This window comes from Manihot esculenta, chromosome 3, assembly GCF_001659605.2.
Source record: "Manihot esculenta cultivar AM560-2 chromosome 3, M.esculenta_v8, whole genome shotgun sequence".
Classification (NCBI taxonomy): Eukaryota; Viridiplantae; Streptophyta; class Magnoliopsida; order Malpighiales; family Euphorbiaceae; genus Manihot; species Manihot esculenta.
Window position 1 is genome coordinate 13,598,808 of NC_035163.2, and position 72,089 is coordinate 13,670,896.

At 34.5% G+C, this 72,089-nt stretch overlaps 2 protein-coding genes across 2 annotated transcripts; both read left to right on the top strand.

Moving 5' to 3' along the window:
• The first annotated feature begins 9,230 nt into the window (after positions 1-9,230).
• LOC110610795 (non-functional NADPH-dependent codeinone reductase 2) lies at positions 9,231-16,244 on the top strand. Its single transcript, XM_021750870.2, has 4 exons — positions 9,231-9,619; positions 10,854-11,097; positions 11,356-11,535; positions 15,823-16,244. The coding sequence occupies exons 1-4, from the start codon at positions 9,303-9,305 to the stop codon at positions 16,045-16,047; spliced, it is 966 nt and encodes a 321-aa protein (XP_021606562.1). The 5' UTR covers positions 9,231-9,302; the 3' UTR covers positions 16,048-16,244.
• Positions 16,245-46,599: 30,355 nt separating this feature from the next.
• On the top strand, positions 46,600-56,088 carry LOC110612198 (ras-related protein RABF2b). The gene is made up of 7 exons (XM_021752906.2): positions 46,600-46,877; positions 50,277-50,354; positions 50,480-50,647; positions 53,763-53,811; positions 54,393-54,466; positions 55,416-55,509; positions 55,782-56,088. The coding sequence occupies exons 1-7, from the start codon at positions 46,839-46,841 to the stop codon at positions 55,880-55,882; spliced, it is 603 nt and encodes a 200-aa protein (XP_021608598.1). The 5' UTR covers positions 46,600-46,838; the 3' UTR covers positions 55,883-56,088.
• The last annotated feature ends 16,001 nt before the right edge of the window (positions 56,089-72,089 follow it).

Consider the following 72,089-nt stretch of genomic DNA (forward strand, 5'->3'; position numbering starts at 1 on the left):
ATTTTCTTGCCTTAGTTATTATTAGGAAGATATTTGGTGTCAAATCCCTGTGGTTCGACCCTATTGCCACTATCTGCAAATTTATTTGTTGATTGATAATAGGTTTATTTTTGACGGCTTCGACAACCGCTATCAAAAACTATACCCATGAGAGGATTGATTTTTGGCAAACCCACAGCCATCAACGGATTTGATTTGTCTTTACTGTCTACCGTTTGAGACAGACTAGTCATACCATGAACGGGTACGATCGCTTTAGGGTTTGAATTCATACCTGAGCTTGATGAAGATGCCACATTCTGTAATGCCACATTCTGTAATGCTTTAATTACCTCTGGCGATTTACTTAGTTCTTCTATCCATCTCTTTAAATCTTCTGGGTTTTTATCTTGGGTATTTATAGTTTTACTAGGTTCAGAAGGTTTTACAATGGTTTCCATGACTTTTTCCGAATGTTCGGAAAGAGCTTTAGTGGGAGAACTGGAGCTGGACTTTATTTCCTTCTGTTTATTCTTCTTCCTTCCCATTTTTCTGTAAGAATTCTTGAGTTAGAAAATCTGGAATATTATTTTGACTACCTTTAATGTACTCAATATCAAAATAAAAAATGCTCAAAATAGCTTGCCATCTGGCAAAAATCTGCTTAGAGGCAAGGTTTTTAACATCTTTCTTTAAAACTGCATGGAAAACAGTGTGATTACATGGATGCTTGGGAAAATGTTTTCTGTATCCAAAATCCAGCCCATACTCATTCCTGGTTAATATATTTTGACCAGTCAAAAATTAAAACTACCACCCAATTTCCAACATTATATACAAAAATAACATTTAAAACTTTAAAAAATCATTCTACTTCTTATAACTATTTTGATTACATGGATGCTTGGGAAAATGTTTTCTGTATCCAAAATCCAGCCCATACTCATTCCTGATTAATATATTTTGACTAGTAAAAAATTAAAACTACCACCCAAATTCCAAATTGGTTTTTAAAATGGTGGCAGTATAAAGGTATTTCAGAAGAAATAATTTCACCCGAAGTATTTCAAATATATCAGTATTTTAAAACTAATTATAAACCTCCTCAAAATGAAAAGTATATTCCTCCCTTGATGTATTTCTGCATGAACTTTTTTATTCCCTGGGTATACCAATGGTTCTTTGATTTTCAGTATTCATCATGAACTAGTATACCTATTATTGTCAGAAAACATAAAATAAAATGGTGGGGATGATTCAAAAATACCACCACAGAGATGGTTGTAAAGCAATGGATACTTCAAAGAGCACAGCTTCCTACTGTGTCTTATGCTGGAAAATTAACTCTGCAAGGAGAGCCATCATTTGGAGCCCAAAAAGCCCAATGCCAGGCCTTACTAGCAGCATCTAAAAACCTTGAAGAGTTTAAGCTGATTTGTCAGCAGATGTATAATCAGCTTACTTCATCGGAGAAAGAAAAATTAAATCAAGAGTCATCCAGTAGTAAAGAATCATCAAAACGGTCTACCAGTAAGAAGATGGTCAAGAAAAAATCCAGCAGGAGAAAGTCTAAAAAACAGTCCAGTTCGGATACGGAGTAAACAGCATCCGAGACGTCATCCTCTGAAAATTCGACATCTTCATGCGATAGTAATGAAGATGACTGTTACGATAAACTTCCAGCTATTTAGATAAAGAGCAAGACTGACAAAGTAAAAAAGGAAAAGAAAAAGAAAGAAAAAGTAAAAAAGAAAGGAAAAGAAAAGAAGAAGCGGGACATCTCATCTTCAGAATCAGATTTGTTGTCCCTTGAGGCAACCCAAGAGGGGGGGTGAATTGGGTTTATAAAAATTTAAAGGCAAAGACAAGAAATTAGAAGAGAATAGGGAAGAGGAAAATCAACACAATGATTTATAGAGGTTCAGCTATCCAAGCCTACGTCCTCTCCTCAAGTCCACCTTGAGAGTTCAACTCCACTATCAAATCTTCTTTGGGTGAAGATCAAAACCTTTACAATCTTAGAGCAAGCCTTTGCTCTTTACAAATCTCCTTTTTCACTCAAGAGCAATACTTTGCTCAATGCCACACTCACAACAATAGAATCTCTCAACAACCTTTGCTTACTCAGAAAAGCCAACCAATTACAACTCAAAACAAGCTTTCAAGAAATTAATGCTTTGGCTCAAGGTTTTGAGAGAGAGAGAATGAAAAATGCTGTAATCTCAATAAATATTTGCTTAGATGGTTGTTGTAACCTCACAACAACAAAAACAAGTTGTATTTATAGTTTTATCATAAATATGACCGTTGGGGTGCATTAAATGCAAATAAAGCCGTTTATGTTTAGAAATAACCGTTATACCGTGCCCAGAAAAACTCAGGTTCGGCGGCCTAAGCTTAGAGTTCGGCGGCCGAACCATTTGAGGTGAAGAAACTATTCCTTTAAAAAAGAACTTTCGGCGGCCTAAAGTCAGAGTTCGGCGGCCGAACTTGGGTGACTTTCGTCTCTGTTCCTCTCTTTCGGAAGCCGAACTTTTGGCTTCGAAGGCAGACTTAGAACATACTTTCGGCGGCCGAAGGTTAAAAGTTCGGCGGCCGAAAGTGTGGGACTTTCGTCTCTGTCCCTCACTTTCGGAAGCCGAAGGTTGCACTTTAGGGGGCTGGTTGAAAATCCACTTTCGGCGGCCGAAAGTCAATGTTCGGCGGCCGAACCTATGGGATTTTCGTTTCTGTCACTGACTTTCGGAAGCCGAAGGTTGTGTTTAGGGGGCACAAAAATTCTTCTTTAAATCTTTGAAAAATCATAACTTAGGCTATAAAATTCCATTTTTCAATCCGTTTGAATTTTTGTAACGTATATTTTTAGATCTTTCATTTTGATAAAGAATAATTTCAAAATCACTTCTTTTGGAAAATTTCATTTTAGTCCCTAAAAGTCAAGTACTTTAAAAAAATGGCCATATCTAAAAAACTTTTAGAAAAGAAGGAAACCTTGAGCCATCACAATTAATTACCTGAAATTCACAATAAGTAAATTGGCAACGTATAATAAGAAAGAAAATACTTTATAATCCCTTTCTTGTAGTATGCTTCCATAATTAGCACTTTTCACTTTTGTGACTGAAGCAATTCCATTTATTTTAATAAGGGACCTGCAAGCTCAATACAAAACACCTTTGAAGATAATTAGTAGCACACCAATTGTTTATTAATCATCAAAACAAGGATTAAGACATTTAGGTCTAACAAGATTAAAGCACAGTAAAGATTCGGTGGCAGGCAAGTCACTGTTTACTAACAGTAAAGTGGCAGACAGACTATTCACCAACAGTAAAAAGGAGCAGAATAATGGCAGACAAGTCACTATTCATGAACAGTAAAAGCCCGCGTGGTTCAACAGTAAAGACTCCCGTGACTCAATAGTAAAGCTTAAAATTTTCCTATAAAAGGGAGCCTCTCCCCTTGTGAAGGCACACTTGTAATCTCTCTCTTTCTCTCTCTCTCCCTCTCTAGTTCTCTCTACATTTCCTTTGTGTATTCTCTCTTTGTTTCCAGATTTCTGTAATAATTATTAAAAGTTTTAAATATAGTAAGTGTCTCATTATTTCTTATATATATATCTGCTACTTATATAAATCTGTGTTGACGGCACTCTTCTATTCTCCCCCCTCACTCTGACTTAACTCTGGGGATCCCAAGTTAAGGTTGCAGGAACCCTAGCCTTAAAATAAAATTGTGTTAATTTGTTGCTTAAGTATGCTCTATGGTTGCAGTCTAGGCTGATCTTCCACATCAGAAAACTGTCAAAATTGTTTATAAATCTGTCTGTTGTTGTTGAATCTATCCAATTGTTTTGTTTGTTGTGAAACGATCCTTATGTTTGTTGATATATATATATATATATATATATATATGGGTATTTTTCTTGTTTTGATTTATGATTTTATTTTTTAAATGCATATTGTAGATTGTACAATGTTTTGTTTTGTTTTTTTTTTTTTTTCATGAGTTTATTTTTTTTATGATATTGTTTATGGTATATATGGTGTTATCTTATATATGTTTGCTTATTGTATGGTATTGTATTGCTTGAAATGTGTGTTAGCTTTGTGTGCCATTGCTCTTTTTTGGTATATTCCATGTGGCTCTCTAGTTGCTTCTCTTCCTTTTGAAAATGGGAAGGAAACAAGTAGCCTGTAGACATCCTTATTCTAGAGGTCAATGAAGTAGGCAAGCAGAGGTTCCTAGATTTCCTTCCCCAAACCTTCTTGCACCTCCACCTTTTAAGTATCCTATAGTTAGAGAGGAGGATCCTTTTATTCGCCCTTTCTCCTTGAGATTTGTCCATCTTGAGAGAACCATTCATGTTGATAGTGTTGAGTTGTATCGTACTCATGTCTTCCTTCAGCCTTTTATAACTTAGGGTTAGGAAAATCTCCTAGTCACTCCATCTGATACTCACCCTAGAATTATTAGGGAGTTCTATGCTAACTTGGACACATTCACTCGCCTCTTTCCCCCTCATCTTATTAGCTTTATTAATAGTCAGCGAGTTTATCTCATTCCTGACACTATTGCTCAACACATGGGTATTCATAATTCTGGAGCTATAGTATCTACCACTCGTAAGCAGATCTTTAGTGAGATTTCTTCCCTTCACCAGACTTGAGTTATTTCAGGTGACCCTGAGTGTGAGCAGCCATCCAGGTTTATGACCTGTGATCTCACTGCTCTTCCTAAAGTCATCTATTATATTGTTACCTATGAGATTCTCCTCCGAGCATATCATAGGAGTGCTATTTCTTATTCTAATATGTTTGCGGTGACTTACCTCCTAAAGGGTCAAGCTCTAAACCTACCACACATTATGCTTCATACTATAGCAAATTATTTTAGATTGAGTAAGAGTTTTCTCCCTTTTGGTCGTCATCTCACCATCATTCTCCGAGCCCTAAGGGTTGACCCAAACAGCGAGTCTGCTTTACCCCTATTTAGTGAGTACTACCATTACACTGAGGCTACTTCCCTCCATATGGGATTAACCAAGAGAGGCAATGAGTTCTATAATTCTACGAGAGACTTTGCAGCTCAATGAGCAACGCAAGCAACAGGATAGAGGGACAATGATTTTGATGATGATGAGGAGTCAGATGATGATTACTTGTTGATCTAGTGATAGTAGGTTCCTAGACAAGATGCTAGAGCAGACCCTAGCAGATCTATAGAGTGGGATACATCTTCTCAGACTACATCTGATCTTTTTGATGCTATGGGTTGCCTGGAGTTGTAGGTTACTCACATGTTTGATTGTCAGACTCAGATAGAGTTACAATTAGGACGACTTACTAATCAGCAACAGATCCTCATTGAGCAGTAGAGGCAGATTCTATCTTTCTTTCAGCAGTTGTTTGGAGTGCCACCTCCTCAACCACCTCAGTGATATTATATTATATATATATATATATATTTTGTCACTCCTTGGTTCCCTCTTAGTGCTTTTGTTATCTTTTGATGATACCAAAAGGGGGAGATATGTATATGTTAGTTGATGTTTGAGGAGTGAGTAGATAGATACATAGTTGATGTCTCGATGATTGTTTGATTTTTTTGAATTATGAATATTTTGTAATTGTTTTTTTATGGTTATAGTTCTTCTTGAGATGCTTTATTCTATCGTTTTTCATAAGATTCATTACATCTCATTTCATTGAGTCAAAACCTCCCTTATGTGTCTCCTCAAATTTTAAATATGGCATAAATTATTTTAAAAGGGAGAGCACATTAAGGGGGAGAAATTTTCTAAACTCCACACACTACACTTGTTTTTATTATTTTATGATCCACAAATTATTTGTCATCATAAAAAAGGGGAGATTGTTCGACCTAAGTGTTTTAATCCTTATTTTGATGACTAATAAACAATTGGTGTGCAGCTAATTAATTTTTGAAGTGATTGTGTGAGCTTGTAGACCCCTAATTTAAATAAATAGAATTGCTTTATTTCAAGAGTGAAAAGTGCCAAGATTGGAAGCATACTACAAGAAAGGGATTAAAATATAATTTTTAATTTGTGCATTGTGATTTTCAATTCATTAATTGTATTGGTTCAAGTTCATTTTTTAAATTCTAAAACTTATAAATATGGCCAATTTTGTATAAATAGTTTTTGTGGACCAAAATAAAATTTAACATATGGAGCCTTTTTTGAAGATACTTTTCTATCAAATAAGATATTTTAAATTACAAGTTACAAAAATTCAAATAGAATAAAAATTGAAAGTTTGTAACTTAAGTTTTTGCTTCATTAACTCTCTGAGGGACGAAAATGAAATTTTTTAAATGGAGCACTTTTGAAATTTTTTTTATCAAACTAAAATATCTTAAAATATAGGTTACAATAATTTAAACAGATTGAAAATTAGAGTTTTAGAGCCTAAGTTATAATTTTTTAAAAATTTAATGAAATATTTTTGTACTCCTAAAATTAATGTTAGGCCGCCGAAAATAGAGAAGTAGAGGCAAAACTTCCAATGTTCGGCCACTAAACATTAAGACTTTAAACCGCTGAAAGTTTGTTTTCAAGAAATGATGTTTTTACCTCCAAATATTTGGCCACCGAACTTTAACCTTAAACCGTTGAACCTGAGTTTTTTTAGTATGAAATAACGATTATTTTAATATACAGATGACTCTATTTACGTTTAATACATCTCCAACGATCATATTTATGTTAGAATTATAAATATAATGTGTTTTTTATCTGAAAAAAGTTACCACAGCTATCTTACACACATTTATTAAAATTAAAGTTTTTTTTATACTTTTTGTCTCTATAAACCTTGAGCTATAGCATTAATTTCTTAAAAGTTAGATTTGAGTTGTAATTGATTTGTTTTTTGAGATTGAATGAAGATTGTTAAGTGAATTTATTGCTGTGATTTTGAGCTAAAAATTGCTCTTATGACAAAAATGATTCTAAAGAGTAAGGGTTTTGCTCTAAAATTGTAAGTTTTAATCTTCACTCAAATAATATTTGATATTAGAATTGAACTCTTAAAGAGGATTTTGAGGAGAAAATGTAGGCTTAGGATAGTTGAACCTCTATAAATTTTTATATTCATTATTACTCTACTATATTTTTAATCCCTTAAATTGTATTTTTAACAATTAATTTTTTATAAAATCAATTCACCCCTCTTCGATTGTTTTAAGGACAACAGTTTCTATATTTACAAAAATGGTAAAGGTTAAGTGGTGGGTGGCTTTCAGCATATCTTCAACTACTTCCAGAACACAATGTTTGGTTTTGGTTGGGTGGTTTGGGGTTAAGTTGGGTTATTTTCACCAATTTAAAATCATCATTTACCACTTTAGAATTTTTATGTTTTATGCTAATTAGTAATCTAATAAAATTAATAGAAATAATTTAAATTTTATGTGATAAAATTAATTTTTAAAAAATTATCATGAATTTAAAAATGAAAATGGATTGATTTATTAAATAATTAAAAAGAAAATTAAAAAAAATTGAGAACACTATAAAAAATAAAAAAAAATAGCTACAATATTTTATATATAAATAGTCGATAAATTAATAATCAGTATTTTAAATAATTGATAAATAATTAATAATTTATTTTATTAATCACTTTTTTTATAATTCAATCGATAAATTTAATTATTGTATTTTATTTTTTTAATAAAAATATAACATTTTGAAATTAGAAGTCTAAATACAAAAAAGCTAAATTTTTATTATTTTATATAAAAATATATAGATTTAAGGAAGAAAAGAAACTTTAATTATTCTGAAAATTTTATGTAAAAAATAAAAATAAAAATGAGATAATATTTCTATTAAGTTACACGACAAATAAAACTTCACATTTAATCTACTATTAAGTTATAAATAAATAAAATTATATTTTAAATTTATGGAGCCATTTTAATTTAGAATCCATATCACTATTAAAAATATATATATATAATTTAGTCTCTAAATAGTGTTATTAAACAAGTCAGCCTTTATATTTTTAGAAATCTATTAAAATGTATTTATTTTTTCTCTTTATCAACAAAATAGTTTTTCCGCCTATCGTTAAAAATATAGTAAAAAATCAAATTACCCCCTTTTCTCCTCTTTTTTTCTTTGATTCTTTCTTTTTTTTTTCGGTCCTTTTTTTCGTCAACTTCTTCAGATTTTCGATTCTTCTTCAGTTCTTCTTATTTGGGGAGGAGATTTTTTTTATTTTTTTCTTCTTTTTTTCTTTTTCTTTTTCATCATTATTTTCTTTTTATTTTTATTTTTCTTCTTCTTGTTTGAGAAAGAGAAAGAAAAAGAGAAAGAGAAATTATTTCGTTAATAAAAAGAAATAATAAGAATAAAAACGTTGCAATAAATCTGATAAAAATAAGAACATTTTAATAGATATTAAAAAAATAAGAACATTTAAATAGATTTTTAAAATATGGTGATCGATCTGTTAATAATAATAATATTTATATATTAAATAAGAAATTTTATTCGAGGATAAAATTAAATTTAAAATTATTTTTTATTTTTTATCTATTTTTAATGAAAAAAATAATAAAATGAGTATTTGGTTGATAAAAAAATTAACATTTTCATAAATTTATGAAAATTTAAAATTAATTTATTAATAATAATAATATTTAAAAATTAAATAATAATTAAAAAAAAAAATTCAAATCCACCTACCCTTCCCCACCTTCCTCTCCCAATTAATGCTCGTCTGGTAGTAGTTAATGATAATGGTCCATTTTATATCTTTCTTCAATAGTGAGGACAGGTTTACAAAACAAGACAGTGAGGACAAATCACATCACGTTCTCCATCAATATATTGTATTATTGGCAAAGACAGGATTGGAAAGAGTGTAACAGCTGAGAGAGCTAGAAAAGGAAAGAGCAAAATCATTTATGAAATGTTTAAATGAATGTTTTGTATTATCCGTCGTCTACGCATGACTCTTTAAATGGCCGGCCATTTTAATTTAAAATCTGTACTGTTAAAAAAATATTCTTCCTCTAGAGTAAGACTGACATGTTAAAGCTTTTCAAGAGGGTAGTTAATGATAATGGGTTCATAAAAAAAAATTTAAAATTAAAATGTTTAGATAAAATTCTGAGAATGACTAAATTTTAATTTTTTAAATCTTTAAAATTAATTGTGTTATAAGATTTTTTTAATAAAAGTCAAGTGTGCAAGACAATACACACCACATCTAGTATTCTTATAAGTCTATGCAAGATAAGGATGAAAAGAATATAAACGCATATCTTAAGCATTGAAGAGAGAGAGAATGGTGATAATTCCAGAGGTTTCAATCGGTTCAAGTGATAAGAAAATTCCCAAAGTAGGATTTGGAACAGCTGAATTCCCTTTTGCTGAATCTGCTGAAGTGATAACAGAATCAATTGTTTATGCTATAAAGTTGGGTTATCGGCACTTCGATACGGCGGCAGTTTACAATTCTGAGAAGTTCCTCGGAGATGCAATTAAGGAAGCTCTTCGCCTAGGGTTTATCAACTCCAGGGAGCAGCTCTTTATCACCTCCAAGCTTTGGTGCAGAGATGCGCATCCCGATTGTGTCATCTCTGCTCTTAAGAAAACTCTCGCGTAAGCCAAATTTGAAATTTTGGTTTCTCTAATTGTTTGTGAATTTCTTTTTATACAAATTACAATATCTCGTATACAATTTTGGCCAATTAATTTATTAAGTTGTGAAAAATTACAAACTGATCTCTATATATCTTTTCATGGGTTTTAATTTCTTTTTTTTTTTATTAAATGAGTTTTAATTTCTTTAATAAATTAATCACAACAATTAAATTTCCATTTTTTTTGAAAAATAATTTATATTTAAAAAATATTATTTATAAAAAAAATATTTTTTAAAAAGACTTATTTTTTATGGTTGAATTTTAATTTAAAAATAAAATATATTAATAAATTTTTATATTAAAATATTAATAAATTGTTAAAATATAGAAAATTATTTTTTTAAAAAAAATTATTTTTTAAAATAACTTAAAATTTTCATAAAATAAAAATATTTTTTATTGATTAATTTTTTTAAGTATTTCAAATGCTAAAAAATATAAATATATTTACTATTATTTTTTTTACCTGTTCTCAGTGTAAAATAATTTAATTCATAAAATTCTACATTGTTGAAAAATGGCTCTTCATCTTAATTCTATATTTGCATAACTAGATATTTTATGATTATTTAATACAAAATACTAAAAATGATTAATCAGACAATAATTTGATATTTCAAATAATAAAAAATAATTAATAACAAACGGTATATTTTAATAAAATCTTATATTTTTTATATTATGATTTATAATTTGAAAGGTTGTTTTTATGATAATATTTTTCGAAAAGTAAAAAAAATTATGGAAATCCTTTTAAGGTGATATTTTAGAAAAAGAAAATAATAAAAATAAAACTTTTTTGCGTAATTTGTTTGAATTAATTTAAATTTTTTGGTATATAATAATAAGAAAATAAACCAATAGTTTATATTTAAGTCACCATAACCTTATCTAAATAATTATAAGTTAAATTTTATATTTAAATCATTATAATTATAAAAACATTTACTATATAAAATATGAAATTAGTTGAATATAAAACAAATAATTTATAATAAATATAAAACAAATTTTTATTTTTTAAATTAAAACTAAATAATGAAAAATAAGTTATTTTATTAAAAAATATTTTTCATATAAAATATTTTCAATAAAAATACAGTGAAAAATTATTTTTCAATTACAAATTATTTTATACAAGCAAATGGATGCTAACTGATCTGCATATACTTGGTCTATGATACATGCAGGAACTTGAAATTGGAGTATCTTGACCTATATTTGATTCATTTGCCCATAAGCTTAATAGCAGATAGACAAAATTTTCCTTTTGAAAAAGAAGAAATCGTCGGCATGGACATTAGGGTTGTATGGGAAGCCATGGAAGAGTGTCAAAGGCTTGGCCTCACTAAATCAATTGGAGTTAGCAACTTTTCATGCAAGAAGCTTCAAACCTTGTTAAACACAGCAACAATCCCACCAGCTGTGAATCAAGTGAGTGTTGGTTTGATTGAGCTTTCTGAGTCCTATTGGAAAACAAAAGCTTTTAGTAAAACGCGACTTTTCAATTCATTAATCTGAAAATTTTGCGAGATTTTGATACTTTACCTTGTGTTATCTTACCTTAAGAAATCTTTTCATTCTAAACACTGTTAAAGTTTCTAGTCAAATAGTTGAATCGAGCAAATTGCTTATTGATTCAAATTATTGAGATCAATTGACAGCTTATAATATGCTGTGATTTTTTGAAAGGTTGAGATGAGTCCACTTTGGCAGCAAAAGAAGCTAGTGGATTTTTGCAAGGAGAAAGGTATTCATATCACTGCATACTCTCCTTTGGGAGCCAAAGGAACTCCATGGGGAACAAACCAAGTTCTAGAGAATCAAGTGCTAAAAGAGATTGCTGAGGCCAAGGGAAAAACTGTAGCTCAGGTAACGTATTAGTATATTTTCATATGCTAAGGAAGTTTCATTTAAAAAATAATAATTAAAGTTGTTTTCAAACATTATAAACTTTTTAATTTCAATTTTATTTTGTTATCATAATCGTTCATAAATAATAAAAAAACTTAAATATTATGCTCACTATTTATTATATCACAAATCTCAGTTTTCATACCAATTTATTATAATAATTACTCAAATAATAAAAGCACATAAAATTTAATATAATTCAAAATAAAAATATATAATCTATAATAAATTCAAAAAAAAAAAATTACAAACACTTATTATTTTTCTAACTCATTGTCACTGACAAAATAACACCACCTCTCTCTTCAACTCTCACGTAGCCGCAGCATGGTGCTACCTTGAAGTTCTCACAAATTTATGGTTCACTACAAGTCTACATCAACATGTGGCTTTAAATTCTCTGCCACCTACATTTGTCTTATATAGAAAAGTTCACAAGAGCCAAAGTCTAGAAAATTTGGTTGTAGACAAAAGTTTTTGGAAATAATTCCAAATCCACCCCTCTATTTTTTATGAGGGCTAAAGAATCCATTTTAATTTTTTAGACAAGATAGACCCAAAAATTTAGATTTAAAATTAAATATATCCTAATATATTAAAATATTATTTTTTAGTAATAAAATATATTTTTTAAATTTTTAGATATTAAAACTTGTGAACTATTTTTAATTAAAATAAAAATAAAATATGAAAAAAATAAAGATTGATTGTCTACAAAGATCATTTAAAAATTAATATTTTAATACGTTAGGATGTGTTTAACCTTAAATCTAAAGCTGTAGATCTATTTGGCCTAAACAAAATTAATATTAACTTATTTGTTCCTTAATGAAAATTACATGGATAGATTTGAACTTATTTTCAAACTTTGTTTCCCTTTCTTTTATTTTTCCTCCAGATAAGAATTTTACTTAACATTTTCTTTAGAGAATTTAATAATGATAACCTTCCAATTTTATTTTCAAACCTTGACTTAGAATTTCAAAATCTTTAAAATCAAAATAGTAAAAAATATATATATTAGTTGAATGTTGTTAACTCTATATTAGATTTTAAATGAAAGTTAAATTTGCATACGTTACCTTTTGTCTGGATCCTTCATCGGACAGAGAAAGAAAGAAAATGCAAATTAAATTAAATAGCATAAATATATAAAGAAAAAACAAAAAGAAAATCATGTACATTATATTATTCAGATATATTATTAAAATATGGAAAAAAAAGATTTTTTTCATTAAAGGAAAAGAGATAAAATAATTATATATATACCTTATATAATCAAGGCATGTTTTAATATAAATAATACTTTTTATTTTTCACATTTTCCTTCATTTCAAATCAATTTGGATCTCATCTTTTCTCTCCTATATTCAATGACCTAACAAGAGAAATTAGAGATTTTTTTTCTCTTCATTTTTCTCTATACCATCAAAAGGCTAATGTACACTAGAAGAATTGGTTTGGAGAATAACAAACCAAACCCTCATACTTCTCTATTCATGGATCACGACTATAGTTGAAGAAGTCATTTCACTTTCCTTCCTCCTATCTCCCTCTCACTTTTAAATTGTATAAGATGATATATACTCAGTGAGATCAAAAGCAAAAGGGAGGTTTTTATAGGGCTCACAATTGGAGCAATATTTTAGAGAAACAAAACTTTCTTTGCTTACTGAGAAAAAGAAAGCAGGAATAGAGAGAATCTGTCTAGAAAGCTCATACTTAACTTTATTCATTATATTTCCGTGATATTAGGGGGAAGCTAAAGAGTCACCCTATATCCTCTTAATCTGGTAAGCCTCCTCTTCGCCCATCCCTTACTCAACCTGACCAACACGGTGGCTCATTACCTAATCGAAAACTCACCCCTCCCGTGCAAAACCACCGGAAGAATGTTTTTGTCCATCAAAGCAGGCTACCTACAGTTTATTTGGAGAATTTTCCTAACGTAGCATTTTTGTAAAAGTTAATTTTCTAAGTTTGCCTAAATAGTAGATATTTTCATTACAAGGAAATTAAAAACATTTGATAGTGTTGGGTTTCACTTAGATTTTTGAACGCAGCGAAAAAAATAGAAAAATAAATTTTTTTTACGTATAAATCACGTTTAAACGAAGAAAGTAATAATATTTAAAGAGAAAATAAATACATTTTATTTTTCTCAAAACACGAGATCGTTCGCCTTGATTGGGTTATCGCAAACTACCAAGTGTTCGGTCTCTAACGATATTCACACAGAATGATAATAGAAAAATCTTAAAACAGTTCTAGAAGTTTTGAATGCCAGCTCTCTACCTTTTTTATAAATTCTAGAGCCTCTTAAAAAAGATTTCTGTCAAGAATTATTTCAGGTTAGATGCCATTTTATAATGAAACCTGGGTTTCTGTATAATAGTATTTATTTATTTAACTAATTAAATAAATAAATAAATTATAACTATGATCCAAAACTTTAATAAGTAAGCCATATAAATCTTAGACAGTTTTAATTAAGTCCCTACTTAATTAATATTAAATCATAATTTTTTTAAATTACAATTTTATTCCAATGTCAATTTATATGTAATCAAATCCTACTTGATTTAACTTTTCATTTTATTTTCTATTGTAATTCTTTATGCGTGTGATCCATTAGGTTTCAAATATATTGACAATAAATATAATTAACTAATTAATTAGTTTGAAGTTCAAGAACATTGTCTAGCAACATGTCAAGATTACCCAAATATTCGAAATGCCAAAAGTGGTTTGACTTAACCTTTCAGTGCATGGTTTATTAATATGATTAATATATCTTCATTACAAATGTCCCGATTTAACATTTGATGCATGGAATGCGTCTACAATATTAAATCATATTAGTTCTCATTTATTAGCCATTGACTTATTGAATGAAATTTCAAATCTCATTTGCTAATCTCATTCTACTCTGCGCAAGGATTTCTTGATCAATGCTAATAGAGAGCAAATGGGACATTCTCTAATTTAATTTAGGGTGATAAATCTTATCTCAATCACATAAATACCTTCATATAATTCCTAATATATCTAATTCATTCTCATTTATTACTCATAAACCAAGTAATGTGTAAGATGAATCAAAACACAAAAGTCCCTATATAAGATTATTTATTGATTTCAAGTTAAAGGATTACTTACACAACCATCACTTGAGTAATCCATAGACACATGTCATTTCCTATATGGATTTCTCAGCCGGGTCAGTTCAGTACACTTATTCATAAAATAAGCACCTACATATTAGTTCTGGATATCTCACATATTTTAACCTATGAGATCAGTTATTTTCTCTAAAAGGAAAGAACATAATATGTATTAGTTTTTACGGCTCTAATCATTGTCTAATTATGATAATAATATCGACAAAAAACGTTTAGAGATATTACTTAAATGAATTGGAATCTCACAATTATAACTACATTATAATTTCCTTTGCATAGTAATATAGTCTTATGGACTTTATCTTTACTCGAGATTCAATTAAATTAACACTAAAGAAAAATAACTGCCTTAATAAAATTATTTTTTAATACTTAAAATACACGAAGAATAATATTCAACTAGAACCAATAGATTAGCTGTAGGGCATATTATTAACAGATAGATCATTTGCTTTTATCAGAGTAGATAGGGTCCCGGTGATACACAACCTCATCAGAACTCTCAATCTATTATGGATTGATTCATATAAGTTGAGGGCTTCCCCTTCCCATTTCTCCAAAGAATCTATTTTGGGTGGAGGCTGTGGTTTTTCTTAAAAAGGAATATGCAATCTTCTTGACTCTGCAGGGATAGTCGCATATGAATAATGTTTATCATTCGCGAAAAATGGTAGTCTTATATGAATAATGACTAGAAGTTCATTAGGCCTTGGGTTTTTCATCCTCTTTTATTCTGCTGCATTTTAGTCATTTTTCCTCAAAGATTCCAGACATTTTTGGACATGGCATACTTGGATTATTTTGGAATCAAGGCAGCTAGTTTATTTGAATTTGGTGATTTATCTTGGCTTTGGTGCTCTTCTTGTCTATTGAGAAACATATTGCTTGATGATTTATCCTTTTCTTAATTCCTTGTATTGCTTTGCTGGCGTGTAGGTTTTGTTGTATGGAGTTTGAATTTAGCTCTATCATTTTTATGCTATGCCCTTTCTAGTTTTTAATAAAATTTTCTTATAAAAAACTATTCTCTTAATCCTAATAGTTTTCTTTCCTTATGGATCAGATTTGTTTGAGATGGGTGTATGAACAAGGAGGGAGTCTTCTTATAAAAAGCTTTAACAAGGAAAGGATAAAACAAAATCTTCACATTTTTGAATGGGAGCTAAGTCCAGAGGAGTTAGAGCAGATAAGTCAACTTCCACAGCACAAAGCATTTAATGCGTCAGATTTTATCCATGAGAATGGCCCTTTCAAGTCTCTAGAGGAGTTTTGGGATGGAGAAATTTAATAAACCTCTTGAGAGCTTTGCTTACACAATCACCTCATCACTCTTCCACATATCATAATAATTATTATTGTTGTTGGTATTAATGTTATTGGAATAATGATATATAAATACCTTTCATATCATAATTATATTTTTCTAAAAGTTATAAGAGATATTTACTATTTAGTTTTTCAGTAATATCATTATTAACAAGTTAATTCCTCGATTTTGAAAAACCTATTAAAACGTCCTTATCTTTTCTCTTTATCAATAGAATAGTCTTTCCATCCAATTCTGTCTATTTCTGCTGTTAAAAATATAATAAAAGACCAAATTACCTCCCTCCTTTAAGGAGGAGGAGGTTCTTCTTCTTCTTCTTTTTTTTTTCTTCTTTTTTTTCTTCTTTTTTTTTTCTTTTTCGCGGAGGTTCTTTTTTTTTATTTTTCTTCTTATTCTTCGAGGAGGAGGATGAAAAAGATAAGGATGGAGAGAAAAGATAAGGATGGGCAAAATTGAATTTTAAAAACTTTTTCTCTCCTTGTTCATTTATTTTTAACGAAAAAAATGACGGAATGACTATTTCGTTGACGGAAAAAAAAGATAAGAATATTTTAATAGATTTTTAAAAATGCAGAGACTGACTTATTAATGATGATAATACCTAGAGACTAAATAGTAAACCTTCCTAATTATAAAATTAATAATCCCATGATATTTTGACAAAGTGGGTAATAAAAACTATATGTGTAAAAGTAAAATCTTCAAACTCAAATTAGGCAAAATAATTACTTATGCTTTTATGAAATAGACACATATTTATTTACAATAAGATTAACTTTTACCATTAGAAAAAAAATGAAAAATAAAATCATTCTAAAAATAATAGAGTTTTATATAGAAATATAAAGATATAAAACCGGCTAAAGTACATTTGAATATATAAAACATGAGTTTTAAGGCAATATAGCATATTTAATTGTGCCAATATATTATACATGTTAGAATAATACAATTGGATAGATATAATTTATTTAAATAACACAATTGAGTTAAAATAAAAATTTGCATTATGAAATATTCCTGAATAAACTTATTAAACTATCATAAATTTGTGATAACCTCATATACTCTTGATATAATTCTTATAAATAACTTCGGCATCTAAAGTATCTAAAATGAAAGCACTCTAATAGCAGTATTGTTATTTTATCATTTATTATTACATTAATAGTTTCAAAGTTAAAAAAAAAAAATATTAGTCACACACTAGTATAGCATGTGCTGTCACAAAATTATAAACAAGTTACATGAAATTAAGGTGTTATTTATTTGATGAATATGTAAAGTATAGCCATTTATTCAACTCTAATTCAAAAGAAAAAAAAATATATGTAGTATGGGTTTCATAAAATACTAGTGTCGAGTATTATCTACTCACCTATATTATAAATAAAATAAGATTTAGATAATTAGAGCACCCTAAGATATACCACTAGAATTAGATTGCCACAACCCAATCATGAATTCAACAAGCACTAGAACTTAGGTCGAGTTAAGATCTTGAAACTTGCAGTAAGCCTAATATCTTCTAATATAATTATAAAGTCTAACACGAAAGACCAATCTCAAAAATCAAACAGATAGAATCATGTCATAAATTGAACATCCTAACTGGCAACTCACTTCGCATATAAATTAAAAAATAAACAAATAAATCCAACAAATGGGGAGTTCAGCTTACCCTTCTTCCAAACTTCATCCTTTTATAGGGGAGGCCTCCAAAAACATATAATTCTCTATTGTAGACTTTGTATTTTGCCTCTTAAGATTTGCATAACTCTTTTGTAGACCAAATACCATTTTTAAACACTTTCAATCAATGGCACCTTCTCTACCATATACTCAAATTAAATCAACATCATGCATTTTAGATTTACCAACATCTAAACTTTATTATTTTGAAAAGGGGAAAGTTACCAACACAATAGAGATCTACATTGTTGCCATAAAGTGATGCATAATATCCATCTAATTTTTTATGTTGAATTCTTGAATTTTGATCCTTTAAAATTTGGAATCTCATGCTAGAAGTTTTGACCAAGGGTAGAAAAGTCATTTTAGGAATATTCATGAATTTAAAATGTTTGGAAAAAAACATTCTTAGTTTTAAAGATTTTGAATGAAAGGTTAAATTTTTTTTTTCTTAACAAAGTGACTTCGGTCTCTTAAAGGGTGACTTTAGGTCATCGAAAGGCCATTTAGTATTAATAGTATAAATATGTTTCAAACCTTAAAATTAATTATCTCCATTTTGGACTAAAAGATAAGCTTTACCACTTCAAAGTGTTTTGGCTCCTTTTAGCCAAATTTATCAAGATTTAAAAGGATTTACACATATTGTAAATATTTCAAGTTTAAATTTGAAAGTCTCTTGAGTAGGGATTTTGTTTGGTGAAGTAATACAGAACCTAGGAACAACTTGTGTTTAAGAGTCTTGTCACACGCTAATGGCACAAAACACACGCTATAATAAATCAAAGGATAGATTTTCTCTATTACACCCTTAAATTACCTGTAACTAATTACGTAGATAGCGAAGAAATAAAACAAGAGTTGAACTCGCCATGAAAAACTAACCTTGGTAAGAAGATAGGTCTTTGATGCATCATAGTGGAAGAATAATATTTCTCACTTATATTAAGAAAGAACTCAATTGATGTTAAAGACAAAGTATGTCGTCTATTCCTTATGTATGGGTATTTATAGCCGAAATAATCCTAATCCTATATAGAAACCTTGTCAAAATATAAAAACATTAAGGTAATCCTATTTAAACAAGAAAAACTAGTTCTAATCCTAATTGATCTAGTACAAATAATTATGAGTTGATCCAAAATAACGCTAATGCGCCTAAATAAATCCTAAATAAGTCCAAAATATTAATTAAACAAATTACAAACTAGCCCAAATATAAAGGAACTATATAATTTACTTGCAATATCTTTCACGACACCTTTTGTGATGTTGCGAAAAACTTGTTCAGGGTATAGTCGAAAACATAGGAAATGGCTAAAACAAGGGGTAAGGTCGTGATTTAGGCTTTTAGGTCATATTTCTTTCTATTTATCTTGCTCCTTTTGTGCTTTGTTAGGTTTCTTGCCTTATGCTTCCTCCTTAACTTGTTTCTTGGTTTTCACATCATAATGCTTCCTTGAAATACCTTGTTTTTTTATGTGAATACCTTGATTTTCTATGTTTGGAGTGCTATGATTTTCACCTTTAAATCTTGCTGGAAATTTCTTGCGCAAACTAATATTTGGAGTTGGTTCCCAGCCTATGCTCACATTAGTTCCTCCCTTCTCAAAAAGGTTCTTTCTTGATTTTAAAACATAGATAATAGAAGAAGGATTAGAAAGAACAAGTAATATAGTGAGATTTTGAGGCGGGACAACAAGTGTTACTCTTTATTCTCGCCTTAAGCTTTTCTTAGTAAATTAACTAAGATGGTTCCTATTTAGAGTAGTTAAAGTCTACCCTTACAATACAGTTTGAGGTCTATAGTGAGGCTACAAGCATATTCAGGGTTAATAGACAATGTTTTAAAGCTTTATTATGAAGGCAATATAGTGCCAAAGGATCATACTCTTTCTAATCTACATAAAGTTGACTATTATAAAGAATCATTCTTAGGGAGACAACCCAATTTATTTCCTTATTAGAGTTGCATCATATTTTATTTCCTTTTATCATTCTCTTTTTTGTTTTTGTTTTAATAAATGAGTAAATTATTTTCGGCTTATATTTTTTAAAATTACAAACAAACTTTTTCATATGGATAATGATGTTTTTATATACCTATCGTGTGGGTTATTCTATTCTCTCTTTATATTTTTTCTTTCACATTGAGGATAATATATGAATTAAGTTTATGGGGCTGAATATATTTTGTATATATGAATGTTAAGAATATTGAACTTTTTTAGAAAAAATTAAAAATTTTACATGAATTTGGTTAAAATTCAAAATATGTTTTGTTACTTAAGGAGTTTGGTTGTAGATATTATTCTTACTCATATTTAATTTAGAACAACAATAAAGGTTTCATGAAATAAAAATTTAGAATGCTTGATTTTTATTGCTATTAAGGTGCACATACTTGTGTGGATTTTGAGATTATGTTCATTTAATATATTTATTGTTCTGATTGAGATTATCTTTTAAAGTTAATTCTATACAATATTTTTGGTAAATAAATTATTCAAATAAAAATATATTCCAGTATTCAAGTTATTTAATTAGCAACTAAAGATAGACATGAACTTCATATTTACTTTTACATTATATGATAATTTAGAAAATGAGTATTCAAAAGCACTTGAAGTTGATCGCTTATAAGTAATAGAGTACTTGCATTATAAATGTTAGTGTAATATTCTCTACCCAGTCTATAAATAAACGAAGTTAGGAATGTCACACGTTATGCTATATACTTTTGTATCTATGAATATTTATCATTAATTATTGTCAATCCTTAATAACATGGAGCAACTAGCCTTGGATTATACGGCAGACTAGGATCGGGCCTAACTTTTGCTGTCGACATCCGATAGAGACCCACGATAGCTTTTCGGAGAGGGAATTTCGAGATGCACAACTTTTAAAAGTGTGATGAGGACCACAAGCCTATCACAAAGTTCGATATGAAAATTCCATCGTTTAGGGGATCAATTTTGCATTTTAATTATTTTTTTGGATATTTTGGGTATTTTCATAATTTTACTTATTAGGGTTTTATTTCTATTATAAATAGCCTCCCTTAGCTATTAGAAAGACACTTTTTCAATCTTTGAGGAATTTCAATAAGACTTTTAGTCTTCTAGCCTATCTTTTCTCTTATTTCATCTTAGTTAAACGATATTGGTTAAAACTCTTGACAGAGTCTAAATAGTCATTTATCATATTGGTATCAAAGCAAAGTTCGACCATAGCAGATAACCAAGAGGTGCGACTTGTTGCAATTGAGGCATCTTTGGCCAAATTGAGGGAGATGATCGGACAGCTAACCCTACAGCAGGGACTTCACTAACCCGCCGCTGCCGCACACCCCCAGCCAGTCGCCAATCCTGTGGCCGCCAATCCTGTGCCTGCAAATCTCCATCAAAATTATCATGAAGGTTACAAGATCAAGATAGACCTTCAAAACTTTTCTGGTTCGCTGGATGTGGAATCTGTTCTTCATTGGCTGCCAGAGGTTGAATGTTTTTTTGAAGTTATGAACATGGAAGAGGATCGCAAGGTTTCGATTGTGGCCTATAAGTTAAAAGGGGGTGCAGCAGCCTAGTGGAATTTGATTCAAAACAAATGCTATCGGAGGAGGCTGGAACCCATACGAAATTGGGTGTTGATGAAGCAGATGTTTGAACAACGGTTCTTACCTAGCGATTATGCTCATGTTTTGTATAACCGGTATCATGACTGTGTACAGGGGAACCGAAGGGTGGATGTATATACCGAGGAGTTTTTGAGATTGTAGGCGAGGTGTGAAAACTATAAGAATGAAGCCCAACAGGTTGCTCATTATCAGAGGGGCTTGAATCACGAAATTCATTGTATGATGGGAGTAGCTACGATTTTCACCTTGGCAGACGCTATTGAGATGGCAAAAAGGGCAAAAGAGCGTGTTGATTGGCAACCGCGACAGCAGTACAACCGAAATTTCAATTGCAAAAATTATGGTTCGATAGGGACGCAGCAGTATAGAAGCAATTACAGTGGGCAGCCTTCTAAGGTTGTAAATTCTAGCAATCCTCATAATACCATGGAAGAAAGGAGAGACAATAAAGGAAAGGCAGTCACCACTACAGCAGACAAAGGAGGCAGAACCAATCCTTATCAGAAGCCAACAGGAGATATATGTTACCACTGCAGGCAACCTGGTCATCGATCAAATAATTGTCCAGAACGTATAGGAGTTAACACTGATCGCCGACAGGTTAATATAGTTGAGCAGATGGCTGAAACTAACGAGGAAATGGATGACGATGACGGATCTATTACTGGTTCTGAAGATGGAGAGGTCACTTATGTGGTAAAGAAAATCTTATGCTCAACAAAATAGGAGGATGAGACGTAAAGGAGGAAGATTTTCTAGGCAAAGTGTCGAATAGGAGAGGCAATTTGTAGGTTAATTATAGATAGTTGCAGTTGTGATAATGTAATACCCGGCTAGAGTCCGGCAGCGGAATTCTACTTTCCGGTGGAGTCCGGGATGTCGGAAGTCTCTAGAAGGGTATGATTTATATATTTCTCACATGTTTTGATATGTTCATTAAGTTTTATGCATAAGGAAATGAGTTTTTGAGTGAAATGAACCAAGGCAGAAAAGCCAGGTTCGGCCGCCGAAGTTGAGGTTCGGCCGCCGAACATGCATGGCTTTCGGTTTCACGTGTGGCCGCCGAAGGTGGTCTGGCCAGCCACCTATAAATGGCCCTCAGTCGGTTGAAGCGGTGAGAACACCGTTTCTTTTGTCTTCTGAGGTGAGATCCTGCCCTTGGTGAGTCTTTCTTCATGTTTTCATTAAATCATGCAAAGCTTTGATTAGTTTTCATGCTTATGTGAAGGTTTTAAGCTAAACACTCAAAGTTTTGAAGTTTGGAGAGTTTGAAGGCAAGTTGCTCCAAAACTCCACGTTAGGATCGTTCATCTTCTTGATTTCAAGAGGTAAGTGAAGATCCTGAGCTTGTTTTTATGTTTTCTGAAGGTTTTATGGGGTTTATGGAGAGAGTTGCATGAATAGGGTTATTTGTGAGATTTTGAGGATTTTGGGCATAAAGCTGGTTTCTGTGTTGTTTGTGTTGTGTGTTTGGGGTTTTTAGGTAGTTTTTGACCCCTTTGAGCATATACATGAGTGTATGCAAGTGGAGGAAGTGTGGTGTGAAGCTGGAGAGGAGTTTGGTGCATTTTGCGAGAGGCAGGGCAAGTTTCTGCCCTGCTGATGAACTCAGGTTCGGCCGCCGAAGGTACATTCGGCCGCCGAACCCCTGAAGAGGTGTGAGGAGGTGGCTTCGGCTGCCCAAGCTTGCCCCCGAGCTTTTGGAATTTCGGCTCTGGAGGGAAGTTCGGCCGCCGAAGGTGCTGCCGAAGGTTAGAGACTTTCGTCTCTGGAATGCCTTTTGGCCCCCGAAACTTGCCCCCGAAAGGGTTCGGCAGCCGAAAGTGGAAGTTCGGCCGCCCAAGGTGCTTGAGTTTCGTCTCTGGGGAGGACTTTCGGCCGCCGAACCTGCCGCCGAAAGTGTCCTGTCCAGCTTTCCTTTGCATGCTTTGCATGAGTTTTAGAGTGAGTTTAAGGGGATTCTTGGAAAGTTTAATAGAGGTATTCATGAGCTAGTTTGGTCCCTCATTTGAGTCCATCTGTATAGGTACAGACCAGAGGAACCAGAGAGAGCAGCAGTGAGTACTGCTCCAGAGTTTACAGAGCCTGCAGAGTCAGTCAGTCCAGATAGCCAGAGGTGAGTGGAACTAAACTTAATTCTTTAAATAGCACAATGGAATGTTTTAGCATATCTCATGCATCATAATTATACATTAGGTTGATTGCATTATTATCCACGAATATGTTGCATTGCATAGTTATTGTTGATGTGGGTGAATGCTAAATGATCCAATAGTCTCAGACAGGAAGTCCAGGAGCCTTTGACTACGCCCTGGCAGGTATAGTAAAGACCAGGAGCCTTTGACTACGCCCTGGCAGTTATAGTAAAGACCAGGAGCCTTTGACTACGCCCTGGCAATGGTAAGTACAGAGGTGTTATATACACATATACATATATGACAGGAAGACCAGGTGCTCGATGCTACGCCCTGGCACAGAGTTACTGGGACTATGGGGTGACAGGTTTACTCTTGATGTGGTTTGTCTGTGTTATGATGCATTCCATGAGATCATATTTTAATGAATTGTTTTACTGTTCTACTCACTGGGCTATAGAGCTCATCCCACTCCCTTAACCCCAGTTTTGCAGGTTCAATGTACAGTGTACAGGGAAGGTTCAACAAAGTGCAGAAAAAGAAAAGAGAATTGTAATAGTGTAGCGTGGACATGTAATATGAAAGCGATGTACTAGTTGTGTTTTCAGTTACAGATGTGCTTGACTTAGTAATTTGTGTTGTAAATCTATTGTTATGTACATGATCTGTATATGTATATGTTTTACTGAGTATGTGAAAAACCAGGCTTAATAGGTATGAGTTAACCCATCTAGAGCAAGCTCTAGTCAGGGGGACAGAGTACAGAGTACAGAGATAGTGCATGCACAGGTTAAGCCTTGGTTCAGAAAAGAGTTTTTATTTTCACAGAAAATGTATGATCATGTATGAGATTTACAGGTACACAGAGAGTATAGCAGGCTTGCTACGGGTTCTGGCGGCCTTAAGCCGGCCTGAATCCTAGCGCCGGTGACGGTCCATTTTGGGGTCTTTACAGATTGGAGCCTTTGACTACGCCCTGGCAGTTATAGTAAAGATATACATATATGACAGGAAGACCAGGTGCTCGATGCTACGCCCTGGCACAGAGTTACTAGGACTATGGGGTGACAAGTTTACTCTTGATGTGGTTTGTCTGTGTTATGACGCATTCCATGAGATCATATTTTAATGAATTGTTTTACTGTTCTACTCACTGGGCTATAGAGCTCATCCCACTCCTTTAACCCCAGTTTTGCAGGTTCAATGTACAGTGTACAGGGAAGGTTCAGCAAAGTGCAGAAAAAGAAAAGAGAATTGTAATAGTGTAGCGTGGACATGTAATATGAAAGCGATGTACTAGTTGTGTTTTCAGTTACAGATGTGCTTGACTTAGTAATTTGTGTTGTAAATCTATTGTTATGTACATGATCTGTATATGTATATGTTTTACTGAGTATGTGAAAAACCAGGCTTAACAAGAATGAGTTAACCCATCTAGAGCAAGCTTTAGTCAGGGGGACAGAGTACAGAGTACAGAGATAGTGCATGCACAGTTTAAGCCTTGGTTCAGAAAAGAGTTTTTATTTTCACAGAAAATGTATGATCATGTATGAGATTTACAGGTACACAGAGAGTATAGCAGGCTTGCTACGGGTTCTGGCGGCCTTAAGCCGACCTGAATCCTAGCGCCGGTGACGGTCCATTTTGGGGTCGTTACAGATAATCTAATAGCTAAGCAATTGATGGAGAAATTGCAGTTGCCTACACAGCCGTACCCTTCACCATACAAAGTCGGATGGATTAAGGAAGGTCCGACAATTGAGGTCAACAGAATCTGCAGCATGCCTATCTCAATCAGTAAATCTTATACTGAACCTATTAATAGTGATGTTGTGGATATAGATTGCTATAGAATTTTACTAGGTCGCCCTTGGCAATTCGATGTTGATGCTTTGCATAAGGGGAAGGAGAATTCATACATGTTCACGTGGAATCAAAAGAAGATTATTATCTTGCCTTCCGGTTCTGTGAAACATTCTAAAGTGGAAGGAAAGAATTGTAATACCCGGCTAGACTCCGGTATCGGAATTCCTACCGTCCGGTGGAATCTTGGATGTCAGAAGCCTCTAGTAGGGTAGAAACATGTTTTCTTAAAATGTTTTAATGTATTTCATGATTTTAAGTAAAAAGGAAATGAGTTTTTGCATGAGAACAACCTTGGAGGAAAACTCAGGTTCGGCCGCCGAACATGCATGCGCTTCGGGTGTGCCTTAGGCCCCCGAAAGCATAAGTGAGGGAAGTCCAGGTTCGGCCGCCGAACCTTATGTTCGGCCGCCGAACATGGCATGCATGCGGAGGCACTTTCGGCTCCCGAACGTGGCCTGGCCAGCCACCTATAAAGGGGTCCCTTAGCCGAAATGGGCGAGCTTTTCTCCCCATTTTCGGCCAAGGTGAGCTCTCCGCCGTCCCTCACCGATCTTGAGTTTCTTCCTTCCATTCTTCATGATTTTTATGAGTTTGCAACTTTGTTTTGAAGGTTTTGAGCTTTTGAGCAAGTTTTGGAGCTTGGAGGTTCAAGGAACTCTCTCTCTCCCATTTTCCGAGCTAGGGTCGTTCTTCTCTCGATCTTCAAGAGGTAAGGACCGATCTTGAGCTTATGGCATGTTTTAAGTAAGTTTTAAGTAGATCTATGGGGTAGAATGCATGTTTAGCTCATGGTTAGGTTTATGGGTTTTATATGTGTTTATGAGCAATGTGGATGTTTGATATGTTGTAGATGGAGTTTAAGATAGTTTGAAGCCCCTATGAACTTGTATGCTTGAGTATGTATGTTGTAGATTAGGAAAAATGCATGTTTGGATGGTTTTGAGAGGAAAATATGCATGAGGAACCAAGTTTCTGCCCTTTGGCAGAAATCAGGTTCGGCAGCCGAAGGACTTTCGGCCGCCGAACCTGCCTGGGAGGCAAGCCTTTCGGCTGCCGAAGCCTGCCCCTGAAAGAGGACTTTCGTCTCTGTCTAGGAGTTTCGGCCGCCGAAAGTGCCGCCGAACATGCATGAGTTTCGTCTCTTTCTGGGAGTTTCGGCCGCCGAAAGTGCCGCCGAACATGCATGAGTTTCGTCTCTGTCTGGGAGTTTCGGCCGCCGAAGGTGCCGCCGAACCTGCCTGACTTTCGGCTCTGGAGGGACTTTCGGCCGCCGAACCTGCCACCGAAAGTGCCCTGTCCAGCCTTCCTTTGCATGTTATTGCATGGATGTTTTGAGGAGTTTTAGAGGGTTTTTGGGGGATGTTTTTAGAGTTATGTTCTAGTTGTTTGGTCCCTCATTTGAGTCCACCTGTGTAGGTTCAGACCCGAGGAATCGAGGACCTCAGCAGTGAGTCAGCTGCTTCAGTCAGTGTCAGAGCTAGCCAGAGGTGAGTAGAATAAACTCTTATGTTTTAAATAAATGAAAGTTTTAACATGAATCATCCATCATAAATGCCATGTGATATTTTAGGTTGTTTGCATTAGAATTCACGAATATGTTGCATTGCATATCTTGATGTTGTTGTGGATGGATGTTGGATGACCCATTGGTCCTCAGTATGATGGGATATGATATGATATGTAAGACCAGGTGTGGCCTGCACTACGCCCCTGGCACTATGTAAGGGAAAGACCGGGTGTAGCCTGCACTACGCCCCCGGCACAGTTGGACATGTATGTTATGTTTTATGTAAGAGAAAGACCAGGTGTGGCCTGCACTACGCCCCTGGCACAGTTGGACTATGTAGAGGACCCTTGGTGACAAGTCCATCCTTGATGTGATATGGTTGTGATGTGATGCATTACATGATAGCATGTGTTTTAAATTGTTATTATTATTCTGCTCACTGGGCTCTTGTAACTCACCCCTTTCCGCTTATCCCGAGGGTTGCAGGTACAGGGTAGACCAGGAGGTCGGCAGGAGTAAATTCTGATTCATGTAATAGTTAGAAGTTGTGGACATGATGAAATTGTAATGTAATGTCTTATGTAGTCATGTCATGTAATAATGATATTGAGGATTAGAGATTGTGCTTGACTCTATGTGTAAGGTATCCCTTTTAATACATGATCTTAGATGTTTAAGTCAACCAACTCAACATATATTGTATCGCCCATTGGGGCATTGATGAGATCCCACAGAGGGGTCATGGTTATGATTATGATTATGTTTAGTGCATGCACAGGTTGAGTTTGGTGTATGAATGTAAGGAAAAGTTTTAATTTTTATGTATGTTGTTGATCTTGTATGGGATTAAACAGGTTTACAGGTTGTATGTCAGGCTTGCTACGGGTCCCGGCGGCCTTAAGCCGACCTAGATCCTAGCGCCGTAGCGGTCCAATTTTCGGGTCATTACAGAGTGGTATCAAAGCCCTAGGTTCATATGATCGGACCTAGAGTGTTGGGCTCATAGATGTTATAGAAGGTCATGCACAATAGGAAAGATCATGTCCACTAGGATAGGATGTGGAGTCCTGTCTTGTATAATTATGTGAAATGCCATGATAATATGCATGTGCATTAATGTTATGATTGTTATGTGATGTATGTGATGCGGGTTCATGTGTTCCCACATGAACCATATGATGCTAATGTTTATGTGTTTTGTGCTGTTTTTCAGAAAACAGGATGAGAGGAACTCGTCGATCTGCACGATTGACTGGAGTGCCACCTGAGGATGAGGGCATGAGCGCCCGTCCTCCTACATTGCCTAGGGCAATGTCTAGTAGGTCTAACAGAGAAAGAGCAGTAAGAGACCCTAGAAGGTCTCTAGATCTGGGTAGGAGTAGATCAGTGAGGGGAATAGTTCAGGGAGGAATGTCAGAGGACATAGGGGATGATATGGATGTAGAGCAGAGGAGGGATGGCAGTCTGGGAGTTAGCATGTCAGAAGAGGGAATGGGAGAGTCCCAAGGAGGCACTCAGGCCTCGGGATTTGTTCAGCCACCCCACTACCCATACTTCTCACAAGATCTCGGGTATTCGATGGGAGGTACATCGGATTACCCTAGCTTTACCCCTTATCCCACACACATGCCATACCCACCCTACTACCCACCATATTCACAATACCCAATATATCCACCCCCACCTTACTATCCAAATCCAGCAAACCCTACCTCAGAAAATGTTGCACCTCCTCCACCATCAGCAGAACCCACAGTTCCAGCAACACATATGCCTAAGCCTAGCTCATCTGGTGGGAGCAAGGTCAAGATGACCGACTACATGAAGCTGGGTGCTCCCTAGTTTGAGACCGGTGATGACCCGTTTGTGTACCTTGAGAGGGTCAAAACAATTACAGATGAGATAGGGGCGGATGACAGTAGAGCCATTCAGATGGCTGGGTTCACATTAAAATGCAAAAAGGCCCGTGAATGGTTTAAGAACTATGTGAGCCCGAGGTTGGACAGCCTATCATGGGAGGAGTTTGCAAATGAATTTGCAGGATGGGCTTTTCCTGACAGTTCAAGAGAATTGAAGATGATTGAGTTTGAACAGTTAAGGCAGACAGAGGAAATGAGTGTAGAGGAGTACACCGACAGATTCTTGGAGCTGTTGCCGTTTGCAGGGCAAACTCTTGACACAGATCAGAAGAAGTCAAGGAGGTATATCATGAAACTTCACTCCAGGTATTCCTCCTTGATCCAGTCCGCAGATAGGGAGAGCTTCCATGCTATAGTGGATATGGCTAGAAGGATGGAGGCTAGTGCTATCATCGAGGGGAAAGTCAAGCAGTCAGTGGCACAGCCTTCCGGTTCTAAGACCCCAGGCTCTTCTTCTATGAGTGCAGCAGCTTCAGGTAGTAAAAAGTGGGACAGAGGCTCTAGGAAGTCCAAGAAGAACAAGTTCTGGAACAAGGTTAAGTCCAGTCTGGGATTTGGAGGTGGCTCAAGCTCTGGTGCGGATAATGCAGTTTGTGCAAGGTGTGGTAAGCCACACAGGGGAGTATGTCGGTTTGGGACGACAGCCTGTTACAGATGTGGTCAGGAGGGGCATATGTCTCGAGAATGTCCAAGAGCAGCCCCGATGGCACAGTCCCAGCAGACAGCTTCAGGTAGTGTAGCGCAGCCAGCAGCTCCAGCCATGACTCAGGCTAGTGGCAGAGGTAGAGGGAGAGGGGCAGCCTCTTCTTCAGCGGGTTTCAAAGGCGAAGGTCCATCAGCTCTAGCACGGATCTTCACGATGACACAGCAGGAGGCAGATGCATCTAACACCGTGGTGGCAGGTAACTTAGTCATTGGTTGTTCAGATGTGTATGCCTTGATGGACCCTGGTGCATCTCATTCATTTATTGCACCGAGAGCCGTTGAGAGGTTGGGGTTGATGATCTCTGGGTTAGAGTGTCCTCTCTGGGTCAGTGGACCCAAGTGTGATCCATCAGTGGCAGAGTCAGTCTGCCAGTGTAGTCCTGTGTTTGTTGAGGGAAGATGCTTGTCCGCCGACCTTGTGGTTCTAGACTTGACAGATTTTGACGTCATTCTAGGGATGGACTGGTTATCTACCCATGGTGCTACCTTGGACTGCAGGGACAAGGTAGTCAGGTTCAGAGGTCAGGATGGGTCAGAGGTAGTCTTCAGAAGAGACAGGAGGGGTACACCTAGAGGTCTGATATCAGCTCTTCAGGCTCGTAGGTTGCTTAGGAGGGGATGTCAGGGGTATTTGGCTCATGTGAGAGAGCTTAGCAGTCAGGTTAGAGAGCCCGCCTCGGTGCCGGTGGTCAGAGAGTTTTTGGATGTGTTCCCAGACGAGCTGCCAGGTTTACCACCTGCTAGGGAGATAGAGTTCGAGATAGAATTGATGCCTGGAACCCGACCGATCTCTATCCCTCCCTACAGGATGGCACTAGCAGAATTGAAAAAGTTGAAAGAACAGTTGCAAGAGCTGGTAGACAAGGGCTTCATCCGACCGAGTACCTCACCCTGGGGTGCTCCAGTCTTGTTTGTCAGAAAGAAGGATGGATCCCTTAGACTTTGTATCGACTACAGGCAGTTGAACAAAGTCACTACCAAGAATAGGTACCCTTTGCCAAGGATCGATGATCTATTCGACCAGCTAGCAGGAGCGGGTTGTTTCTCCAAAATAGATCTGAGGTCCGGGTATCATCAGCTGAGTATCAGGGAGGAAGATGTGCCAAAGACAGCTTTCAGGACCAGATATGGACATTTTGAGTTCCTTGTAATGCCGTTCAGGTTAACCAACGCCCCTACAGCATTCATGGATCTCATGAACAGAGTGTTTAACCAGTACCTGGATCACTTCGTTATTGTCTTCATAGATGATATCTTGGTGTATTCCAGGAATGCAGAGGAGCATGCCCATTATCTGAGTTTGGTTCTACAGACCTTGAGGGAGCATGGCTTGTATGCCAAGTTCTCCAAGTGTGAGTTCTGGCTGAGGAGCATTTCATTCTTGGGGCATGTTGTGACAGAAAATGGGATAGAGGTGGACCCCAAGAAGGTAGAAGCTGTGGCTAACTGGCCTAGACCCACTTCAGTGTCAGAAATTAGAAGTTTCTTGGGTTTGGCAGGTTACTACAGGAGGTTCGTTCAGGACTTCTCAAAAATTGCAGCTCCTCTGACCAGGTTAACCAGGAAGAATCAGAAGTTTGTGTGGACCGACCAGTGCGAAGAGAGTTTTGAAGAGCTTAAGAAGAGGTTAACGTCAGCACCAGTGTTAGCTTTGCCAGCTAGCAATGAGGATTTCACAGTTTTCTGTGATGCATACCGAATGGGTTTGGGTTGTGTGTTAATGCAGAATGAAAGGGTGATTGCTTATGCTTCTAGGCAGCTGAAGAAGCATGAGTTGAATTACCCCACACATGACCTGGAGATGGCAGTAGTGATCTTTGCACTCAAGATGTGGAGGCACTACCTCTATGGGGTTAAATGTGAGATCTTCACGGATCATAAGAGCCTACAGTACATCCTGAGTCAAAGAGATTTGAACTTGAGACAGAGAAGATGGGTGGAGCTGCTGAGTGACTATGATTGCAAGATTCAGTACCATCCGGGTAAGGCGAATGTTGTGGCAGACGCCTTAAGCCGGAAATCACTCGGCAGTTTATCCCACATATCAGCAGAGAGGAGGCCAGTGGTGAAGGATTTTTACAAGCTCATTGAGGAAGGTCTACAGTTGGAGTTGTCTGGTACAGGTGCTTTAGTAGCCCAGATGAGAGTGGCACCCGTGTTTCTGGAGCAGGTGGCTCAAAAACAGCATGAGGACCCAGAGTTAGTGAAGATTGCCAGGACTGTTCAGTCAGGCAAAGACAGTGAATTCAGATTCGACAGCAAAGGGATCCTCCGCTATGGGAGCAGACTATGTGTACCAGATGACATAGGGCTAAAAGGAGACATTATGAGAGAGGCTCATAATGCAAGATACAGCGTTCACCCCGGAGCCACCAAGATGTATCAAGATCTGAAGAAGGTTTATTGGTGGCCAGCTATGAAGAAAGAAGTGGCACAGTTTGTGTCAGCCTGCGAAGTGTGTCAGAGGGTGAAGTTGGAACATCAGAAGCCGGCTGGAATGCTTAACCCGCTACCTATTCCAGAGTGGAAATGGGAGAATATAGCTATGGACTTCGTAGTGGGGTTATCGGCGATGTCCAACAGATTGGACTCCATATGGGTGATTGTGGACAGACTCACCAAATCTGCTCACTTCATCCCTGTCAAGAGTGGCTATTCTATGGACAAGTTGGCGCAGGTGTATGTCGATGAGATCGTCAGACTGCACGGGGTTCCTGTTTCGATAGTGTCCGATAGAGGGCCCCAGTTCACCTCCAGATTTTGGCGGAGTCTGCAGAACGCCATGGGTACCAGGTTGGATTTTAGCACTGCTTTCCATCCACAGACGGACGGACAATCAGAAAAGACCATCCAGACCATAGAGGATATGCTTAGAATGTGTGTGCTGGACTTTGGCGGTTCTTGGAGGCAGCATCTACCCTTGGTGGAGTTTGCCTACAATAACAGCCATCATGCTAGCATCGGGATGGCTCCATATGAAGCTTTGTATGGGAGGAAGTGCAGATCACATGTTTGCTGGGAAGAAGTTGGAGAAAAGGCCTTGGCAGGGCCTGAGCTAGTAGAGATTACCAACAGGGTAGTACCCATAATCAGAGAAAGGATCAAGACTGCTGCAAGCAGACAGAAGAGTTATGCAGACATCCGCAGAAGACAGGTAGAGTTTCAGGAGGGGGATCTGGTATTGCTCAAGGTGTCCCCTATGAAAGGAGTGGTTCGCTTCGGGAAGAAAGGTAAACTAGCCCCACGATACATCGGACCCTTTGAAATCTTGCAAAAGATTGGGAATGTGTCATACAAGCTGGATTTACCTGCTTCAATGGAAAGAATCCATCCGGTTTTCCATGTTTCAATGTTGAGGAAGTCTGTGTCAGATCCGAGCAAGGTTCTTAGTGAGCCTGATGTGGAGGTCCAAGAGGATCTCACCTATGTCGAACAGCCAGTACGGATCATAGACACCCAGATCAGAAAGCTAAGAAACAAGAAAATCCCGATGGTGAAAGTCCTGTGGAACCATCACAATTTGGAAGAATGCACTTGGGAGACGCGGGAGTCCATGCTCCAGCAATACCCCTATCTTTTCTAAGGTTAGTTTCTTATATGTTTCATATGTTTTATGTGTATGATATGTTGTATGCCTTGCATTTGCTAGTTGAGGAACATTCGGGGATGAATGTTCTTAAGGGGGGGAGAATGTAATACCCGGCTAGACTCCGGTATCGGAATTCCTACCATCCGGTGGAATCTCGGATGTCAGAAGCCTCTAGTAGGGTAGAAACATGTTTTCTTAAAATATTTTAATGTATTTCATGATTTTAAGTAAAAAGGAAATGAGTTTTTGCATGAGAACAACCTTGGAGGAAAACTCAGGTTCGGCCGCCGAACATGCATGCGCTTCGGGTGTGCTTTAGGCCCCCGAAAGCATAAGTGAGGGAAGTCCAGGTTCGGCCGCCGAACCTTATGTTCGGCCGCCGAACATGGCATGCATGCGGAGGCACTTTCGGCTCCCGAACGTGGCCTGGCCAGCCACCTATAAAGGGGTCCCTTAGCCGAAATGGGCGAGCTTTTCTCCCCATTTTTGGCCAAGGTGAGCTCTCCGCCGTCCCTCACCGATCTTGAGTTTCTTCCTTCCATTCTTCATGATTTTTATGAGTTTGCAACTTTGTTTTGAAGGTTTTGAGCTTTTGAGCAAGTTTTGGAGCTTGGAGGTTCAAGGAACTCTCTCTCTCCCATTTTCCGAGTTAGGGTCGTTCTTCTCTCGATCTTCAAGAGGTAAGGACTGATCTTGAGCTTATGGCATGTTTTAAGTAAGTTTTAAGTAGATCTATGGGGTAGAATGCATGTTTAGCTCATGGTTAGGTTTATGGGTTTTATATGTGTTTATGAGCAATGTGGATGTTTGATATGTTGTAGATGGGGTTTAAGATAGTTTGAAGCCCCTAGGAACTTGTATGCTTGAGTATGTATGTTGTAGATTAGGAAAAATGCATGTTTGGATGGTTTTGAGAGGAAAATATGCATGAGGAACCAAGTTTCTGCCCTTTGGCAGAAACCAGGTTCGGCAGCCGAAGGACTTTCGGCCGCCGAACCTGCCTGGGAGGCAAGCCTTTCGGCTGCCGAAGCATGCCCCCGAAAGAGGACTTTCGTCTCTGTCTGGGAGTTTCGGCCGCCGAAAGTGCCGCCGAACATGCATGAGTTTCGTCTCTGTCTAGGAGTTTCGGCCGCCAAAGGTGCCGCCGAACCTTCCTGACTTTCGGCTCTGGAGGGACTTTCGGCCGCCGAACCTGCCGCCGAAAGTGCCATGTCCAGCCTTCCTTTGCATGTTATTGCATGGATGTTTTGAGGAGTTTTAAAGGGTTTTTGGGGGATGTTTTTAGAGTTATGTTCTAGTTGTTTGGTCCCTCATTTGAGTCCACCTGTGTAGGTTCGGACCCGAGGAACCGAGGACCTCAGCAGTGAGTCAGCTGCTTCAGTCAGTGTCAGAGCTAGCCAGAGGTGAGTAGAATAAACTCTTATGTTTTAAATAAATGAAAGTTTTAACATGAATCATCCATCATAAATGCCATGTGATATTTTAGGTTGTTTGCATTAGAATTCACGAATATGTTGCATTGCATATCTTGATGTTGTTGTGGATGGATGTTGGATGACCCATTGGTCCTCAGTATGATGGGATATGATATGATATGTAAGACCAGGTGTGGCCTGCACTACGCCCCTGGCACTATGTAAGGGAAAGACCGGGTGTGGCATGCACTACGCCCCGGCACAGTTGGACATGTATGTTATGTTTTATGTAAGAGAAAGACCAAGTGTGGCCTGCACTACGCCCCTGGCACAGTTGGACTATGTAGAGGACCCTTGGTGACAAGTCCATCCTTGATGTGATATGGTTGTGATGTGATGCATTACATGATAGCATGTGTTTTAAATTGTTATTATTATTCTGCTCACTGGGCTCTTGTAGCTCACCCCTTTCCCCTTATCCCCAGGGTTGCAGGTACAGGGTAGACCAGGAGGTCGGCAGGAGTAAATTCTGATTCATGTAATAGTTAGAAGTTGTGGACATGATGAAATTGTAATGTAATGTCTTATATAGTCATGTCATGTAATAATGATATTGAGGATTAGAGATTGTGCTTGACTCTATGTGTAAGGTATCCCTTTTAATACATGATCTTAGATGTTTAAGTCAAACAACTCAACATATATTGTATCGCCCATTGGGGCATTGATGAGATCCCACAGAGGGGTCATGGTTATGATTATGATTATGTTTAGTGCATGCACAGGTTGAGTTTGGTGTATGAATGTAAGGAAAAGTTTTAATTTTTATGTATGTTGTTGATCATGTATGGGATTAAACAGGTTTACAGGTTGCATGTCAGGCTTGCTATGGGTCCCGGCGGCCTTAAGCCGACCTGGATCCTAGCGCCGGTAGCGGTCCGATTTTCGGGTCGTTACAAGAATGTTGTTGCTGTTTCCAGGGGAATACAGAGGCTATCAGGTGCAGTTGAGAAATCTAGAGGCAAACTAGCTTTATTGGTGAGAGCAAAATGTGCAATGGAGGATGCACCATCTTTACCACCACCCGTCAAAGAGCTGTTGAAGGAGTTTCCTAAGATAGTGGAGGAATCATCCAAGCTTCCACCTCTGCAGGATATCTAACATCAGATTGATCTCATTCCTGGATCAAAATTACCAAATCTGCACCTCATTATAAGATGAGTCCAAAGGAGAGTGAAATCCTCCTAGAACAGGTTAAAGAATTACTGAAGAAGGGGGCATATTTGGGAGAGCATTAGCCTCTGCGGAGTACTTGCCCTATTAGTTCCAAAGAAAGATGAGACTTGGAGAATGTGCGTGGATAGCAGGGCCATCAACAAAATTACAGTTCAATATCGATTTCCTATTCCACGATTGGATGATATGCTGGATCAACTATCCGGGTCTATAGTCTTTTCTAAAATCGACCTTAAAAGTGGCTATCTCCAAGTTCGGATCAAGGAGGGAGATGAATGGAAGACTGTCTTCAAGACTAAGGAAGGCTTGTATGAGAGGCTGGTTATGCCATTTGGTTTAACGAATGCACCTAGCACTTTTATGCGACTCATGAACTAGATTTTGCGTCCCTTCTTACGCAAATTTGTGGTTGTTTATTTTGATGACATCTTGATTTTTAGTCGCAATGAAGAACATCTATAGCATCTCTGTCAAGTCATGATAGCCTTGCAAGAAAGTGAGCTGGTTATTAATCTTAAAAAGTGTATTTACATGACGAAGCACGTTCTGTTCCTGGGGTTCGTTGTTAGTGCAGAAGGGATACATGTTGATAAGAAGAAGGTAGAAGCAATACGGAATTGGCCCATCCCCAAAACTATTTTTGAAGTTTACAGCTTTCATGGCCTTGCTACTCTCTATCGATGGTTTATCAGAAATTTCAGCAGCATCGTTGCTCCTATCACAGATTGCTTGAAGAAAGAGAGAGTGCAGAAATTTGCACGGACTGAACCTGCCAACAAGAGCTTTGAAGAGATTAAAGATAAGCTTGCTTCTGCCCCTATTCTTGCTCTACCCGATTTTGATAAATTATTTGAGGTTGAATGTGATGCTTGTGGAGTTGGGATTGGTGGAGTTTTGTCACAATTAAAAGGCCTATCGCCTTCTTTAGTGAGAAACTGAATGAAGTTAGAAAGAAGTGGTCTACTTATGAGCATGAGCTATATACAGTATTCCGGACTTTTAAAACCTGGGAGTAGTATTTGATGGGGCGAGAGTTTATTATTCAAATAGATCATCAATCTTTGATCCATTTTAAAACTCAAAAATATGTGAATAAGATGCATGCTCGATGGGCAGCTTACTTTGGAGCCTTTCATTATGTCATCAAACATAAGGCTGGGTGGCCATAGTAATAAGGTGGCAGATGCTTTGAGTAGGAGGGCTGCTCTGTTGATTATAGTTAATCAGGAGGTTATGGGTTTTGAATTCCTGAAGGATTTGTATGCTACAGATGATAACTTTGCTGATATATGGGCTAGAGACCAGACTAACCAGCCTGCTGATGGGTTCTTGGTACATTATGGCTTTCTTTTTAAGGAGAACAGGTTATGCATCCCTCGATCTTCTTTGCGGGAAAAGCTAATTCGGGAGGTCCATGGAGGAGGTTTGAGTGGTCATTTGGGGCATGACAAAACTATTGCTAGGTTGGAGGAGCTTTTTTACTAGCTACAATTAAAAAGGGATACAGGTCGGTTGGTCCAAAAGTGCCCAGTTTGTCAAACTCAGAAGGGTCATTCGCAGAATACAGGCTTATACACTCCACTGCCTATTCCAGTACATCCTTGAGAGGACTTGTATATGGATTTTATTCTTGGTCTTCCACATACCCAACATGGATCTGATTTCATTTTTATTGTTGTTGACAGGTTCTCCAAAATGGTGCATTTGATTCCTTGCAAGAAAACTAATGATGCTTCTCATGTGGCAAAACTATTTTTCTAGGAGATTGTTCACTTATATGGCGTCCCTAAGACCATTACTTCTGACAGAGATGTAAAGTTTCTAGCTCATTTCTGGGTGACTTTATGAAAACATTTTGGAACTGAACTTCGATACAGCAGTGCTGCCCATCTCCAAATTGATGGATAAACTGAAGTGGTGAACCACACGCTTGGCAATCTTTTGCGTTGCATCTGCAGTAATAAGAAAACTAATTGGGATCTTGCTTTTGCCCAAGTAGAATTTGCTTACAATAGTGTTGTCCACATGACATGAAGCAATTAGCCTTGGACTATACGACAGACTTGGATCGGGCCTAACTTTTACTGCCGACATTTGATAGAGACCCACGATAGCTTTTCATAAAGAGAATTTCGAGATGCACGACTTTCAAAAGTGTGATAAGGGCCATAGGCATGTCACAAAGTTCGATATGAAAATTCCATCGTTTAGGGGGTCAATTTTGCATTTTAATTATTTTTTTGGATATTTTGGGTATTTTCATAATTTTACTTATTAGGGTTTTGTTTCTATTATAAATAGCATCCCTTGCCTATTAAACAGACATTTTTTCAATTTTTGAGGAATTTCAATAAGATTTTTAGTCTTCTAACCTCTATTTTCTCTTATTTCATCTTACTCAAACGATATTAGTTAAAACTCTTGACGGAGTTGAAATAGTCCTTTATCACTTAAAGTCATAATAATTTATCACTTAAAGTCATAATAAAAGTTATTTTAGTAAATATTATAACAATCAAATAAATTATACATAACACATAATATGAAAAGCTTACCTTATAACTTCAATGTGATTCCATATATACCTTACTTTAATTTTCATGTCATGTAAGTTTTTTATTTGAACATTTGTATAAACTGTAACATCTTCCTCATGTAAATAGGTGCATATATTATAACATCTTTCTCATATAAGTAAGTACATTTATTGTAACATCTTACTCATGTATGCTTCGGTCATTGTTTTTTTATAAATCTTTAATAAGTCTGGCCCCTATAAACTCTTAATAGGATTAGCTAGATAAGAGACATTGTAACTGTATGGCATTGATAGCGGTTGTCGAAGCCGTCAAAAATAAACCTATTATCAATCAACAAATAAATTTGCAGATAGTGGCAATAGGGTCGAACCACAGGGATTTGACACTAAATATCTTCCTAATAATGACTAAGGCAAGTAAATAGCAAAAATAAAAAGGGGGGTTTTGTTTTGAAGATGTACTAAAGCTAATTAACAATAGAAAGCAAATAATTTAAAGATGAGTAAATCAATAAAAGAAAAGCTTCTAGTTGAAGTATGGATCTATTTCAGATTATTTAGAATTGATCATTGATTCTTTAACACTCCTATTTATTTCAATAAATTAGTTTAGGATGTGGAAGACGCTTCTCACAATCCAAATTCCTCCTTAGTTCTAGTTTGATTAGGAAACGTTCGCTAATCAAACACTAGTTAACAAGTTGCCAAGGAACGTCCTTGGGGTTTTTAGCATCGAACAACTGTTAACTGCATTAAGACTTAGAGAAACCTAATTCTAACCTTGCCAACCGCGTGGTCAAGTTTAGATTATGCAACTTGATTAAATGTGTATTTAAATAATCTAAGCATTTACGGACCTAAATTATTCAAACAATTGTTACTCAAGCAATTAAAAGAAACAGACCTAAATTGATATAGAAGCAAAGCAACAATTATAGAAAGATCAAATTGCATAAATATTGAAAATAAATAGAAGTTTAACAATGGAGATTTAAATCTCCCAATTCATCACAAATCTGAATTTTCCAACTTCAACTAGAAAGGAATTATTTTAGCCACTCATGGTGGACAAAAATACACAAAAGAAGAGAAGAAAAGAAAAGGGAGAAAGCTGCTGAATTCCTGCTGTAATTTCTGGCGAGAGGAGGAGATGTCTCTGCTGGTTTAGATGTAGTCCCCTTTTATAGCTGGAGAATTTTAATCCCATTAGGGTTTGGAAATCCCCATCTTGACTTGGTCTTTTGTGGTCTTTGATTCTCCTTTTGCCTTTAAATTTTGTTGTAGATTGAATTCTTTTGGTAGAAGGACATCCTTGTGACTTTTGGAATTGAGTTGGTGGTGTTTGAAGTGGACTTGGATATCTTTTCTTTGAATTCATATTTTCTGCTCCTTTCCCGCCTCTGCTGTCAATTTCTGCTGTCAATGTGATTGGGGCCGTGATTTGGGCAGATCGCTGGCCCAATCGCTTTGGATATATATATATTCCTACACAATTAAGTGTTTGTTATGTTCAATAAACTTTAGTGTAACAAAAGCAAGTATGCACACCATGTACATGTTGTATACATTCGACCAAGACATGAAATTTAGCATAACTGATAAAGGACTATTTAAATTTCATCAGGTCATTTAGTTAAGACGAAATAAGAGAAAAAAATAGGCTAGAAGACGAAAAGTCTTATTGAAATTCTTCAAAGATTGAAAAGTGAGTTTCTAATAGCAAAGGGAGACTATTTACAATAAAAACAAAACCCTAATATGTAAAATTTTGAAAATATCCAAAATATTCAAAAAAATAATTAAAATGCAAAATTGACCTCCTAAATGATGAAATTTTCATATCGAACTTTGTGACAGGTCTATGGCCCTTGTCACACTTTTAAAATTCGTGCGTCTCGAAATTCCCTTTCTGAAAAGCTATCGTGGGTCTCAATCGGACGTCGACAACAAAAGTTAGGCTCAGTTCAAGTCTGTCGTAAAGTCCAAGACTAGTTGCTCTATGTCACTAACAATTCATTTCAATTTAACATATCTACGTACCTTTCAAGAACTTGTCATGTCTAGGGATTTTAATACAAATGAAGCAAGTATACATACCGTAATAGCTTTATACACATTTAGCCAAAACTTAAGGTATAGCTTAATCATCTTTTCAATTCAACACATTTACTCGTTTATCAAGTATTCAATATGAACTACAATAATATTACAATTCATAGTAACAAATTTAGCAACGACATTAATTTTATATAGACTAACATAAGACAGTAATATCAATAGTTGTTGTTATTGATACATAACAAGATATAGCAATAAATAAAAATTATGGGCATTAGTAAGAAATTGTTTGTACATCAATAATTATTATTACTAATATTTTTTTTTAGTAGCAGCTAAAATTTTGCTACAAAATATATATGGCCATAATTTTATAGCAGCAATATGCAACAAATCAAATCTTGATGCTATAAATTTTGATAATAGATATAGCAGCAACACAAGATTGTTACATATTGCTGCTATAAAATTGTAGCCATATATATTTTGCAACAAAATTGTAGTTTCTGCTAAAAAAATAATTATTAGCAACAACAAATATTGCTATTAAAAATAATTTTTTACTAATACCCATAATTTTTATTTATTATTATTTCTTTTTATACATCAATAGCGGCAACTATTAATATTGTTGGTATATGTTAATTCATATAGCAATAAAATTAATGTCGTTGTAAAATTTTTTGCTGCTAATTATAATATTTATTGTAGTTTTAGTACAAAATGGATAAGAACACATTTTAAACTTACTATATGTATATTCGGCCAAAAATGAAAAATTAACATAACCATCCTTTTCGATTGGCACATCGCCACACAATCAATCATTCATCATATTCAATATATTTTGGCATGAAAAGGACAAATATAGACGCTATAAAATATTTGATACATATTCGATCAACATCGATGAACATAGATTTTTTGTACTAAAACTTTATTTCACCTATTCTATTCATCATATATTCATCAATCATTCCATTAACAGAACAAAATATTTAATTAGCTCAATTATTCAAATAATAAGCAAACCCTAACTTGACATAATCAAAGAAAATAAAAAAAAAATTGGAAAACTATCAAACCCTAAACCTTCTACTCAAAATTCTTCTAAAAATCTTTTCAACAGTTTCTTTCCCTTTTCTCTTTGAAGTTTCACCATCTAAGTCAAGTTGCTTCTAACTCCTCTCTCATTAGAACACTTTGAACTCTAAGACTTTTATCTTCAAAATCTCCTTATCTATAACTCATTTCTTCAAATACTTGGAAATGTATTTATATAAAGAGAGCTTTTTAATTTCATACAAGAAAATAGTGAAATTTTGGTAAAAGGTGAAAAAATGAAGATGGAGGTAGAAATGAGATAAGGTTCATCCATTGCTAGAAAATAAAAAAGATGTAATTTTCTTTTTATTTTTTCTTTCTCTTTTAATTACAAATGGATGACTAGGATAAGTTTTACCACTTTAATCCATGCTTGATTTTAACTCCACCTTTAAACTTTTACATATTTATACATTGACCTACTTAACTTCTATTATTTCATCATAGGTTTCTTTCCCCTAGTTTAAGCCTTATTCAAATTTTGCCTCAATTAGGATTTAACCAATTCCCTTAATGCCATATAAGTCTATAGCTCAACTTTTACATATTTATACATTAACCTACTTAACTTCTATTATTTCATCATAGGTTTCTTTCCCTTAGTTTAAGCCATATTCAAATTTTGCCTCAATTAGGATTTAACCAATTCCCTTAATACCATATAAGTCTATAGGTCAAATTAAATTCTACTTTTAACTCGTCATGCTTAACTGATGTGGAATGCAAGTTGGACCATTAAACGCATCTTGAAATGCATTATTCTCGGGTAGGAAAAGTACTAAGCATCTTGAGGAAAAAGTAAGCACCTCGACAAAGTTCTCGAGCATCACTCATGTACTTTTATCCTTAATTAAGAATAACACTACTTATGACTTCGAATGGCTTTATTTATATCTTGGAAATTTATAATACTCTGGTTCATATTTGCATAAAAAGGAAAGTGATTTCTTTAAAACAAAGTAAACATCTTAGTTTATCACCCTTATTTGTAGTAGTTGAGAGGTGTAAAAGTTTCATTAATATATGAGTTAAAATTTTGGTTGAAAGATTAACATAGTATATTTGGATGCTTGACACTATAAAAATCTATCAGATTACTGACGAATTTTAATAACATATTTTGATCTGTTAGTAATATCAATGAATTTGCTAATGGATTTCAAAATCCATTGGTAATTTTTAACATAAAAAAATTTGTGTAAAAATTCACTAATGGATTTGTAATCCATTAGTATTACTAATAAATTTTAAAATTCATTGATAATTTATAAATTTATAAAATAATTGGTATTGAATTTTACTAACATACTTAAAATCAGTATTAAATTTGTTAGTAACTCACCAACAAACTTCAATCCATAAGTAAATTTAAAAAATATTTAAATTATTAAAAGATTTTAAATCCGCTTGTAATTTTTCGATACATTACCAACTGATTTTGAAATCTATTGCTAAATTTTCTCATCAAACTAATAGGTAAAAACAAAATATTGAAATTTACTAAAAGATTAAATCCCTTAGTAAATCCATTAGTAAATTTAAGATAAAATCCCACATAAAATTTTCATATTTCTTTTTTAATCCCATATTTTTCACTTATTAACAAATTTACTAATGAATTTTAAATCTATTGATAAAAAAACTATTTTTTTCTTTTCAAAATTTAATATCATATTGTAAATTCATTGCTAAATCCGCTAGTAGTTCGTATTTATAAATATAACGCCACCTCCTCTTTTTTTATTATTTATTCATTATATTATTTTTTCTTTTTCCATTTTCTTTCCCCTTCCCTCATTTTGTTCTATTATTATTTTCTTTTATTTATCTTTTTTATTTCATAATTTTTTTATCATTTTCTTTTTTTATTATCAATTTTCTATATCATTCTCTTCCTTCTCATCTTATTATTTTTAAAAAATTTTCTGTGTAATTTTCCTTTTTGTTATTCTCTCTCTTTTTCTTTTCTTTCTTTTCTTCCTTCATTTTTTTTCTCTCTCCTCCCATTTTCTTCATTTTTTCTATAATTTCCATTCATATTAATTTTTTTCCATTTTATTTTCTTCTATCATTTTCTTTCTATGTATAATTTTTTTTCATTACTTTCTCTTTATTTATTTTATTCTCTAACCATTTATCCTTTTTTTCTTCTAATTTCTATAATTAGCTTTTTCCTCTTCTCTTGTTCTTCCTTTTTTTCATATTTTTTCTATTTTATTTTATCAATCCTTTCTTTTTCTCCTTTTTCTTTCTTTTTTTTTTTATCATTTTCTCTAATTTTACATCATTTACTTTTCTTTTATTTTCATTTTCTATTTTCCTCACTTTATTTTATCATCTACACTTTTTTTTTAAATTTTCTTGCATTTCTAATAAATATTAGATATAAATTAAAAACAAATTAATTAAAATACTATTAATAATATAATTTTAAATTTTATTGAATTAATAAAAAATAATATTAATAATAAAATTTATTATTTAATTGAAATAATTATTTTTTAAAATAATTTAAATAAATAATGGATTTGTTAAAATATTTACCAATAGATTTCACATAAATTAATAAATTTAATAATATATTTTTTTTAAGAAAAATATTTTTTTTCTCAGTTTGTTAATAAATTTAAAATTCATTAGTAATAATAATGAAAAATCTATCGATAAATCCATTAATAATGCTAATAGATCTGAAATTTGTTGGTAAAAAATTTATAAATCAGATATTTAACAATGAACCATAATTCGTAGGCAAATTATTTATTAATGAGTTTTTATTGAATCATATATTCTTTGTTTGATTTTGTCCTGTTCTACATTGAATAATAGTTTAGAATAATATATACGGCAGGATAGTTGAACATTACAATGGTATTTTATAGGTAAACCAGAACTTGTTTTGTTTTTAGTGTAAAATTAATGTCTCTTTTGCTAAAGGATAAACAAAGGTTCAAGTTCAAAATTTGATAGTGAATAAAATGCATAAATTAGTTTAATTTGCTTAGTATTATAATCTTTATAATTTTGTAATTTATAAGTTTACATTAATTTTAAATATTTAGTTTAATTATATATTTATTTTTTTAATAAAATTAGATGTCAAATAAGACATATAATTAATATTACATAACAATCACTCAATCATGAGCTGACACTAGAAGACAGATTTAAATAAAAGGTCTAATAAATAGGTAATGTGGTTCAATCCAAGGAAAGAAAGACCCGAACTCCTCCAACACTCGGTTCATAATCAAATACTCGCCCTTTTTTCGATAGGATGAGTTTCGATATCAAGTTACCAATAAACAGACACAATACAATATATTCTCATTACGTTTGTAATTACGTGATTTCTCTTTCATTATTAGGCGATATTCACTATCAAGTAATCGGTCTCATTATTGTCGATTTATCGGCAAATACAATATTTATCTGCACCTTCTCATGATATAAAATGTTAGGAATTATAAAAGTAAAGATACACTATTCTCTAACAAAAAAAAAAACTCTAAGTAATTCATCATATTCTCGCTACTCTTCGATATACTAATTTGAACGTCGAAATAATTGTCGTGTGTACCCATTATCACCTCATGTTGAGATCTAATCGAGCACTACATAACAACTTTTCAGTCATATCATCAATCTAATATTGCAATATTAATAATCAAATTTTAAAGTGAAGATTAAATGGGTATGGGAGACAATGTAGGTTAAGATGTGTTTTGAATTAGTGAAATCATATTTCATTTGAAATTACATTGGAATGCCGTGTTTTACTAAATTAAATTTGTTTAGGAAGAAATATGGTATGTATTTTTGTATTTTTAACCTCTCTTATTGGTCTATTCAATATTTTTTACGGTAGTAAAGTCAGAGCATAAAATACAGAGAAAAAAGTTAAAAAAGGCTAACATTTTCATTTTTTTATTTTTTGAGATTTTGGTAGATACTCTTAAACAAATTTAATTAGGATGACCTTCAAGCAAATAGAATTTTTGATAAAGAAATTAAAAGAATTAGAGCCTCATTCAAGTCTAAAGATTTTTTTTTTTAAACTGTCTTTTTGTTTCTTTTCTGCATTGGCTTTTCATATTTTTAGAATGATAATTTTAAGATTTTTTAATATAATTATATTTGATTTTTGTTTTATGAATAGGTTTATTCTTTTTTCTAAAATTTAGATGTAGTCGGTCGTTAGTGACTCGTATTACTCGATTAAAAATTAAATAACTCATTTAGTTATTAAATTATTATTAAAATTAATAAATTTTATTTTTAATATAAATTAAATATAAATATATCAAAAACTAGTAAACAAAATATAATTAAAAAAATAATTTACAGAGTGACAAATGAAAAAAAGATAAATAATTTTTTGAAAAGTACTCACTAATAAATTTAGAAGAGATTTCAAATTTTACTAGTTCAATTCCAGAACAATAAAAATTAAATAGAAATATATCAAAAAATTAGTTAACATAATATAATTAAAAGAGTAATTTATATGGTAATAAATGGAAAAAAGAAGATAAACATTTTTTGGAAAAAGGAAGTGTATGGAGAAAAAGGTCACTGCTCTAAAATATATAAATTAATTGAAAATATAAATTTAGAAAGGAAGAATTATTATTAAATTATTTTTTTTAAATAATTAGTTGATGTTTATCTTAAAATCACTTAATTAAAATATTTTTATATTTTATAAAATTAAATTTTTTAATTTTTTATTAAATAAATTGTTTATTAATTTATTTTAATTTAGTTAAAATGATTAATTAATATAAATATTTAAAATTATAAAAAATAAATAATATATAATTAAATAATAAAAAATATTCAAAATTATTAATAATTTTTATTTTAAAAGAATTAAATAATTAAATTTTATAAAATATAAGAATATTCGAATAAATTAGTAAATTTTTGAAAAGTGAAAAGGACTTTTATACTAATTCGCTAGATTATAAATTAATTTAACTTTCAAAATTACAGAACAGCAACCCTGACAACTTGCAAACAAAAGCAAAAAGTCTGTATTGGCTTTGTTGCAGCCACGTGGATAATGTGACGCTAATTTCACTTAAAATATTTTAAATGACAAATTTTGCACACGAAATTTCGACAATCCTTCATAAAGCAAAATACCAATCGTTTTCGCATAGCTGTAGGTCTTCTTTTATATGGATTAAGAAACTAGAGGAAGGGTTTGATCAAAGTTCTTCTTCTCCTTGCCTTTTAATTTACTCCCTCCTTCCTTCTCGTCGACGCATAGCTTTTAATCTGAAATTCAAGGGCAAAATCTTCTCCTTTTCTCTTGATCTGATCTTCACTAATATTTACGGTCATGGCCACCGCCGGAAACAAGAACATCAATGCAAAATTGGTGAGTTTATGCTTGCTTTTTCATGTTTTCATTCATTTTTTTATGCTTTTGTTGGTAATTGTGATGAGATCAATCTTTATTTTATTAATAATCATGTGTTTGTATATAATGAGTTTTGAATTGGGTTTTCCGTAATTTTCTGAAATTTTGATCTGGGCCTATGTATTTGTGAAAATTTCAAATGTGGTTTTTACCTTTTTTAAAAATATGTATGGTAATTATTAATATCTATGTTGTTTCTGTTTTGTAGAATAATTGGATTCAAGATTCTGATAATCTTGCAATTTTTGACACTATTGCTTAGTTTTTCTCTATAAGCATAGATATTACTGATGGAGCTGATATTTTGTATTGGTTTTCTGCAATTATAAATGTTTTTGCTTTTTGTTATATAAATTTGGGAGTGGTTTTATTTAGGATAGAGTGTGATTTATGTATTTTCTTTGTAAACTGTGGTGTGGTGTGGTTAGCTTTTGGTGAAGTAACCTTAAATATCTTTAAGAAACTTATTTAAATTCTGACTACTTAGCTCTTTTGGGTTACTTTCTCTTGCAAATTTGACGTACAACTCAATTGAATTATATATGGTCATCAAACTACTTTTGCATACTTGTAGCTTGCTGTATCTTAAGTGAAATGAATGAAAGAAGGTTCTTAAATTGGATGACTATGCAATTGTCTGTAATTTTTTTTTCCCATTTCCCACCAATAAATATTTGCTGGCAGTTTGGTACTTGCTTATTTATTTTCAAATGGCGTTATCTTGTTTCATATATGCTATTTTCTTGTCAAAAATGGGAAATATCACAATCTGATATGTTATTTACTGTGTCATGATTATGATGGTGTCATGCCATCCTGGTAAGCTGGCATTAGACTGCTGTAAACAACTTTAAGGTTACCACTTATTTTAACAGCACTTTGAAGGGAATTGCAGCATTTAATGAAATAAAAAATAGAGCGATTATTGTATCACTAATTCTTGTTCTCTCTCACTCTCTCCTTTCCTTTGCCTTTCTCTTCTCTTCTGCTCTGTTCTGTTCTGTCCTTCCCCTCTATTTCATGTCTTTTTGTTCTTTCTCCTAAGTTTCGGTGCCATGGCACCATTGAGAACTCTGCTACGTAAAAGAGACCTTGGATTATAGTTACTTGGAACATAGTCTGTAGCAGGTCGCAGTACAGAGATGGGAGCATGGTTCTCTATTTTTTATATATACTAGCTACTGTAGCTGTAGGGTTAGTTGGTTCAATCTTCTTGGGTTGTGCTATGTTTGAAAAGCATTTGGTTTGTGTAAATTGCTATTGAAGTTTTTTTTAACAGTTATAGATAATATTGCAATTCTCAAAATGAATCAACATTTATGCTAATTTATGTATAAGTTTCAATAAAATAATTAATACTAATTTTTTAATCTCCATAAAATTTTAACCTCTTAAAATCATAGTAATAAATTGGTTTTTAGTGTCAATTTATTTAATTCTCTTGAATAAAGATTGTGATAGTTTGATATTTTAATTTATGATCTTTATAATGAATTGTTAATAGTTTTTGAGCCAATAACACAGAAGGTTTTTTGGGCCACAAGCTTCTTTATGGACTACAAATGGGGATGCGCTCTATACTAATTGCACCAACTCAAACCAACCGTCTGTTCTTCTGGTCTCTGTCTTTGGTCTTGGTAATTGCTGCAATGCTCCAATAACTAGTCGCCAACCATTTCATTCTGCTTGTTATCTTCTTCACCACCTTTTGTTTCAACTATCTCACAATTTTTTCCTTGGGTGTCTTCTTTTCTTCTTTGTCTGCCGCAAAGCCTCTTCATCCACTTTCTTAGTTCAAATGGTGATTTCTTCTGAGATTTTCACAGCTTAGTTCTACTCTCAAGTGGTGCTGTTTTTCAACCCTTTTACCTCCATTTCCTGGCTGCTAGGTGTGCTTCCTTGTCCACCTACCTTGCTGATGGCGTACTCTGTAACCTATGCCATGGCATCATCACAGCAGTAGCAGGAGCATTAGTCCAGACTCAAGAGGCATTATGAAGCCCCGCTGATGAGGAGCAGAACAAATAAATAGTTTCAGTTATAATTCGTCAATTCTTAGTATCTTCTTCTCCTTACCTTCACTTTCCCCTTTGATTATCTGTTGAGCCTTTGATTGGAATGTGTTTGGTTATCCAGATCACACCCACAAGCTATTTAAGAAACAAGCATCCCATGAATTGGAACTTGCAATCTGATTTGCAGAGCCTTTTTTTTGGGGGTGGGATGGGGTAATGTTAACTATGCCTTGGACTATGCTACTGGCATTCAATAATTTGTTCTGAGGAGGTCCTTCATTCCTCAGCATTGAGACATTATATGCCATATATTTGCAATATCAGTTTCTGTACTGTTCTATAAAAATTTGGGAGGAGAAGGTGAGATCTCTTCTTGGATTTAAACCATGGTAGTGTGGACACAAGTTGAAATTGAATATAGGAGCCATAATGTTAACACATTTTTTTCACAAAATATATTAAATGAATAAACTCCTAAGATGTTAACTGAAGTTTAATAAATGCAACTGATCAAATTGAGATATTGAATCCATGTTTTGTATTCATTTGATTGATTAACTTCAGTAACTAGTGGAAACCATGAGTTTAAAACTCAAGCTGAAAAGAAGAGCCCCTTTTTATGTAGTAAGCGTTTGGGGGATATGAGTGTAAGAAAAAAAATAGAATAGGGGAAGTGGGGGGTTCTGGTAAGAGAAGCTTGTAAGGCAGAAAAGAAAGAAGTCCTTTTATTTTATTCTAATGTCTAGAGAAAGGCTGTTAAATGAAGAGATAATGGCCCTTATCAACTTCTTTTTTCTTCTTTTATTTATTTATTTATTTTTTCCCTTCCTTTTGGGCTTGTTATGTATGTGGTGATAACAGTAATGTGGCTTTTCAAACTCTGTTAAAATAAATGTTGTTTGAAACCTTAAAATATTCAGTCTCAACTTTTTGTCTGCAAAATAAGCACAAAAGATTACCATTCCTGCCCCTTTTGAGCAGCCATGCTTTTTAGAGAAGACATTTGTTTTATACAGTAGTTCTGACTAGTCATGCCTTTGCATGTGATATATAGTCCTTTTGCTTTTATTAATTTGAATATTTTTTTTGAGAAGTCATGCATTTTCCTTGGAAAATTTAATTGTTCATGAATTTTTATTCAGCATTGTCATGGTCATGTATAGTTTATCATACTTCAGTGTTCACTTCAGTGACTTCTTTGGCATGCATATTTTTAGATTAAGTATTTTTTTTATGCCATTGATATATTCCATTTGAACAGAAAATTATTTGAAGAATTCTTCTGTCTATTTTAACCTTGTATTTTTTGGTTTTTTACAATGATATTTATTTTGTGCTTCAGGTGCTTCTTGGGGATGTTGGTGCTGGAAAGTCCAGTCTTGTGTTGCGATTCGTCAAAGGACAGTTTGTTGAATTTCAGGTTGTTAGGATTTAGGTTTGGAAAGGGTTTTTTTTTTTTGTTTAATTTTCTTTGTGGGACTGGAGGGTTGGTTATAAACTTGCTAATTGAGATTCTTTCGAACTTGACTATGCTATGTGTGTTAGGAATCAACCATAGGTGCTGCCTTTTTCTCACAAACATTGGCTGTGAATGACGCGACTGTAAAATTTGAGATTTGGGATACAGCCGGTCAGGAGAGGTATCATAGCTTGGCTCCAATGTACTACAGGGGAGCAGCTGCTGCAATTATTGTGTATGATATAACAAATCAGGTAAATTAGGCTAATGTATATGTTACGTGCTGTTTTCTTCTCAATAATGTATGTCTTGATTACAAAATGGTTGCTGTGGTTTATTTTTTATATTTAGGCTAATGTATATGTTACGTGCTGTTTTCTTCTCAATAATGTATGTCTTGATTACAAAATGGTTGCTGTGGTTTATTTTTTATATGCAAAATTGCAAAGAATAATTACAACTTTAGCACTATGTGGTGTTAGTATGTCCAGGCTAATCAGGTCTCTTGCTTCTTCATTCCATCATTCAAAAAGAAATTGAAGTATTGTGTGTATGCATGTACTTTTGATTGGGAATAAAACTATTTGAAAATCTTTTGTATAAGAATATATATGAAGGTTTCCACCTGTCATTGCACAGAGATTAGTTAATAGGCATCAGTTTCAGGGTTGCTACCCTTCTTTTCTTGTTCTTTTTCTTTCTTTATCAAGTTCCATGGGGTCTTAGAACCTAGAGGCAAAACAATGCTGACAAGCAACTAATGTGAAGTACTGTTTGAACTAATGTTAGTGATGTGTGCATGAAAAAATTCTACTACTAGGACAAAACTAGACAAAATCATATTACCAATATATTTAACCTAGTATCTAGATGTTTATGCACCATTGATTAAAAGAGACCCAAATTCTATATTTGTGTTGAACTTCTATGTGTCAAATGGAAAGCCTGTTCAGCAAATAATCATCAAATTGCATGGAATTAAGGCATAAAATCTATGCCATTTCTGCTTTTGCATAATGCATCGCATTGTTTTTTCAGTTGTAAGAATATGGTTTTATTACCATATTATTTATGTAGTATACCTGAAGCAATGTAAAGTGTTTACTTTGTTTTAGTGAATGATACCATAGTCATTATCAAGTATAGGCTTGTTGTTGTCTTTGATTTGACCCTACAAAATTTTTTAACATTACAAAATTTTTTAACATAAACATTATGCCCTTTGAATCTCTTATTCTTCATTAGTGAGAAAATTTTTATCTTGATTTTTCTTGAGAACATCATTAAAATCAAGCTCAAAATAGTTTTGCTATTTTCCCCCATTTTCTTTATGAGTTCTCTCTAGCATGTTTTATATTTTCTTCCCTGGAAACCCCAGCAATATGCTTCCTTAGTCTACATGCTTGTCCAGTTGTCCCAAGTCACATCATTTGTATTTGTATTTGCTAAGTGATCAATCTTCCAATAGCAATATTTTTCCTGAATTTTCAGGTCTCAAAAAAATGTGCACAGGTTATTTGGTGGATGTTAATTTTTAAGTGGATTTCCACCCTTTTCTTCCAGTTTGACCTATTATTGCTTAAGGGTTTAGTTGGATATTAATATACTTGCTGCTTTTGTGTTTTGAGTGTGCTAAAATTTATTGGAGATTAGACAGGTGGAAGGTTTCTCTGTTTTATCATTGGACGTCACACATCACTCTCGTTTAAGCTTGTTTTTGTTTTATTTCTTTGTATAATCTGCCTTGCTAAGGTCCTTGTGGGTGCTGCTGACTTACTGTTATGATTATAAAGTTGATGACTGTCTTTCTAGGGATTATGCGGGGAGATGTGTGAAGTAATTAAGAGTAAGTAAAGCCTGATATAATAGTTGGAATGCCAGGACAAATTTATATGACTCAATTGAGAGCATAGGAATCTATTTTTCTACTGGCAATTGATAAAATTTTAACTGGGTTTGGGTTTGGGTCTTGTTGTTGGACAGGGCATTTTTGTTATTTTATTTTTAGTTTTGACCTCTGTATAATCTCTGATTTTCGAAATGTTCATATTTCATAGTTGAATCAGCAGGAAACTGTGGTATCATATTTGCATGTGGATAGAAACAATATTCATTATTTATTATTATTATTATTATTATTATTATTATTATTTAAATATTCCATTTCTATGTTAGCTTTTCTTTGTAAAATAATAGTAAATATTATTATGCTGTGTTTATCCTGATATATCCACTGCACAACCACGTAACTGTCCATTAGGTGGGGAGAGAGAGAGAGAGAGAGAGAGAGAGAGAGAAGATCGTACAATTGAAATCCTGGGAATTTTGTGGCATTTCTGGAAATTCCTAGACTAACCCTGTATGTTTGTATTGCATGCCTACCTAAGAGTTAGAGTTTAATAGGTTAATTACGTAACCCCCTCATGGTAATATATAAACCTTTCTACTATATAAAAGCATTAATAACTGTAAATTTTTTATGACCAATATTTTTTTTACTAAGTAATGAAACCACATATATATGGTTCAATTAATAATATTTTATGGATTTTTAAATTTATTTTATCAAAAGAAAAATCAATTTAGTTTATGGTAAACTTCTGGAATTTGGCATTTCTTAGTTCATTCAATTATATAAGTTTTGAAAATGCAACTTATTCTGACTCTAATCTAGTTGCGGCTTTGCTAAATGAATCTTTTTTAGTCCATTCAGTTTAGGGTTTTATCTACATTATGGTTTACAGCTGCCTAACATGTCATTTAAGTGACAGTTATAAAAATGGTTTCTTCTCAATTGTTTCTACTAAAGTTACATATGACAGTAGTATAGCATATTCTGCTTCTGTCATGGAAACCAATTAACCAAGTCTATGTTGGTATTCATCATCACCAGCTGCTATATCTATGTCTTTGAAATATCATTCTTCATTTCTTTTCCTTCCATTCATGCCCTACTTTGTAATCTTTTCTTGTTCCTTTTCAAGTTTGCAGTGGGTTTCATGTCCTTAATTAATCCCATACTAGTTGGAGTTATCTATATGGATCCTTTTCCTCATATTTGTTTTGTTCAAAAGCATGGAATGTTGATTTTCTTTCTGTGGTCGGAGAATTTCTAGTAGAGCTTGCTATTAAATAGCTCTGGTATAAGATAATTCATCTGAAAAAAGATATACAGAGCTTTGTTTGTAGACTTCCACTGTTCCACTGTTCCACATGGTGGTCATATTTTATTTTGTACCTACAGTATCACATTGCTTTTCTTTTTTCTTTTTAACATATATTTTGGTGCCTCTTCTTTTAGAAAAAACTTTCTTGAGCTGGTTAAATTCATTTAGTAACAAGAATATATTCTGTTATGTTCTCATTCAGGCTTCATTTGAACGGGCAAAAAAATGGGTCCAAGAGCTTCAGGCACAAGGTGAGACTACATATCAAATCAGCTATAGTGATCATTTTACTTAACTATAGCAATGGTATTGAATTTCATTAATTTCAAAAACCATCTGATACACCCTCTAGTAATACACTGTGATCCTTTGTTTCAAAATTAACAATTTGAGTCCCTGAAGTTTGTTAATAGTTCAACAGTTTTGTAACTGGGTATAAAATTATGAAGCTTTCCTTATACTTTAGTTCCCAACCTTTTAAATTATGTTACAAATTTGTCCCTCCCTAAAGGTTTAAATCTTATTATACTTTAATCCCTGAATGATTACATCATAAAACATTTTAGTCCCTAAAGTCTTGCTCCTTTCTTCAATATGGCTAATTTTGGAACAACAGGGATCACTGTATTTTGAGGTAAACATCAAAAGATTTTTGGTTATTGACCCAACATTTTAACATAAACATAATCTGGAAATGGTAAAGCTTGGTTTGATCAGCTTCTAGATATCAGAAGTATTTATGGTCATTTCTTCTACTCATAAATCAATATTTGATAATTATATTTACTTGTTGAAATTCCTTGATCATTGGCTTCTACTTGCTATCCTCAAGGCAATCCAAATATGGTTATGGCACTTGCTGGGAATAAAGCTGATTTGCTAGATGCAAGGAAGGTAACTGCAGAAGTAAGTATCTGTGTTGATTGTATCTATTTTTTTTTTCTTAAAAAAAGACTGTATCTGTCTCTGAAGGATCTTTTAAATGATAAAAAGTACTTGAGCTTTCCAAGGACCTAGGACTTGGAAACGAAATTCAAGTGCAGTAATTGGTATTGTTTCATTGTTTGGAATGTGCGAGGTGAGAGAGGCTAAGCTGGGAAAAGAGTAGAATGCCTTTCATTAGAGGTGACTTGGGCAAAGTTGGTAAAAACAACAGGAAGATGGGTTTGAAAACTTTTACCAAGTTTATATATAATAACTGTTGACCTACTACTATTGTTTGAAAAAAAAAATTTGCCTTGCAATTTAAATTGAATTATTAAAAACATTTTTTGTTATCTTATTATTATGTTATATAATTTTAATATATTAATATATATGTTTCATTTGTATGAATGAAATTATTATTATAAAAATTTTAATTCTAAGAATTTTTCTAATATAATTAATTAAATTTTATTAGTTAAAATTTAATTACAAGTTTACATTATTTTCTAAAAAATATTCACATATTAAAATTTGTTTAAGTTTATTTTAATAATTATTTATAAAAATATATAAAATAAAGTAAAGCATTATTATTAATTTGATAACATTTATTTAATGAAATGTCGGTTAAACCTCTGTTAGCCTTATTGAACCTTGAAACTCTTAAACCTTGCCGTTACCTGTTCATTGACAGGGCCCAATTTAAAAAACCTTGCTCTTTAGCTTTTTCTTCTTCACTGTTTGTTGGGAGTGCAGTGTTTTATTGCTTATGAACATGGGTGTTGCTTATATTTGACTTTTATTTGTTTATTCATGTACTTTTTATGTGATTAAGATATGTCAATCAATGTCATGCTCACCTATGGGAAGTGTGGACATCGAATATGGAAGGATTTCTACTAATCAAGTTCTTTAATTACTATTTCAGGAAGCTCAAGTATATGCTCAGGAGAATGGCCTTTTCTTTATGGAAACATCAGCTAAAACTGCAACTAATGTCAATGACGTTTTCTATGAAATAGGTATGTTAAATGTTTCTTCTTACAAACAGAACACAGAAATTTTGCAAGGGATTTTTTATTGTGATATTTTTTAATGAAATAAGTTCTTGCACTTAGTGATGACTGAAGTTTTTTGGATGATAAAGCAATATAGACTAAAATCATAATTATGAAAAGCGACTGTGTCATGATGCCAGAAATTACGAGAAGGGTATCTATTCTACTTGTGTGCGTAATATATCCCTTTGAATAAATTACTCATGACTATTTTGTTCCTCTATTTTTGGATGCAGCGAAACGACTACCTCGAGTGCAGCCAGCACAGAATCCTTCTGGAATGGTTCTTATGGATAGACCAGCAGAAAGGACAGCAAGCACATCCTGTTGCGCTTAAGTAATTTGGTAGTTCTACTATTTGTGCCTGTCTGCATCTTCTAGAAGGTTCTTATCTTGTGATGCGCATTTCCTTTTTTTCTTTTTGGAAAATACTTCCTGGTCATTGATGTATTTACTCACTAAGAAATGTACATGCACGCTTTCTTTTAAACCAGTGATTGGAGTTTCTCTTCTTATTTAGTGAAATGGTTTGTTCAGTTTCAATCTCTTCGATTACACAGTGATGCAGGTTCTAGCAGAGACTATTGTTGCGAATCTTAGGACAATTATTTTTATCTGCAGTTCTTTTTCCCTCCTTATTTGCCAAAGAAATTTCATTGAAAGAGGATTAAAATTCCTTGAGAAAAGCAGAAAGAGAAGTCCTTTATGTGCCTGTTTAGGATTGGTGTTGGCCACCTTGTTACAACTTCCTTCGCCAAAGAAAAAATTGCGAGATTCAAAACCTTGAGCAACAGTAGGTGTGAAAAATCAGACCCTCGATTCCTATTGTTCTCTCTCAATCTGTTGAGAAATAAATCAACTTGCACGTCTCCCCTGATTACAGTCCTGAAGCCCGTCTAACAATATGATACAAAGTGAACAAGAGAAAGAGGGAAGGAAAGCAACCAAGAACTTGGGAGCACACTTTCAAAAGAGTCCCAATATATTGATTGCCAATAGATAGTACATACATTCTGTATTCTCCCTATTAATTCACAATAACGTTTATATGAATGACAAAAATAACAAAATGCTAATTTCTCGGTGGCTATGTTCATGCTCTAGTTGGAACTGCCGATTGGGATAAAAATATTATTGTTATAATGATAAGACGAAGAGAAGGAGAAGAAAAATATACGCTCTATTTTTATTATTCTATTTGCACCGTATCACTTAAGCCTTCTATTCGCACTATATTATTGAAGCATATGGCAATGTACCAATTGCATTCCCTTAAAAGAATCTTTGTTTTCAAGGATTAAAGGTAGGAAAATGTAGCGTGATGTCTTCAATATACTCCCAAGTAGCACTAGTTAGTAAGAGACTTTGCTCAATGAATCGACCTTTGAGGAGCATCCTAATTTCTTCTCTTACTAGTTTTTTTAAAATGACTTGTGGAGAAGGCAAGGGTGGTGCTTGTATGTCATGAATGATTGGAAAATAAAAGAACATCAACATGAGCTCTTTTAAGAGGGGACACATGAAACACATTAAGGATCTCTGACTTAAGAGGCAACTGCAACTGATACGCCACTTGCCTTATCTTCTTAGTGATCAAGAAGGGACTATAATATTTGTGGCTTAACTTGTGCTGAACATGTGGCGAGAATTGTTGTATGAATGGATGCAGCTTGAGATAAACCTTTTCACCCACCTAAAATTGTCTATCAGACCTTCCCTCTTCAAATAATTACTTCATTCTTGCTACTGTCCTTCTTAAATGGTGCTTGAGCAAGTTTATAGAAACTTCTCTATCCCTCGTATAAATATCAACAACTGCCACATAAGAGTCTTTAGGCATATAAGGAACATGAAGAGAAGGATTAATGCCATAAAGAGGCTCAAAGAGACACATTTTGATAACTGAGTGGTATGACGTATTATACCAGTACTCTGTGAGGGAAGGCCATTGTACCCAGGCATGTGGAATATCCCACACATACATCTTAGATAAATTTTCACACTTGTTAACCACCTTTGTCTGCATATCTATTTGTGGGTGGTAAGCAATAGATAAATGTAAAGAGGCTCCTTGTAATTTGAACAACTTTTACCAAAACTGACTTGTGAAACTGAGTCCCTATCACTCATTATTGTCTCTGGTAAACCATGCAACTTAAAAATATTGTTTAAAAAAACTTGAGCCACATTTTTGGCAGTTAAGAGATGACTCAAGCTCATGAAATGGGCAGACTTAGTGAGTCTATCAACACCTACCATGATGACTATTTTGCCTTGGGATTTTGGAAATCGCTCAATAAAATCCATAGTAATATTGGTGAAAATTTCATGTGGCCGTGGCAATAGTTGAAGTGCTCTAGGGCAAGCTGATGAATCATACTTATTCTATTGGCATGGCTACCCCTTACAAATTTTCTAACATCTTTCCATAATCCTTTCAACTGGAGTATGCCGTCAAGTCTTTTATTAGTTATTGTCACTCCAGAATGGTCGCCCATAGCAGAACTGTGACATAGATCCATCAGCCTCCTTAATTCCATTAAAGCACTGATCTCCAACTTTCCTTTTCTTCTTAGTTGATCATTACTCAATAATATTTTGAGTGTAAATTAGTATCCTTCTACAACTTTATAATTTTAGCCAATTCAATATCAGCCTGCAAGCTTTCTTGATTTTCTTATAAATCTTCAATAATAGCCTGAGAGCCCCATAAAGCTTCTTAGTTGTTTAATGTTTTGAGAGATTGGCCAAGATTACATTATTGTAACTTTATCTGTATCAAATTTGCACCCCAACTGTTGTGATCACATGCCTCAGGTACTCTATGGAATCATTGCCAAAATGACACTTGTTAAATATAGCAAAGAGTTGTTTTGCCCTCATCAAGGCTAAAACTTCTTTCAAGTGTCTCTAAGTGTTCACTCATGGTTCTGTTGCAAACTAAAATATCATAAAAAAAGAGAAAGAACAAAATACACTTCCTCAGCCGGGGTTTGAACATTGAATTCATGAGTGACTAAAACTATGTGTGTTGCTTGTATCAATAAACTCATACAATCTTATTCTAGCATGAGTCCCTGCCACCATCATGGTCTAATTTGTACCTGCTCCTCACACTGCATTCAATGATGGTTTCCTCTTAATCACAACTTCACTATCCTCACGTGCTTTCAACATAGCCTTCATTTGTTCTTCCTCAATTATATCTTTTACTTGAAACATATACAATTATTTTTTCTTGCACTTGTCGCTTGTCATATACTTCTCATCACACCAAAAACATAAATTTTTAGCCCTTTTCTCATCCATCTATTTTACTTGAGAAAAAAATTTTGGGTTCTTTTTTGTTATTGTTAACAGATTTGGTGATATTTAGTGGATCACTGGTGTTGTTTGGTGGAGTTTTGGTATTAGTTAAAGTCTTTATTTAGGTGGAGGTAGTAGTAGTGAGGGTATGGGGCTTTTGAAATTAGGTTTGGTTACTAAATGAGGATGTTGTGGATCTGTAAGGTCTAGATTTATATTGTATGGCTATCACACTCAGTTCTTATAGCCTAGCCAATGAATAAGCTTTGGCTAGAGTTTGAAGTTTGAACATTTTGATACGCATCTATAATTAAGCACTCTATCCAGATAAGGAAAAAGTTAAAGCTTGATCCTTAGTAATAGCAGCCTTTGGATTCAACTCATCAAAAGCATTAAAATAACCAGCAAGTGAATATGTTTGTTTCAAATTGCTTAACTCAAATATGGGATCATCAAAGGCTTGAGTATCAAACCTTGCTCCAAGTTGTCTTACATATCCTTCCCACTCTACATGAGCCTGCATCCTATGAGTTCTAATGTATCCTTGATGCTATTGAATAGCTCTCATTTCAAGATTCATAGTTGCCATCTTGACTCGATTCTCTAGAGAAAATTTTCCCATTTCAAAAAATGCACAATCCTTAATAGCCATCTTTCTAGCCCTTCACCGTTAAACTTGGGAAATTCAATCTTGGTACTGTTACCCCAGGGGTTATTGCTATCATTACTAGTATTCCCCCTAAGATTGCTGGCTCAAAGTACCAAATCCCTCAGCTCGTATCTCTGGTCTAGGATTACCTATTAGTAAACCTTTCAGCTCATTTATCATGTCCTGCAACCTCGATTTTAGCCTAGCTTCTTGTCGCTTCTCAGATTCTAGGACTAAATTAGTCATTTTCTTCCTCCACTCTTGCGATCTGGTTGCTTTTGCCATTTTTGAGAAGCCACTTTGATACCAATTATATAAAGTGAATAAAAAAAAGGAAAGGAAAGAAACACAAAACTTGGGGATACTCTCAAAAGAGTTACAATATATTGATTGATAATAGATAGTTCATGCATTTTGTATTCTCTTTATATATTCACAATGATATTTACATGAATAACAAAAGATAACAATAAGCTAATTTCTCAATGGCTCTCTTCTTCATGCTCTGCTTCCCGCTGAGACCGTTGATCGAGACAAAAATATTATCGTTATAATGATAATATGAAGAGAACAAGAAGAACAAAATGCACCCTACCTCCTATCTGCATTGTATTACCAAATGATATGATAAAGTATGACAATACCACTTTCTTGAGACCCATAAATTCCAAGCCTAACAAGTGGTGGTTCTCTAAAATCTCTTTATGTAATGCTTTCTACGTTAATATTGTTGATTACTCTATCAAAACTAATTTTGATAAAAAGGATTTCCAGAGGATGCCAGCTTTGTCTCTCTGCATAGTTTTTCTCAACATAGAACCATGGCCTTTTCTCATTATGCTATAACCTGCACTACCTTGAAGTCTTTTTATTATCAAATAGAAACACATCGTGGATTTGAGCTCGCTTGGAGAGTGTATCCATATTTCAACTGAGTTTAGGCATAAGAAAAAAAAGGCATTGCTTATACGTTTTTGGTTGTTTGTAGAATTTGCACTCTCCATTAAAATAGGATAGGAATCATCTCGTAAGGATCTCCCCATACATCTCATATAGCTGCTTTGATACTTAATTGAGGTAAAAGACAATTTAGTGTCACTTATCTTTGCACAAGCATGACCATTACATCCTATAAACCAGATCTCTAATGTTTGGATTTGTAAATCTTAGAAATCATTTCAGTTGCTCTTGATTTAAGGAGTTAGGCGTTTTACTCCTCAATGAATTATTCCACCCATATCACTTTTTCTTACTCTCGGATACTCTAGCAAGTAAACCATTTAACTTAGCAATTTAAGGTACTCAAACTACTACAATTGTAGATCTGCTGTCTGAAACGCTAATAAATCTACCCTTTATGTAGAAGGTGGATCAAACAACACAAACATCATGATAATGGATCTAGACATCTATAACTATCATACAACTACTTTTTACTACTTTTAGAAAGTCTTTACCTGATGCCTTGAACATAAAATGCTTATGTTAGGCAACTTAACTTTGATTGCCCAAAGGCTTCCTTTAGCTATCACAGGTGTACAATGCGAGGCTTATTAAGAAAATATGAGGAATTTCAATCGTCATGAGGCACATTAAGCATATGACTAGTGCAAATGGGTTTACAGGGTCATGCAAAAGTTGGACGAGACTTTGACTTGATTTAAAGCATGCTTAGTCGCAAAATGTTACACAACATCCTGGAAGAGATTTGACATGTCGGCCATTATACAGGTTGTCTTGTCACTTTTTGTTTCTAAATTATGGCTAATACATCCGTTAGATGTCTCTAGTGCATTCTTTTATAGTGATCTTCTAGACCACGCATACGTCAAACAATCTATGGATTTAATGGACAATTATTGACGGGATTATGTTGGTAATTAAAGAGATCATTACACAATCTATGACAGGTGCTTGTCAATGTCAGAATAGATCAATTTTTTAAATTATGCATAAATTAAAAAATAATTATAAATTTATATATAATTTAAAAATATTTTTAAATTTTATATATCAGGATAGCGTATTTGGTAATTATATTGTCTAATACGAAAATTCGACACTCATGATGTTAAACTTCATATTGTTCGACACCACGAATGATGAATATTGCGTTATTGAGCTTGTTCGACACTCATAGTATCAAACAAGCTGATCCGTGCCACGAAAGCAGTGAAATCTGCTCCCATAGCTGCCAGTAAAACTCTTCGGCACTATAAGTGTCGAAGAGTTGATTACAACCCTGCCTGCATGCATAACTGCATGCAGGTTGAACTCTTCGGCACTTCTAGTGCCAAAGAGTTATATTAAAAAATATTAAATTTTATTTTCTTAATTATATTTATTTTAAAAATATTAAATTTTATTAGATATTAAAAAATATTTATAAAAATTTAAACATAAAATAAAATTAATTCTAATCAATTTATATATTTTGATAATATATAAAAAATAAATAAATAAATTTAAACTAATGAAAAAAATACACGTCAAAGTAAAAAAATACACGTCAAAGTATAAGTTATGCATCATGCATTAACATGATCTCTCATTTTCTTCATCAACCTAAACAATCATATTGGGTTGCAGTTAAATAGACTGTGGAACCTAAAAGCTACACAAAATTTTGGCCTCTATATTAATTAGAGGTAATATCTATATCCACGTTAATAGGGCTAGTAATATGGTTCATCAAAAATAATTTATAAAAACGATATACGTAAAATAAATATATATAAAGGAGATAATTTCTTTTAAAAAGTTAATAATATATTACAATCAAATTATAATAATTATCTTCTATTTTTACTAATTGATTTTTTTTTCATAATAATTTCATTATCAATATTTATAAATATATTTTATTTGATATAAGTTATTAAATAATTATCCTCCTATTACGGAGCGGAGTTTTTAACATTTTTTACAGAAAAAACTAATTTTACCTGCTTAGATGGTGCTGATTGAACAAGTTAATTGGCCTATGATGATGATTCATGAAACCCATTGCCCACTAAAGTTATATATATATATATATATATATATATTTTTTTTAATTCAAGTAGTTTACCCAATATTAGAGGTGATCATTCGGTCGGTTCGGTTCAAAATCGAACTGAACCGAATAAATTAAAAACCAAAATTTTAATGTTTATGAAAATCGAACCGAATTGATTTTGATCAGAAATCAAATCGAATCGAACCGATCTGATTCGGTTTGATTCAGTTCGATTTGATCGGTTTCAATTTTTAATAATTTTTTTATTTTTTACACTTTATTTTTAATATTTTAAAATTTAATTAAAATATTTTAATCTTAATATGATTTAATTTCTCTATATTATTGAAAAAATATATTATTATCACTAATCGGTTCGGTTCGGTTTTTTCGATTTTTTTCTGATCAAAACCGAACCGAACCGAAATAACCAAAATTTCTGAAATTAAAAACCGAACCAAACCGATATTTATAAAAAATCAAACTAAATTTTCAAATCGATTCGATTCGGTCGATTTTTTCAGTTTGAACCGAATACGGCTCACCCCTACCCAATATCATGAAACCCATAATTTTCTCCATTTAATTTTTTTCTTAATTTTAAATAATTTAACAATTACTCATGAAACTCAATTTTTAAAAAAAACTTAAACTTATTTTTCCTAAATTAAATAATTTAATCTATATTTTCAATCAGCTCTCTTAAATAAATAATTTGCAATAAAATAAAATAACAAAAAAAAAATCAATCACCTCTTAAAAATAAAAAAATAGCTTATAAGAATAATGATACAATAAAATAAAAACTTTGAAATATGCAGAAACAATTATATATGTTATTTAACAAAAAAAATATATATACTGAGGTAGATTATTTTTTATCCAAATCATTTTTCCAATCAAACTTCGGTATATCCTTTGAACAGTAATTTTTTTCATTAATAATATATGGAGTAATTAGTTTTACCTTTTAGATATCTCAATATGCTCTTAAATGCTTTCCAGTATTGATATCTTAGATCATATTGTTATCTACTAACTAATCCAACAATATAGCAGATATTGGTTCTAGTATACATCATAGCTTATATTAGACTACCAACTACATTAGCATAAGGAACTCTACTTTGTTCTTTGCTTGTGGAGTCTTAGAACATATTTTTCAACTTAAAGCTTTACTTTTTGAAATAAAAGTGTCTATAGACTTACAATTTTGCATATTAAATTGTTCAAGAATTTTTTTTTAATAAATGACTCTTGTGATATCTTTTGAAATCTTAACTCCAAGAATATATGTTGGTTCACCCATATCTTTCATCTCACATTAGATGATAATTGCTCTTTTATTTCCATAACATATTCTTTGTCACTGTCAGCTATAATTATGTCACCGACATACAGTGATATGATCACAAATTTATCTATAGATCTTTTCTTCATCAATCATAGTCAAATTATATGACATAATCATATTATGAAATATAATGTACCAATGTCTAGAAGACTGTTTAAAACTATAGATAGACCTTTTAAGTCTACAAATCTTGTGTTCTTGACCTTTCTTAACAAAGCCTATAGGTTATTCTATATAGATTTCTTATTCTAATTCTCTATTGAGAAAAGCAATTTTGACATCCCTCTAACGTAATTCTAGATCCAAACTAGCTACAATAGTAAAAATTATCCTTATAGAGGTAAATCTCACAACATGTGAAAAGTTTCCTCATAATCAATTTCTTCTGATTGTGTATGCCCTTTGGTTACTAAGCGAATTTTGTATCTTTTGATACTTCCATCAGCATTATGCTTAATTTTGAGAATCCATTTTTTCCTAATAGCTTTTTGTTCTTTAGGTAAATCAATCAAATTCTCACATTCGATTTGATTTCATAGACTCAATTTCTTTCTCTATTGCCTTAATCCACTTATCCTTAGCAGGGCAAGAGCGAGCCTCATTCACATTTCTTGGATCCTCTCCATCTTGTGGAGATACTATAAATACTTCTCCTTCAATCTCAAAGCGATGACGAGGAATATGTGGATGACTAGTTTGTCGTAGTTGGGATTGATAAATTTATTTATCAATGTTAGAGTTACTCCCACTAGGACTAGAAATATCTAATAAATTCTCTATAGGTTGTATTTCTACGTCAATAAAAACTCATTTATTATCATTTGAAATACCCCCACTATGGAAAAAAATCCATTTTCAACTTTTATAGCAGAAGCAGTTTGGTCCTAAATTTCCTAGAGATACAAGCCTTAACCTATCTCACACTATCTACAAAATTCATTTTCTAAGAAGATGACATCGCGTGATTCAAATTCAGTTACCGTTCCACTATCTTATTCACCTATGAATATATGTCCTTTTGACTGTTCTGGATATTTTTAAAGATATATTTTCTTCCCCTTGGACCTAATTTTCCATACTTATGAGAAGGGTTATGAATAAAAGTAGCACATCGCCAAAGTTTTAGAACATTTAATCAGGTTTTCTATTAGTCCATAACTCATATTGAGTTGTGGTAATTAACTTAGAAGGTACACGATTAAGAACAAATGCGGCAATAAGCAATGCATCACCCCAATAAGTAATAGGCAGATTTGCTTTTGCCATCATAAACCTAACCATTTCTAGCAAGGTTTCATTTCATTTCATCATTTTGCAACACCATTTTATTTTGGTGTATAAGGGGTAGTCAATTGTCGTTGAATTCTCTTTTCATCACATAATCTTTTAAAATCATCAGATAAGTATGTTCGACTTTGATTGGTCCTAAGAACTTTATTTTTCTATCTAATTGATTCTTAACTAAGTTCATAAGCTTAATGAAGCAACTTCAAGTTTCAGATTTTTGAGAAATTAAGTAAACATGTCCGAATCAAGTGAAATCATCAATAAATAGCATCATGTCTAGCTCTAATATTCATTGGACCACATATGCTAGAGTGAGTTAATTATAATGGAGTCTCGACTCTTGTGCCTTTTTCAAATAGTTCACATACTATTTTTCCAGCTAGGCAATATTCACAAGTAGATAATTTCACTTTGTCTCTATTTCCTAATAAGCCTTCTTTAGCTAACCTATTCATACGTTATTAGCCAAGGTCACCAAGCCTAGCATGCCATATATTTATATCATTTGATAAATTAAAAGAAGACATAAATAAAAAAACATATATTATTAGGAGTTTGAATAACATCCAATATAATAAAATCATCTATAAACTAATCAGTAGTATACTTAGTTTGTTCTAAATACAAATCATCACCATCAAAATAAAACACGACATTAAAATCTTGCTTAATCAATATAATTACAGACACCAAATTTTGACAAATAAATGAAGCATAAAGCACATTATGCAAGTATAGGGGTTCGGCCACCACGCATATCTAACTTGCATGTACCAATCCCTTTAGAATTATTGCAAACATAATCCATTTTTTTTCCATGTGGAATCTGTTGAAAATCTATGAAGGTACTTCTATCCCTTGTTACATGGTGTGTTGTCCTTGAGTCTTTAGTCCATAAAGGATTAGCTTCCGTTAGAAAAATAGAGCTAAAAATATTAATATCACTTTTAAGTGCATAAAGGTCATATACCTTCTTTTGTAGCACAATATAGTCACAAATAAAGTAGCCTTTGTTACTATAGTTAAAACATTTCACCTTAGTTATGTTCTTCTTTTTCTTCTTGAAAAGAGCCTTCCCCTTCTTATATTGACTAACCATCATGCTTATGTGATACAACACAAGAATCGCCCAAAGTGAGCCATGAGTTGTCACCACAAAATAGGGTCACGTAGCAAGGATCTGATAAAGTGGGTAACACGGTCTCACCCGAGAAAAGGAAGACTCAGATACCTTGACACTCGATTCATCATTAAGACTTGCCCTCCCCTGGATAGGTCGAATCTTTGCATAAAGTTACCTTTAGCAGTCACAATCCAGCAGACTCCCGTTTTGCTTGTAATCACGGGATCCCCAACCAGCTACCCCAGTAGGATCCCTCATTAGATAACAGACCACATTATCACTGGATTATCAAGAAATGCTATATTTATCTTCGTCCTCTTACAGTATAAAAATCAATGATCACAGAGACAAAGGTACACGATTCTCTTATACAACTACTCTCAAGTTTTACATTCGCCCTATTCTATAATTTACTTACTTCAGCGTCAGAGTGACTGTCGTGGGCATCTACCACCTCATATTCTCTTTCTTATAGGTTTAGCAAATCACAGCACAGTTCTGTTTTTCGGCCGTATCATTTGGTTCCATTGCCGGGAAGTCCATTGAATTCTCTTTGTTTCATTGGATTCTCTTTGTTCCTTTAGATTAAAATCAGTCTCTTATCCCCTTTTCTCCTAAAATGAAATCTCTCTTTTCTCCCTCGAAATGACCGGCAACTCATGAATTGCTGCTGAGGTTGCTACCAATCAAGATGCTATCATTTCTTTCACTCCTAGTAGTGGATAAAAAAACACCCTCTATGATCAATGAAGGAGATCTCAACAATATAAGCATTGAGAAAATGCTCCAGTACGTCGAAAGGTTGCAAGATACTTTCAAACAATGCAAAGCTCAGGAGGAGGCATCACTCATGGCTTCTAAGGGAAGGGAGGAAACCTCCATTGATATCTCAAGGACTCAGACAATGGAAATCTAGACGTAACCCAAAGGGAAGGACAAGTTCAAGGAAGAGGAGTCACTAGACAATGACCCGAAGGATGCTGGCTGGAAATCGGTACGAGCTACTTAAAGGTACTAGGAAAGACAGGAAGAAGACAAGAGGACGAGCTAAAAGTAAGATCAAAAGCTAGGGAAGCAAGGATATGAAAGAGAGCATAAAAGTTACCCAATCTCCCGAGGAAGGAATGACCAAGGTAAGTATAAGAATTACACTCCCCTAAATGATACACAGACACGTATTATAGTGTGGATCAGAAAAAATGACAAGGAAGTTAGGTGGCCTCCTAAGTTCAACCCTAAGAAAGCTGAAAGGCAAGATAAGATCAAGTACTATCATTTTCACGAACATCACGGAGCAGTGCTGGCAGCTGAAAGATGAGATTGAGAGATTAATAAAAGATGATACACTTTGAGAGTTCATCAGAAAGAGTAGAAAAGATAGGAGGCCTAAGCCTAAGGTAATGACTCTCAAAACCACACCTGACAGTGGGCCTGTGGGGTTTATTCATGTAATTGCAGAAGGAATGAGTGTTAATAGGAGTGGAAATAAAAAGAATGTCATAGATGTTCAGCTCCTGTGTCAAACTCCAAGCTTTAAAATTGGTCAAGATAGACGACCGAGTCTTTTATTTTATCCTAAAAAGAAAGTTTGTGATTTACGAGAATGTAATACCCGGCTAGACTCCGGTATCGAAATTCCTACCGTCCGGTGGAATCTCGGGTGTCGGAGACCTCTAGAAGGGTAAAACTATGTTTTCATAAAATATTTTAATGTGTTTTATGTTTTAAGCATGAAAGAAAATGAGTTTTTGCATGAAAACAACCTTGGAGGAAAACTCAGGTTCGGCCGCCGAACCTCAAGTTCGGCCGCCGAACCTCAAGTTCGGCCGCCGAACATGCATGCACTTCGGGAGTGCTTTAGGCCCCCGAAAGCATAAGTGAGGGAAGTCCAGGTTCGGCCGCCGAACCTCAAGTTCGGCCGCCGAACATGGCATGCATGCGGAGGCACTTTCGGCTCCCGAACGTGGCCTGGCCAGCCACCTATAAAGGGGTCCCTTAGCCGAAAACGGGCTAGTTTTTCTCCCCATTTCGGCCAAGGTGAGCTCTCCGCCATCCCTCGCCGGTTTTGAGTTCCTTCCTTCAAATCTTTCTCGATTTTCATTAGTTTTACCCTTGTTTTGAAGATTTTGAGCATTTGAGCAAGTTTTGGAGCTTGGAGGTTCAAGGAACTCTCTCTCTCCCATTCTCCGAGCTAGGGTCGTTCATCTCTCGATCTTCAAGAGGTAAGGGCTGATCTTGAGCTTATGGCATGTTTTAAGTTAGTTTTAAGTAGATCTATGGGGTAGAATGCATGTTTAGCTTATGGTTAGGTTTATGGGTTCATGTTATGTTTTTGGACAATGTGGATGTTTGATGTGTTGTAGATGGGGTTTAAGATAGTTTGAAGCCCCTAGGAACTTGTATGCTTGAGTATGTATGTTGTAGATTAGGAAAAATGCATGTTTGGATGGTTTTGGGAGGCAAATGTGCATGAGGAACCAAGTTTCTGCCCTTTTACAGAAACCAGGTTCGGCAGCCGAAGGACTTTCGGCCGCCGAACCTGCTTGGGAGGCCAGCCTTTCGGCTGCCGAAGCCTGCCCCCGAAAGAGAACTTTCGTCTCTGGAAGGCAGTTTCGGTCGCCGAAAGTGCCGCCGAACATGCATGAGTTTCGTCTCTGTCTGGGAGTTTCGGCCGCCGAAGGTGCTGCCGAACCTGCCTGACTTTCGGCTCTTGAGGGACTTTCGGCCGCCGAACCTACCGCAGAAAGTGCCCTGTCCAGCCCTCCTTTGCATGTTTTTCTATGATTGTTTCATGATGTTTTAGGGGGTTTTTGGGGAGTAGTTTAGAGTTATGTTCATGTATGTTTGGTCCCTCATTTGAGTCCACCTGTGTAGGTTCGGACCCGAGGAACTGAGGACCTCAGCAGTGAGTCAACTGCTCCAGTGTCTGGTCAGAGCTATCCAGAGGTGAGTGGAATAACTCATTACGTTTTTAAAGCAAATAAATGGACATTTTAGCATGATTCACGCATCATTAATACCATGAGATATACTAGGTTGTTGCATTAGAATTCACGAATATGATGCATTGCATACTCTACTGTTGTTGTTGTGGATGAATATTGGATGATCCATAGCCCTTGATCTATGATCGACGATGTAATATGTACGGTACGGAATGTAAGAGCAGTGGGACCCATTCTACATTCGCTGGCACTATGTAAGAGAAAGACCAGGACCCATTCTACGTTCTGGCACATTGGAATGTTATGTTATGCCATTTAAGGGAAAGACCAGGACCCATTCTATGTTCTGGCACAGTTGGACTATGTAGAGGACTATTTGTGACAACTTCATCCTTGATGTGATTAGATGTGATGTGATGCATTCCATGTTATCATATGTTTTAAATGTTTTATTATTCTGCTCACTGGGCTCTAGTAGCTCACCCCTCTCCCTAATCCCCCAGGTTTGCAGGTACAGGGTAGACCAGGAGGTCAGCAAGAGTAACGAAGTCATTTGTATGTAATAGATAGAATGTGGACATGATAAATTGCAAAATTATGTAAAGTTATGAATAGTTATCTAATATAATGATATTGAGGATTAGAGGTTGTGCTTGACCCTATATGTATGGTATCCCTTCTAATACATGATCTTAGACGTTTTATGATGCTTATGTAAACCAACTCAACACAGGTTATGCCACCCTTTGGGGCATTGATGAGATCCCACTGAGGGGTCAATGCTTATGATTATGTTATGTATAGTGCATGCAGGTTGAGTTTGGTGTATGAATAGAAAAGTTTTAATTTTTATGTATGTTGTTGATCATGTATGGGATTAAACAGGTTCACAGGATGTATGTTAGGCTCGCTATGGGTCCTGGCGGCCTTAAGCCGACCTGGATCATAGCGCCGGTAGCGGTCCGATTTTCGGGTCGTTACAGAATGGTATCAGAGCCCTAGGTTCATAGGATCGGACCTAGAGTGTCGGGCTCATAGATGTTTTAGAAGGTCAAGCACAATAGGAAAGATCATGTCCACTAGGATAGGATGTTGAGTCCTGTCTTGTATGATGATGTGAAATGCCATGATATATATATGTGATGCGGGTTCATATGTTTCCACATGAACCATATGATGCTAATGTCTGTGTGATGTGTACTGTTTTTCAGAAAATAGGATGAGAGGAACCCGTCGATCTGCAAGATTGACTGGAGTACCACCTGAGGATGAGGGCACGAGCGCCCGTCCTCCTACATTGCCTAGGGCAATGTCATGTAGATCAAGTAGAGAAAGACTGTTAAGGGACCCTAGAAGGTCTTTTGATGCTAGCAGAAGGGGGACTGATAGAGGAGGAAGTTCTTCAGACGTGAGGGAGGTTATGGAAGAGGATCAGAGGAGGGATGGGAATCTGGATGTCAGCATGGCAGAAGAAGGGACAGGGGAGTCACAAGGAGGCGCTCAGGCCTCGGGGTATGGTTTTTCACCCCATTATCCACCTTTCCCACAGGGTTCAGGGTATCCGATGGGAGGCACATCAGATTATTCCAGCTTTAACCCCTACCCTACCTACATGCCTTATCCACCTTTCTATCCACCTTACACACAGTACCCAGCTTATCCACCCTCACCCTTCTATCCTAACCCGGCAAACCCCACCTCGGGGAATACTGCACCCCCACCTCCACCACCTACAGAACCAGCAGCCCCAGTTACTCAACCTTCTAGACCTAGCTCAGCCGGTGGGAGCAAAGTGAAGATGACAGATTACCTTAAGCTGGATGCTCTCAAATACAAGTCAGGGGATGATCCCTTTGAGTACCTGAGAGTAGTGAAGACGATAACTGATGAATTAGGGGCAGATGACAGCAGGGCCATCCAGATGGCAGGGTTCACTTTAAAGTGCAAAAAGGCACGGGAATGGTTCAAGTGTTATGTGGACCCAAGACTAGACGGCATGACATGGGAAGAATTTGCAAATGAGTTTGCTGGATGGGCTTTTCCAGACAGTTCTAGAGAACTGAAGATGATTGAGTTTGAGCAGCTGAGGCAGACAGAAACCATGAGTGTAGAGGAGTACACGGATAAATTCTTGGAGCTATTGCCTTTTTCAGGGCAAGCTCTAGATACAGATTTGAAGAAAGCCAAGAGATATGTTATGAAACTGCATTCTAGGTACCCCTCTTTGATTCAGTCAGTTGAGAGAGAAAGTTTCCACACTGTGGTGGATATGGCTCGAAGAATGGAGGCGAGTGCTATAGTCGAGGGGTCAGTGAAGCAGTCAGTGATCCAGTCTTCAGGGGTTAAGACCCCAGGCAGAGGAGGGTCAGGTCCCTCTTCTCAAAGCTCAGGTAACAAGAGGTGGAATAACACCACCAAGAAGCCGAAGAAGAACAAGTTCTGGAATAAGTTGAAATCCGGTCTGGGTTTAGGCGGTGGCTCGAGCTCAGGCTCAGATGGTACAGAATGCCTAAGGTGTGGGAGGCCACACAAGGGAGTGTGTCGGGCTGGGACTAATGCATGTTTCAGATGTGGACAGGAGAGACACATGGCTCGGGAGTGTCCTAGAGCACCTTTTATAGGCCAGCCCCAGCAGACAGCTTCTGGTAATGTGGCACAGCCAGCAGCTCCAGCCGCAACTCAGGACAGTGGCAGAGGTAGAGGGAGAGGGGCAGCCTCTTCTTCTAGTTCCCGAGGTGAAGGTCCATCAGCTCCAGCCAGGATCTTCACCATGACTCAGCAGGAGGCTAACACATCCAACACCGTGGTGTCAGGTAATCTCGTCATTGGGTGTTCTGATGTGTATGCTTTAATGGACCCGGGTGCATCTCATTCTTTTATTG

Excerpts from the sequence above, each read along its gene's own strand:
- LOC110610795 (XM_021750870.2), top strand. The coding sequence starts at position 9,303 with ATGGTGATAATTCCAGAGGTTTCAATCGGTTCAAGTGATAAGAAAATT. Across the intron at positions 9,620-10,853 it reads GCTCTTAAGAAAACTCTCGC|GAACTTGAAATTGGAGTATC; the intron begins GTAAGCCAAATT and ends TGATACATGCAG. Across the intron at positions 11,098-11,355 it reads TCCCACCAGCTGTGAATCAA|GTTGAGATGAGTCCACTTTG; the intron begins GTGAGTGTTGGT and ends ATTTTTTGAAAG.
- LOC110612198 (XM_021752906.2), top strand. The coding sequence starts at position 46,839 with ATGGCCACCGCCGGAAACAAGAACATCAATGCAAAATTG. Across the intron at positions 46,878-50,276 it reads AGAACATCAATGCAAAATTG|GTGCTTCTTGGGGATGTTGG; the intron begins GTGAGTTTATGC and ends TTTGTGCTTCAG. Across the intron at positions 50,355-50,479 it reads GACAGTTTGTTGAATTTCAG|GAATCAACCATAGGTGCTGC; the intron begins GTTGTTAGGATT and ends TATGTGTGTTAG.